We start from the raw sequence: 71999 nt of genomic DNA, 5'->3' as shown, positions 1-71999 counted from the left end.
ATTCAACATAAACATCACATTCAAACTTCGGTGACTCGTTAGCGGTCCCGAACCACTTCCCGACTAGGGTCAATTTTGGGCTGTCACAACTCTCCCTCACTTAAGAATTTTCGTCCTCGAAAATCTTACCGGTAAATAGGTTTGGATATCGTTCTTTCATCGAGCTCTCGGGTTCCCAGGTTGCTTCTCGATCCCGTGTTGAGCCACAACACCTTAACCAACGGAACCCTTTTATTCGCAACTCTTTCACTTCACGAGTTAGGATACGAATCGGTTCTTCTTCATAGCTCAAGTCAGATTGAATTTCAACTTCTGAGGATTAATCACATGTGACGGATCGGATCTATAACGTCGAAGCATTGAAACATGGAAGACATCGTGCATCCTTTCAAGTTCAGGGGGCAAAATCAATCTATATTCAACCGGCCCCACTCGTTCGGAAATTTCGTACGGCCCAATGAATCTCGGGCTCAACTTGCCTTACGCCAATGAGTACCTTCTCCAAGGTACACTTTAAGAAACACTTTATCTCCACCTGATATTCAATGTCCTTCGTTTAATCCGCATACGATTTTGACATCTGTGGCTACCTTCAGACTTTCGCGGATTACCTTACTTTTTGTTCGGCATCTTTAATCAATCAACTCCGAAATTTACTTTCACCAAGCTCGGTCCAAACAATGGCGTACGGCATTTACGACCGTACAAAGCCTCATAAGGTGCCATCTTAATACTTGATTGAAAACTATTGTTGTAGCGAATTCATCAAAGGTAATACGTCCCATGAACTACTGAACTCGGGATGCAACATCTCACATATCCTCAAGTATCTGAATTATCCGCTCGGATTGACCATCGGTTTGGGGGTGAAAGCGGTGCTAAAATGCAGCTTGGTACCCAAAGCTTCTTGCAATTTCTTCCAAAATCGTGAGGTGAATCTCGGATCTCTATCGACACGATAGAATAGGTACTCCATGTAATCTCACAATCTGAGAGACATACAATTCGGCTAGTTTATCCAATGAAAGATCCGTACGCACGGGGATAAAGTGAGCCGACTTAGTCAGCCTATCAACAACAACCCAAATCGCATCCTTCTTACTTGCGGACAATGGCAGTCCGGACACAAAGTCCATTGTGACTCGGTCCCATTTCCACTCGGGTATCATGATCAGCTGAAGTAACCCTGAAGGCAATTGATGTTCCGCTTTCACTTGTTGACATATTAAACATCTCGAAACAAAGTCGGAGATGTCTCGTTTCATACCATGCCACCAAAACCGACGTTTCAAGTCGTTGTACATTTTCGTGCTCCCCGGGTGAATTGACATTCGGCTACAATGGGCTTCGTTCAGAATCATCGGAATGAGTTCCGAATTCCTTGGAACACACAAATGACTTCTAAACCTCAAACAACCATCATCATCATCTGAAACTCCGATTCCTTGTTCGGAACACACTCAGCTCGTTTTGCAACCAATTCATCATCGACTTTCTGAGCTTCACGATTTGATGAGTCAATAATGGTTTGGCTTTTATTCAGTACTAACACATTGTCAGGTAGAACAGACAAGTGTACATTCATCGCTCGCAAAGCAAACAGTGATTTCCGGCTTAAGGCGTCCGCAACCACATTAGCCTTTCCCGGGTGGTAATCAATGACAAGCTCGTAATCTTTCAACAACTCAAGCCAACGTCTTTGTCGCAGATTCAAGTCTCGTTGAGTCATCAAATATTTGAGACTTTTGTGATCCGAAAACACATGGCACTTTTCACCAAACAAATAATGTCGCCATATTTTCAATGCAAACACAATGGCGGCTAGTTCGAGATCATGGTCGATAATTCTCTCGTGTGGCTTCAATTGTCTCGACGCATAGGCCACACTCGACCTTCTTGCATCAATACGCAACCCAACCCAAGTAGGGATGCGTCACTATAAATGACAAACTCTTTACCCGATTCGGGTTGCACCAAAATTGGAGCTTCAGTCAAATGAGTTTTCAGTTGATCGAAGCTTTTCTGACATTTCTCCGTCCATTCGAACTTAACATCCTTTTGAAGTAACTTCGTCATTGGTGTGGCTATCATCGAGAACCTTTGACAAATCGTCGGTAATAACCGGCGAGCCCTAGAAAGCTCGGACTTCGGTAACATTTCTCGGAGGCTTCCAGTTAAGTATGGCTGAAATTTTGCTCGGGTTAACTCGAATACCCGATGCGGATACCACATGACCCAAGAAGCTAACCTCTCTTAACCAGAACTCACACTTACTGAACTTAGCATATAACTGCTTATGCCGCAAAATTTGCAACACTAGCCTCAGATGCTCAGCATGTTCGGTCTCATCTCTTGAATAGACCAAGATGTCATCAATAAACACAACTATGAACCGATCCAAATACGGCCTGAAGATCTGATTCATCAAATCCATAAACACCGCAGGGGCATTAGTGAGCCCAAACGGCATCACTAAGAACTCGTAGTGACCGTACCTCGTTCTGAAAGTAGTTTTGGGTACGTCCGAATCTCGAATCCGCAACTGATAATAACCCGATCTCAAATCTATCTTTGAAAACACCGATGCTCCCTTAATTGATCGAACAGATCATCAATACGCGGTAACGGATACTTATTCTTTATCGTCACTTTATTCAGTTGACGATAGTCAATGCACAACCTCATGGTTCCGTCCTTCTTTTTCACAAACAATACTGGTGCACCCCAAGGTGAGAAACTCGGTCGAGCGAAACCTCTATCCGTCAATTCTTGCAACTGAGCTTTCAACTCTTTTAACTCGGTTAGTGCCATACGATACGGAGCGATCGAAATTGGCGTAGTTCCAGGTACAAGCTCAATACCAAACTCTACCTCCCGAACAGGTGGCAAACCCGGTAACTCTTCAGGAAAAACATCCGGGTATTCACAAACCACCGGCACCGATTCGGGTTTCTTTTCTAACTCCTTGTCATCAAGTACATACGCGAGGTATGCTTCGCACCCTTTCCTTACATATTTCTGGGCCAACATTGCTGATATTACAGCTGGCAACCCCCTTAAGTCCGCAGACTCAACTCGAATTATTTCGTTATTTGCGCACCTCAAATCGATAGTCTTGCTTTTGCAATTCACAACCGCATCATGCGCGGTTAACCAATCCAAACCAAGAATAACATCAAACTCGTCGAACGGCAAAAGCATCAAATCGGCCGGAAAATAGGATTCTCGGATTATTAGAGGGCATCTCTTACACACTTTATCAACAAGTACGCATTGACCCAAAGGGTTTGATACTCGAATTACGAGCTCAGTAGACTCAACAGGTAGAGTCTTACTGGTTGCTAAGGTTTCGCATACATATGAATGAGTAGAACCAGGGTCAATCAATGCAATCACATTAGTATCAAAGAGAGTGAAGGTACCAGTGATGACGTCGGGGGAGGATGCCTCCTCTCGTGCGCGAATGGCATATGCTCTAGCAGGAGTACGGTTCTCGGCTCGATCGGCCGTATCAGAGGCCCCCCTCTGACTACCACCCCTGCCTCCTAAAATTCTCGGTGGTCTACCTCTAATGTCACTCCACTAGGTCTTGCACCTTGAATCTTATTCTTCTCATCCAGCTCCGTGCAATCTCTAATGAAGTGGTCCTTCGAACCGCATCCGTAACAGGCCCTGCTAGTAGACTTGCCCCAACATTCACCTATGTGTCGTCTTCCACATTGGGGATATTCAGGTTTCTCGTGACGATTATTGCCCACACTAGCTACCGAAGTAGCTCGGGAGCCCATCGATGGTCTTGCCCTGATGGAAATTCCCGCAGTCGCCCTCGACTTATTAATGTCCTCCCTGAACTTCTTTACAGCTGAGAACGGAGCTTTACCCGTCGATCTTTTACGATAATCTCTAGCTTCAAATTCAGCCTTCCTCTTCTCCTTTCCAAGTTCTTCCGCCTTGCAGGCTGTTCGACTAGTGTTACGAATTCTTTTATTTCCAAAATACCCATTAGTAGCTTTAAATCTTCATTCAATCCTTCCTCGAATCTTTTGCACATAGCAACCTCATCAGCTACACACTCCCGGGCATACCTACTGAGTCTTACGAATTCATGTTCGTATTCAGATACAGTCATACGGCCTTGCTTGAGTTCCAAGAACTCCTTACGCTTCTGATCAATGAACCGTTGGCTAATAAATTTCTTTCGGAATTCGTTTGAAAGAAGTCCCAAGTTACTCGCTCGTTCGGGACTATGGAAATCAAGGTCCTCCACCAATAGTAGGCTGAGTCTCACAACAAAGATACAGCACATTTTAGACATTCGTCGGGTGTGCATGACAATTCATCGAACACCCGAATGGTGTTATCAAGCCAGAACTCGGCCCTTTCGGCATCATCAGTTACTATGGCCTTGAACTCCTCGGCCCCACGCTTCCTAATCAAGTCTACAGGTGGCTTACTCAGCCTCACAGGATCAGCGACTGATGGCATTACAGGCTCTTGGGGTGGATTATTCAAATTTGGGAATTGTTGGACAGCCAGGTTGGTTCGGGCATATTGCGCGACCCACTCATTCATCATGGTAAAGAAGGCTTGTTTAGCCCCCTCACCTTGATTATTCGCAGACGACTGAGGTTCAACAGGCGGCGTCCCTTGTGCAGGAGCAGCCGCTACGCTCTCAACGTCATCCGCTAGGGTTCTTTCTTCACCGGGGTCCATTTACTAATCAAAACAAAAACATTTCAACCGTCAGAAGTCATCACACATTTAAACATTAACATTCGGCATGTATAGCTAGACTCATACGCGCTATGGTAGTCCAAGAACCGACTAAACCATAGCTCTGATACCAATCAAATGTAACACCCCGAACCCGAAACCGACACCGGAGTCAAACACGAGGTGTTAACTGACTTTAACCCCTTATAAAGTTTATTTTCCAGACACTGCCCAATCTGTGTACTAGTCGTTTTAAAAAATCATATCTTGAGTTTCGTAACTCGAAAATCAGTTTCGTAATTTTTCCCAGAAACTAGACTCATTTGCCCATCTATGTATCTTTTTCTAGAATTTTTGGTCGGGCCAATTAGTACCGTTTATTAGTCAAAGTCTCCCATGTTGCAGGGGTCGACTACACTGACCTTTTCCCATTACGACTTGGATATCTCCCTGCACGGGGCTTCAATACTGATGCCGTTTGTTTCTATGAAAACTAGACTCAGAGAGGAATCTGTACATATATGGTACGACCCCTAATTATCTCTGGTTAATTTATAATGAATTTCCAAAGTCGGAGCAGGGAATCCAGAAACCGTTCTGGGCCTGTCCCACAAAAATCTGATTATCTCTTAATATACTGCCCATATGATCTTTTCGTTACTTCCTCATGAAAACAGACTCATCGAGCTTCGATTACATAATTTATTCATCAATTAATTCCACTCCTACTATTTTTAGTGATTTTTCAATCTCATGACACTGCTGCTGCCAGCATCTGTTACGAAAGTAACTAGGTCCATTTCATGCCTACCCTTGATCCAACTCAATCGAACATTCGTGCCATTTTCGCATGGCTTAAAGTTTACATGCCAAAGTTCAAACACAATGTAATAGCTTATACATTCCAAAATGTTCTTCTAAGCCAACTAAGAAGAAAGTACCAAAACTTGCTATCCGGTGTGATGACTTCGATGACGGCCTGACCCCGCAAAAATAGATGAGTCCAAGCAACCTATAATGGGTGACAAGGAAACACCGAGTGAGTTTATAACTCAGTAAGTCATAAGCAATGCACTACCATCTATCAATAACATTATCACAAGAGGAAACAAAATGGAACGAGACAATTTACTCCATCCATACCGAACCATACCATAGTTCCTCCAACCTATCGATTCAGTTTCATATCAATTCATGCAATCACATTCCATATACTCATCAATAGGACATTGAAGCATTTTCATAAATCAATTTATTTTCGTTACAATCAAACGACTAAACGGCCTTTCACCCATCCTACGATAAATTTTATGTACGTGACTTCAAGTATATTTGTCACATAGGTTCAAACTTACCGAGCTCAACACCAAGTATAAGCATAGCACCTATTAGCCATGTACTCAAGACACTTACCCGATCCGCTGTCCGCGATCGACTCAATAGTGTCACACACATAGTGTCCATAATGATTCACGAATGTATATTGAGTCCGCACACTCAGTGCTATATAATCAACTCGCACACTTAGTGCTACGTAATCAAATCGCACACTTAGTGCTACATAGTCAAACTCGCACACTTAGTGCCGCATGGTCAATTCGCACACTTAGTGCATCATATTCATTTCGCACACTTAGTGCAACATAGTCAAATCGCACACTTAGTGCTGTACAATTTAATCCCGCGCACTTAGCGCCAATCTCATGGTCATAAATGGTTATACCCGCACGTTTAGTGCCGAGATCAACAACTCAGTACATCTTACCTCTTTTCTTTTCATTCAACAATTTCATCATCACATACGTACATGCATATATATATATGTGTATATTTATTCCTTCCATTCAGCATCAATACATAAACATTATGACCATTTGAAATAATACCAACTACATGCTTAATGACTTACCTTGTGTTGGGTAAGACGGTTCCAACTCGGCTACTCAGTGATCTTTTCTTTGCCTTTGCTTGATTCTCCTCCTTTAGCTCCTTGAGCTTAATCAATAATTCACTAGTTTAACCATCTTGTTAAACATTCATAATTCAATTACACATGCTTATGTATGTTTGTATATTCGGCAACCATCCTCACTAATTACTCATGTTGATGGCCGAATGGATGTATGTGTGTACAATGTCAACTATAACATCATGTAATTCCACATATGACTACATTTCTTAAGTTCCACATCTTAATGCCCATTATACATAATCAAATTTAACATCATATATATATTTACTCATGTGGCCGAATATACATACTCCCATATAATATCAAGTACTCACTTTAAGTATATTGCCGAATATACTTAATCATACACACACCTAACCAAAATAATTTCTAAAATCTTTATATCATTTATAATACATCTAATTATCCTTTTCACATTATCAACTCAAATCACATACATTATTTACTATAACATCTTTACATTCGGCATTGGTGTCAACCATAGTAGCTGATTCTTCCTACTTTGTACCCATGCATCTATTAATCCTTAGTTGGTTCAAGCACTTCACACACTAGGATTCATCAAATTTTTAACAAGAAATAAAATCTCTAATCCTCAAACTACCATGGCCGAACCTTCATGGAGTTGCTAAGACTCCTCATTTCTACTTCTCACACACTCTCACATCCAAACCCTTTTATTAAACACCCAAAGTCAACCATCTCCTTTCCTCATCGCCAAAGACATCAAAATACCAACCAAGAACGTAACATTCATGGCCGAATGTCATCTCTATCATTTAACAAAGTTTGAACCATGGCTAGGTAGATTTTGAACTTACAACTTAAAATATACATGAATCTCAAAGAATAACATTAAACATACCTCAATCTAGTTACATGCATGGCCAAACTTCCTCCTAATCCTCTTCCTTAGGATTTTCGGTCAAAAGAGGTTGAAAAAGGATGAACAAAACCTTTCTTTTCCTTCCTTTAGCTCACGGCAATGGGGTGTATGCATGAGACCATTATTATTTTTTTTCTTTTTTTTTTCATCACCCTTCCTTTCATTATTTAATTATCATGCTTATTATTTTATTTTCCTTACCATACATCACTAACACAACATGTTGGTGACATGTTTCCACCCTTAGCATGGCCGGCCACTACATATTATGGAGGGGGAATTTGACATGCAAGTCCCCTTTTTCTTCCACATGCACTAATAGGTCCTCATGCATTGACCTATCACATTTTAAAATTTTCTTATATAAGTCCTATTGACTAAATTCACATGCAATCGACTAAATCGAAGCTTGAAATTTTCACACATTCATGATTACATATTCTAGACAATAAACATCACATTCAAACCTTTCGGTGACTCGGTTTAGCGGTCCCGAAACCACTTCTCGACTAGGGTCAATTTTGGGCTGTCACAATCCCCGTGGCCAATCCTTGTCAAGCATATCCACACCAAATGATTATAACATTATACTCAAACACATATAAGCCATTTTCGCATGGCTATCCAAAATTTATACAAGTCCAAAGGGTCCACGACCCACAACAAACGGGTAGTCCTATACATGCCATTTCGAAGTTCAACCAAAATTGTACCAAAAGGGGGCTTTGATAGTGTGGGCGACTTTGACCTCAAGATCCCGAGTCCGATAGCTGGAGAACCAAATCTATAAAACAGAGGAGCAATGAAACGGAGTAAGCAATTTATGCTTAGTAAGTTTTGAGCAAGGAATTCCAGCACAACAAAAGTATAGCATTCATATAGCTAAACGGATAATTTCATATGCACAAATTTACGATATCGTACTTGCTTCACATTATCAACCCTTATGTACATACACAAAAGATCAACTCAGCCAAAGGTCGGTAGCTCGTTTATCAACTGAGCGAATACTTATTTGTAAGGGCTCAACTAAATTCAAGCACATACGAAACATACCTCAATGTTGGGATGTTTCGAGAGTATTAACTGGAATTTTACAGCAAGTTCATTCATTCCCAAATCACGTACCTTCGGAATTTAACCGGATATAGCTCCTCGTTCAAATGCCTTCGGGACATAGCCCGATTATAGTAATTTGCACAAATGCCTTCGGAACTTAACCCGGATTTAGTATCTCGCACAAATGCCTTCGGCCTTAGCTCGGATTTAGTATCTCGCACAAATGCCTTCGGGCTTAGCCCGGAATTAGTATCTCGCACAAATGCCTTCGGATCTTAGTCCAGATATTGTCACTTAGCACAAGCCTTCGGGACTTAGCCCGGACATCATTCAAATAACCATGCACATTTAACAATAAATCATGGCCCATTCGTATTTCATTTTCGTTAGCAAAACACAAACACAAGACATTTATCATTCTTGCAAATTCGGCTCAATAGCCACACAAAGAGCATGATTTTAATTTTCTCAAAACATGATCTAATCACATCATAATTTAAGCTCTTTTACTCAAGAACTTACCTCGAGTGTTGTCGAACGATTCCGATAGCTATTCGACCACTTTTTCCTTCCCTTTATCGGATTTAGTTCCCCTTTGCTCTTGAGCTTAATTAAACAAATAAATTGATTTAATCATTTGAGCATCGAAAAGAGGAACACAAGGCACTTAGCCCATATTTATACATTAGACATTAAAGTCACATATGTACGGAATCATGAATCAAACTCAACATTTTAGCTAATTTTTCCCCCTTGGCCGAATATGCATGTCTATTTTGGGGCCGATTTCAACACTTAATACATTCTACAAGTATGGTCACTTGTATTGACTAAACACCCTTTTGTTTCAAGTTCAAAACTTGGCTAATACACACATATACACACTAGTAAAGCATCCTCTCCCTTTCCATCAATTTAACACATGCATTGCTCATTAACATGCAAAAGTTATATTCGGCCTTAGCACACAACTTGCTAGCCGATTCTTCTCCATTTAGCAACCAATGCACATATGTGCTCACTCAAAAATGCTAAAAAGGAGGTTCAAGAATCATCAAGCCACCATCACATGCATCATTAACAAGCTTCATATTTAGCATGCAATGGCATTAACACAAACTCCACCTAGGCCGAATCTTAACTCATCCTCATGCCTCATCACCACAACATCAAACATCAACCAAGAATGATGCATCCATGCCGAGTGTCATTTCCATCACATAGCAAGATTTAGACCATGGGCTAGGTAGAACTCAAGCTAACAACTAAAACATGCATGCATCTCATGGAACATCATCAAACATACCTTAGCCTAGCTACATGCATGGCCGAACCTCTTCAACCTTTCTTCTTCCTTCCTCCTTAAAATTTTTGGCCAAGGATGAACCAAAGGATGAGCATTTTTTTTCTTTGTTTTTTTCTTTCTAGTTTCGGCTAAATGAAGATGAGAAAGGATGAACAAAAATTTTCTCCTTTCTTTTCTTTAGCTCACGGCAATGGGGGGGAAACAACTACACACATTTTTTTTTGTATTCATCATACTCCTTTTCATTATTTTATGCCCATGCCCCTTATTTTATTTTTTTCCTACATACCTCACTAGGCCAACATGTTCCCAACATGTTTCCACCCATAGCATGGCCAACCACTAGCTCAAATTTTGGGTAATTTGACATGCAAACCCATCATTTTCACAACATGCATTAATAGACCATTTTAAATTAGCCTATCATATTTTCACCATGTCTCATATCAATCCCTATTTAATAATTTCTCATGCAATTGGCAAAATTGGAGAATGAAACTTCCACATACTCATGTACACACATAATAAGCATAGAATATGGAAATCAATTATTTTTATGACTCGGTTTTGTGGTCCCGAAACCACTTTCCGACTAGGGTCAATTTTGGGCTGTCACAGAGACACACTAGGACGGATGAAACCACGATCTAGAAGTTCTTGAAGTTGAGCCTTAAGCTCTGTAAGCTCTTTCGATTCCATACGGTAAGGAGCGATGGACACCGGAGCTGTACCCAGTAGAAGCTCAATGCTGAACTCTAGTTTTCAATTCGATGGTACACCCAATAACTCATTAGAAAAGACATCTAGAAAATCCCTCACTGTTCTGATATCCCTTATAGAAGAGTCCCTAGAAATAGAAACATAAACAAAATCCATATAGGCCTCACACCCTTTCCGAACCAGTTTCTCAGCCATAAGAGCGAAGATCAGATTGGATAGATAATCTCGACGTTCACTGATCACAATCATTTCCTTATCATCCTCTATCCTTAGAACGACCCTCTTAGTCGGACAATCTAAACTGAGTCGGTGCTCAACCAACCAATTCATACCCAAAATCAAGTTAAACTCCCCAAACATTAACTCCATTAGATTTGCCATAAATACAGCCCATTGCAGTTCTAAGTGAAAATTCCTATAAAGTTTATTAACCCGAACTGACTTCCCAACGGACTAAGTATAGTAATCTCACTAGAAGTGCTCTCGACAAAAATCTCCAGGTTTTCAGAAACAGAACTAGCTACATAGGAGTGTGTAGAACCTATGTCTATCAGAGCAGTATAAGGTATATCAAAAATAAAGAACGTACCAATGATAACATCAGGAGCATCCCTATCCTCTTAGCATCGTGTAACATAAACCCATGCAGGCTGCCTCACCTCAGTTTGACTAGCAGCTCTGCTTGGTGCTCTCTGTCCACGGGCCATACCATTACAACCCCTAGCTAGTCCATGGCCCCTAAGTTGCTATTAAACTGCCCTTTGAGGATGTACCAAACCCGGTCCTAAAGCTTGCATCTGATCTGCTTGCTTTAGACACTCTTTAATGCAGTGCTCTAAAGATCCAAACCTAAAAGGAGCCCCTAACCTCCTCCAACACTCGCCTGTATGGTGCCTACCATAATCCCCACATGGCTAAATCCCACTAGGGGCAACAGGAACCCCTACTCTAATCGGTCTATATGATCTGGCCCGTTTCTTAGGCCTCTGAATAGAACTAGAGGGCTCCGAATATCTCTTATTCTTTCCTCTTTCTCGGTCCTGATTCTGGCCTCCACACGCTTAACTTCCTCGGTGGTCTTTGCCTTATCCACAAGAACAGAAAACTCAGGTTCTCTCTGCAGAGTAATCAGTACCCTTAGATTATCTCTTAGACCATCCTCAAAGTAGACACATTTCTCATATTCGGACGCCACCATGCTTCGAGCGTAGCGACTCAACCTCAGAAACTCAGTCTCACACTGGGTCACTAATCTATCATCTTGCATGAGATTCATGAACTCACGCCTACAAGCATCCACATAACTCACACCCACATACATCCCCTGGGAAGTAGGTTTAAATAAATCCCAATTCAAACAATCTGGCTAAGTACCCTCCTCAACCGATAACCAGCACTAAGCCTCGTTGCGAAGCAAAGAGATTGCACCCTTAGGTTTCTATTCGGGAGTACAGTCTATATCATTCATGATCCCCTTGGTGGCCTCCAACCAATACTCGGCCACAGTAGGGGCAACTCTAGTGACACCCTTAAACATCTCAACACCATTGGACCGGAGTCAATCAGTTACTGACCCACGGCCCTCAGATCTAGAATGGGGTCCAGCGACCCTCTCCAATACCCTCAAGATGGCTCGGGACAGTGCATCATCCCCATCTGAATGGCTTTCAGACCCAGTTTTAGTAGAAGTGAAATTGGTGTCTCATTTGTGTCTAAATTTGGCATACTACCTAGAGAGGAAGACTTAGCTCGAGCCCCCTACAGCCTCTACCACGACTACGATTACTACGTCCGCATCTTTCACAAGTGCTCATCGTAAATTTTCAAATTTTATCTAAATTATAAAATTTTATACATCAATCCCAGTATTTATTAGCAGATATTTTATGATAAATTATCAAAAGTTCAAAAAGGTTTTCAGAGGTTTCAATTTCTAACTATTTCAGTACAGTTTCAAAAAGTACTATCTACAGTGGTTTTAGAATATACTAAGTTTCGAAAATACTTACAGGATCGGCGCCGGAGACTCGATGTACCACATACTCTCTCAACAGTACTAAAATTATTTGAAAATTAGTTATTTTTCAAGCATAATTTTGGAACCCAAAATTTTATAGCCCGAGTTTTGCAACTTGACTCTGATACCACTAAATGTAACACTCTAACACCGACCTAGACGTTTTGACTGAATCCAGAGATATCACAAAGAATGGGTTTTGAAAACTGAGATGTTTCGATAAACCATTCCACTTTTATAACTCGTATTCATTCATAATTATTACTGAAAATATTATTTAACTAGTTCATTTACCAAAACATAATTTACATCGGAAGTCTTAAAATCGTTAAATTTTTAAGAAAATAGTTCGAGTTTTTAGAAAACCTTTATTTTTGTAAAACCATGATTTTAGACAAGCATTCCAGTAAAAACGTTAGAACGCATCCAAAACCAAAATAAAAACCAACAGTCTCGAGAGTCACCAAAATTACAAACTCACAAATAAAAAGCAGAATTATAAATAAAAACCATAAATTGATAAGTTTAAACAATTTACGATTGAATGGTCACCATTGAGTCTGCATTGCACCGACCCACCTAAGTCTGCTGATTACCTAAATAGAACAGACAAACAGATGTGAGTTTTTGTAAACTCAGTGTGTAACCCAGCATAAGTAAACATGTGTTACAAACATATATCACATTCACGGTCAAATTCAGTTTTAGAATCGGACTACAGTCCTTTACAGTTGCTGATACAGATAAATATAGTAGATAAACATAACAGATACAGTGAGTCCTACCCTATCCTTTACACACCATCTCCGACCATCCCATCACACCATGTGGGGTTAAAAACACCCACCCATCCCTTCACACCATATAGTGTCGATGCAACACATCACAGATAATATGCAATCGAGCTGCCAGAATATAGGTGAAAAGTTGCCATACAGATCACTTCCTCTACATATACCAATCCCACCCCAAATACAGATACAAAATACATATACAATATACAAATACAGAAATAACAGATTTACATACTTAACATGCTTGCTTAAACAATACAGTTAGAAACACATTTAGTTTCTTACTAAAATCAGTCTATCAGAACATTATCACACACAAAATAGGGTTTGATTAGCCCTTAACGACCCTACGGTAGGCCCACAATCGATCGGAACGACCCGTGCGACCCTAGGGAAAATTTCAGAATTATGGGCCCACATTCCTGTCTGGCCTACACGCCCAACTTGTCCCAGCCCGTGTGGCTCACACGGCCACACTCATGACACCACACGGTCGTGTCTTGTACACGACCATGCCTTCATCAATCACACCATTATGTCTTGCACACAGTCGACCACACGGGTGTCCACACACCGATGTAGCGTCAACAGTCTACACTTTCAGCTTTTACTGAAACTCATTTTTCACGCATAAGGGGTACACACTTGTTACGATTTCAATGAAAAAAATAATCCCAAGCCTGCCAGAACCTAAAAATAGAATACCCACAATGAATTTAGCCAACAATTCACAAACCGCTCAAAACTAAATTGAATAATGCTTACTCACTTACCGCCAACACACCCGTTCACTCGCGCAGATTAGACCATTGAAAAAAAACTACTGCTACGCACTCTTCCTACGCAAAAGATACAACAAAGATTCAACCTTCAGAAATCAAGTGACATAAGAATGCAAACGCAAGCCCACTTACCGATTACACTAAAATTAAGGGTTCGAAATGCACAAAAGCAAGGATTAGAGGCAGAGACAAAGAACAGAAGAAATGAGTTTAACTTTCCATCAAAGAGTAAAGAAAATAAAAAAAACAAAATTGGGGATTTTTTTGGCTTGGAAGAAAAAGAACGTCGGGAAGAAATAAGGGATTTTTGAGGAGAGAAAATAAAATAAAATAAGATAAATACCAAATATCAACCCCCCACTAACCACATAATCTCAACTTCCTTAGAATCTCAGCACCACCGAAACACCAATACAAAATCGAGCAAAAATAATACCTCTGCTCGTGCAGGGATTTGAACAGAGGACCTCCAACACTACAACTCCTTACCACTCAAACTAGTACGCTCATTCTGATATGGATTAATAGACAATTTTATATAAGCTCACTCAACAAGGGTAGGCCTAGGATTTAGAAAAAAAATTTAAAAATGTGGGAATTGAACCCAAGACCTCATAAACACACCCAAAACACTTAAACACTGAAGTAAATACACATTTATGTCCAATATTTATAGAAATTGAAACAAATAAGTCAGAGCGTTCAGCTCTTTAGTTATTAAATATGTCTTGGTTGTATGTGACAGAACGCATGCAAAACAGGAAAAATGTTTGTCAATGTCGCGAATTTCACATAGACCTCTAGACGATATGGAAACTTGGAGTCCCACTCAAACCTAAATGCAAACAAACCAAGTTAGAATTAAGCAGGTAGCACCAATAATCAAGTAAAAAAAGAAGAAGGATATTGAATCCAAATTACGGTTCATGGAGGTGTCCAAATCAGTTGAGAAAGCACTTTTTTTCAATTCAAAATCAATCAAGGATGCCAATTAAGTGAAGCCAAATGGTTAAAGCATATTTTAAGAAAAAAGAGCAAAATCGAATGAATTCACAAAATAGATTAAAGGAAGGTTCGACCAATTGAAAACATGGAAGAATCAAGTATATGAAGAGAATTTGAACCATTTTTTCTTGAAAAGAAGCTGTCGAATTGAGATCTAAGCAAAAGAAACAAAATAACTTAGGTTTAAGGTTAAACGAATAAAGAAGAAAAAGAAACAAAAAAGAAATGGAGAGACAGCCTAGGAAGAGTCCAAAAACGAGTGGGCTAAGGTTTCTTGGTGGAGAAGAAACTGTTCTTTAACCAAAAGAAGGCCTCCAACCAGATCTGAAATAACAAGAATAAAACGGTTTGTTAGAATGGATTTTAAATATATAATAAAATTGTTTTGGGATAAAAGCAATCAAAACAATAAGAAAAAAAGAGATGTCAGAATTTTGAATGATTCTAGGTTCATTAAGAAGGGAGAACATCATTGGTTGATGATTCATGATCTAGAAGTAAATAAATGAAAGATTAGAGGCAAACAAAATAGATTGACGAACAAATTAAAGGAAAGGGAGAAGAAATATAGGAAAGAGTAAAGTGGCATGAATAATTCTTAACGAGGCTTGGAATCAAGAGAAATCGAAATCATTTTCAAGCAACTCTAGTCTCCCCTCCATGATAGGATTCTTGGAAAAAAGAGGATTGACTGTTAAAACTTCTAAAAGAAAACAAGAGAAAGTCTTCAAGAGAAAACTCAAAGAGTATTTTATTATGATCTTTTCTTTGGATTACATTAATTTTTTAACTGTTACTCTTTCAAATTTGTTTTGAATGACTGGTCTCTCTTAAATGGCAGCCTTGAATTGTTCAAAATTCATTAAGAACACATGTTCTCTTCTAAATCGACTTGGAATCTCAAGAACACTAATTTTTCAATTTCATTTACTTCTTCTTTCGTACTTCTCCAATTTGTCTTAATTATTGCCCATTTTTGAAATTACATGGAACTTGTATTGTTGCATTTTTAGCTTTTGTACAAATCCAAGTTTCCACATTCGTCTAGAGCCTTAAGCAAAAATCAATGGCTTGACAAACTTGTGATCCAGTTCTATACATGTCCTTACAAACTATTTAGCTAATTTCTTAATTGATTGTTTCTCTTTTTGGCAACCATAATGTGATATGAATTTACTGAGAACAAGTCCTGTCCATGAACCGACTTAGATTCTTTCAAGATCCTCGCTATCACTCGATTTAATTGTTCCATCCTATCATGATCAATTGATTTTATTTGTTGCTCTTTAGTTATTAAATATGTCTTGGTTGTATGTGACAGAAAACATGTGGAACGAGATCAAAAGTTTGTCAGTATCGTGAATTTGACATAGGGCCCTAGATGATCAGATGGAAACATAGAGTTCCATTCAACGTTAAATGCAAACAAACCAAGTTAGAATTAAACAGGTAGCAACAATAATCAAGTAATAAAAGAAGAAGGAAATTGAATCCAAATTACGGTTCATGGAGTTGTCCAAATTGGATAAGGAAGCATTTTTTTCAATTCAAAATGAATCATGGATACCTATTAAGTGAAATCAAATGGTAACAAAATATTTTAAGAAAAAATATCAAAATTGAATGAATTCACAAGATAGATTAAAGGAAGGTTCAACATGATGCGATCTCGAGTTCGTAAGTTGAGCCGAGTCGAATTGGGTGCCCGATCGTAATTGAAAAAGAGTCGTTTGACTTGAAAATCTTAGGCTAGTGTAGACTAAGTATGGGTTAAGGGGAATTGAATAATAGGTTCGGAATAATAGAAGTAGGTTGGTTTTAGTTTGGATACTAAAGAATGGAATTTGGGGTTTGGTCTATGAAGGAAAGGGAATACGAATGCAACTTAAAGACCAAGAGTGAACTAATACGACCCCACCCCGAGAACGTTCTTGGACCAGCTCCCTAAGTGTTGCTCGCAATCCGTTGCGAGTTGAAGTAGTTCGATTCCAGCTGGTTGAGCTCAATTCAGCTCAATCTTAGCTCAATGAGCTCGTTTTTAGCTTACTTTAGTTTGCATTTAATTATGCTGGAATAAACATTTAATTTGCTTTTAGTTAAATTAGTTATTTAGTTTAAGTTAATTAATTTGTTTAAAAATTGGACAAATAATTATTAAGTGTTTTAATTATGTCTAGATTAAATACTTGATTAATTATATTGTTTTAAATATTTCTGAAATTATTACAAGGTGTTAATATGTCTGACCGAATTTAATGTGCAGATTAATGAGTTCATATGCTGCTGATTTAATGTGTCTGAAATGCATTTAACTTGCTGATTTTTATTTACTGTAGGTACATCTTCCCTGGACGGCATGGGTGCATGTATGGTTTTAAAATGGTGAGTTGATTATTGGTGATTTCTAAGTAACTTTCCAGCATAGCTTTTTAAGTCTCTAAGAAAACTATTCGATTGCCCAAAGCATTTTAAGGCTGTTTACACATGCTGGTTATCCTTTTCACACCAAGGGCTGTTCAGATTTGTTAGTTCACATTGTTATGACTATTTGGTTTCACTTTTTCACATTATATGACCGATGGAGTGCCTAAAGTAGCTCATTAATTCCCATGTACATTCAGCTAAACCATGCAGCACATTTAAAAGACATTCAAGCTAGTTGCTGTCTGTATTGATTGCATCTCAAACTCCAACCAGGCCATTCATTTTTCCAGCTAAATTAAGCCATCTAGAAGCAGCCATTGACGTTCTCTATGTATGGGAAGCTTCAAGGAACCTTCCTCCAAAATTCTAGAATTTTCAAGCTACTTTCTTAGCTCCTAAGAATGCCTATTCGGATGCGCATGTAATGCCTATAAATTCAGGCTAAAAACACTTTGTAAAGGACTTTTTGAAACCTTAATGAATTACTGTCAATTTGGTGAGAAAATTCTTCTCTCAAATTGCGTCCAAGGACTTTGTTGACTTTTCTAACTACTTAGTTGCGTCAACCCGTGTTTTTTGTTCGATCGAACTTATCATGATATGTGTGGCATTCGAAACTAATTATATCGAGGTTTCCCATTCTTCTTTCGAAAACAACTTAAGGACCTAAAAGTTTTGGGTCAACCTTCAACGAAGTGTTGGTTCAATCTTGTTCTTAAGTACCCGTTTAAACCTAATCACCAATCGTCCATTTTCCTTCTTAATCGAGCCTTCTAAATTCGATTAGCCTTCTTCTTTAAATACTTATCCTTGTCACCCTAAAACTTCACTTAGCCTAATACTGACACCTTACCAAACCTGAATGATACTTCCTTATTTTAACGATCGAGAAACTATACGATTCGGACTAACTTACAGAGCCGAAATCGTATCATCTGGTATCAGAGCTACGTAAAACAAGACTACGGATGTTCAGAGCCATCCCGAGTAAGTTTGTAAAAAAATAGTAAAAAAATAGTATTTGTTTTTACTTGTAAATCAGCATAATTGTATTGAAATATATTAAAAATATTTGAAAAAAAATCTAAAAAAAAGATTTAAAAAAAATATGAATTTTTTTAAAAAAAAGTGTTGAAAGTGAATTATCCATCTTCTGGTCAATTCTTGATCATCGATTTCTTATTACCATCACCGTCCACCTTCACGCCACACTTAATAACCAAATATCATTTTTTCAGCCCACCCATAACCCTTTTATAGTTACCCTTACAAACCCTTGAAACTGACCCTCTAAACTAGAAGATCTAGTCACCCCGAGTCTTATACGAAATCACGAGAGAAGAAACGAGAAGAAAAATGCACGAGTGTGTGAGCACAATAGAGCGGAGGTAAAAGCCAAACAGAGTGCAAACACGAGCGTGAGGGACATCTGTTCTTTCTTTCCAAGTGACCAAGAGGATTTGTGGTAAAGAATACATTTAGTCATGTCACGAAGTCTGGAGCGCAACATGGCAGATAGAACCAAGAGGCAACCTGTTTGAAACGTACCGGATCTTAACCTCCAAGCACTGTTGTGAGAAGTGGAACGCTTGTTCGATCGCAAACTCAAACCCATCCAAGAAAGGCTCGACCAAGTCGAGGAACGTGCCCAAAGAGAAAGGACGCCTCAAAGCCCACCAAGATGACGCGGAAGGCAATGAGCATTCGAAGAAGATTGGATCAAACTAAGCGATGCCGAGAGTGATCGTGGGTCCAACATTAGTGGACGACGGAGAGGCCAACAAAATCGTGGCCAACGAGATCAATGTCGAATAGATTTGAAAAACATCAAGTTGTCAATTCCCCTATTCCAAGGCAAATCTGACATGGAGGTGTACTTAGAGTGGGAAAAGAAGATCGAATTAGTTTTCGAGTGTCATAACTACTCAGAAAGTAAGAAGGTGAAATTGTCGGCTATCGAATTCTCTGATTACGTAATGATCTGATGGGATCAACTAACCACTAGCCGGAGGAGGAACGGGGAGCGGCCAATCAACACATGGGCCGAAATGAAGTCATTGATGCACAAAAGGTTCATTCCGGCATGCTATCATCGAGATTTGTATGAAAAACTACAACACCTTACGCAAGGAAATCGTAGTGTGGATGACTATTTCAAAGAAATGGAGGTTGCCATCTTTCGAGCCAACATCAAAGAGGACCGGGTGGCCACCATGGTAAGGTTCTTGGTCGGATTGAATAAAGACATCGCCAATGTAGTTGAACTCCAACACTACGTTGAGATCGAAGAAATGGTACATATGGACGTTAAAGTGGAGAAACAACTCAAGAGAAAAGGCCCTGTTCGTGGAGCCTATCCAAGCTCCACTCCTACTTCAAAATGGAGCCAAGGAACTGACAAAAAGGAGACTTCCATTGGGGTGCAGGAACCTATTGTAAATCTAAAAGCCAACAAACCAAATGGGGAAATGAGTAAAAGCAACAATAAAGCCAGGCACAATTCCACTCTAGACATTAAGTGCTTCAAGTGTCTCGATAGAGGCCATATAGTGAGCCAATGCCCAAACCGCAACACAATGGTGATACTTTCTAATGGTGAAATCAAATCAGAGGAGAAAAAGACAAGAACAAATAGGAGGTCGAAAATCCATCCGATAACAAAGACGAGATAGAGTTTGCTGTTGAAGGTGAGATGCTCGTCGTAAAAATTAGTCTTAGCGCGCAAAGCTTTGTAAGTGAACCACAACATGAGAACTTGTTTCATACCCATTGCCATGTCCACTGAAAGGTTTGTAGCATTGTGATCGATGGCGAAAGTCCATCTCTCAAGCACTCGAGCCTCTATAAGTTGCAATGGCTTAATGAAGGAGTCGAACTTAAGGTGACCAAACAAGCGTTGATTCCATTTTTGATTGAAAATTACCATGACGAGGTCTTTTGTGATGTTGTGCCCATGCATGCGGGCCACTTACTGCTTTGGAGGCCGTGGTAATTTGATCGGCGAGTCAAACACGATGGGTTCGCTAATCAATACTCTCTCAAGCATAAAGGCAAAAAATTTCATTTTGTACCCTTGTCTCCGCAACAAGTGTTGGAAGATCAACAATGACTAAAATGATCTGTGGAACAATAGCGAGAGAAAGAAAAGAATAATGATTTGAAAGAAAAGAAAGAAGAGAGATTGAGAGAAAGGAACAAAAATTGTGAGAAAAATAAGAGCAGAGAAAAAGAAAAAGAAAGTGAAAGAAAAATGAATGAGAAAAATAAAGATGTTTTAATTAACCGATGTCTCCATATTTCTTCATCTTTTCAGGTTAATTCTACCAAGGAGCTTTGATTGCGTTATATCCCCGAGGAGAGAAGGTTCGTGCTGCGAGAAAACGGTAAAACCAATCCTCAAATACATAATCTTAGAGATAAAAAAGGTTTGGTTTCTGAAGAAATAAAAACATCTCTGTTTTGTTCGAAAAGTGATGACATTTGTGAATATCATAAGTTTGATGAAGAAGTGAAAGATCAATGGCCATTGTTAAGCTTAAATATGCCAAACTTGATTCGATTAAGTGATCTTGTTTGTTCTGGCCAAGTGATAATTGTCCCACATGATTACTCGTATGAATTCTTATTGACTTGTGGTTACTCTTTAAAATCAATTCATTCACTTGATGCGACTTTGTATGGTGGATGTGTAAAGAATCTCTTTGGTTGTTTGGCTTTTGTGTGTTCGAATTCATTTGATCGAGTCAAATGTGAAATATATGTTACTTTGAATGAACTTTTCATGTCCTTTGAGCTATTCTCCATGGCATGTTCAATGGTGAACTTGGAAAATCAAGTTCAAGAGGTAAGACTTAATTTTTTCTTAACCTTCGGTCACCAACTAGCTGCTCCTCATTCGTCAAGGATAAGCCCGTTGTCAACATATTCTTTTCTTAATTCTTTGATCTATGAAGTTATGGATTTGTTTCTTTGTCAAGTTCTGACCCTCTTTTAGGTATACGAGACCGTATTCACTCCGTTCGCCCGAATAGAGTTGACTACACTCAACTTGAAGGCAAGTCACTTTAAAGGGGGAGGGCAAGTAACTAACCGATGCTATTTTCAAACTATACATGAATTTCAGGTTGCTTGGCGCAAGTTTGTCAAATTCATCAACCAAAGGGGTTGTTATGGTGGAGGATTCTTCTTGAGCAAGTGGCCCATTTTGGGGACAAATCGCTTCAAAGAGGGAGGGGATGATACGACCCCGCCCCGGGAATGTTCTTGGACCAGTTCCCTAAGTGTTGCTCGTAATCCGTTGCGAGTTGAAGTAGTTCGATTCCAGCTGGTTGAGCTTAATTCAGCTCAATCTTAGCTCAATGAGCTCGTTTTTAGCTTACTTTAGTTTTCATTTAATTATGATGGAATAAACATTTAATTTGTTTTTAGTTAAACTAGTTAATTAAGTGTTTTAATTATGTCTAAATTAAATACTTAATTAAATTATGTTGTTTTAAATATGTCTGAAATTATTACCAGGTGTTATTATGTATGACCAAATTTAATGTGCAGATCAATGAGTTCCTATGCTGCTGATTTAATGTGTCTAAAATGCATTTAACTTGCTGATTTTTATTTGCTGCAGGTACATCTTCCCTGGACGAGATGGGTGCATGTATGGTTTTAAAATAGTGAGCTGATTATTGGTGATTTCTAAGTAACTTTCCAGCATAGCTTTTTAAGTCTCCAAGAAAACTGTTCAGTTGCCCAAAGTATTTTAAGGTTGTTTACACATGCTGATTGTCCTTTTCACACCAAGGGCTGTTCAGATTTGTTAGTTAACATTGTTATGACTATTTGGTTTCACTTGTTCACATTATATGACCGATGGAGAACCGAAAGCAGCTCATTAATTCCCATGTACATTCCACTGAACCATGCAACACATTTAAAAGACATTCAAGCTAGTTGCTATCCGTATTGACTGCATCTCAAACTCCAACCAGGCAATTCATTTTTCCAGCTAAATTAAGCCATCTAGAAGCAGCCATTGATGTTCTCCATGCATGGGAAGCTTCAAGGAATCTTCCTCCAAAATTCTGGAATTTTCAAGCTACTTTCTTAGCTCCTAAGAATGCCTATTCGGATGCCCATGTAATACCTATAAATTCAGGCTGAAAACACTTTGTAAAGGACGTTTTGAAACCTTAATGAATTACTATCAATTTGGTGAGAAAATTCTTCTCTCAAATTGCGTCCAAGGACTTTGTTGACTTATCTAAGTAGTTAGTGGGGTCAACCCGTGTTTTTTTGTTCGACCAAACTTATCACGATATCGTGTGGCATTCGAAAAAAATATACCAAGGTTCCTATCTACTTTAGATAGTGGGTCGAGGTTTCCCATTCTTCTTTTTAAAACAACTTAAGGACCTATAAGTTTCGGGTCAACCTTCAACGAAGTGTTGGTTCAATCTTGTTTTTAAGTACCCGTTTAAACCTAATCACCAAACATCCATTTTCCATTATAATCGAGCCTTCTAAATTCGATTAGCCTTCTTCTTTAAAAATTATCCTTGTTACTTAAAACTTCACTTAGCGTAATACCGACACCTTACCAAACCTGAACGATATTTCCTTGTTTTAACGATCGGGCAACTATACGATTTGGACTAACTTACGAAGCCAGGATCATATCATGAACCAACACTAAAACGAGTGTTGACCCAAAACTTATATGACCTTTAAAGTATTTCAAAATGGTAATTTAAGACCTTGACCGGTAAGGTAAGTAACAAACCAGAGGATAAAGGTTGAACGCCACACTCGGTTTTAAGGGTGATAAGTTCAAAAAAAGACTCGGGAAGATGCCACTAGAAGCTAGATAAGTCTTTCAGGTCTCGAAAAAAATTTGAGAGAAAGTAAACTCACAAATTTGGTAGCAATTCATTAACAAAATCACAAAAGTCCTTTTTATATGTTTTGAACTCAATATTTATAGCCAAAAAAGGGCTACCCAAATGGACAAAATACTTGGCTGAAAAAAACCAGCTTTTGATTCACTTGATTAAGCTAAAAATTCTAGGTTGCTTCCTTGTGCATTTGGGAGATCAAAAATCAGCTTCTAGATGCCTTCAAATTCGGCTAAAGTAATTGGAGGCCTTGGTAGCTGAATGGTGCATGTAGATTCGGCCTAGGGAGTGAAACTTGGCTTTAATTGTGACTTCTTGATCAGCTAAACAGCTTGTACTTCTTTAAAGTCAGCTTGGGTTCACCAACAATTTCTAGGTGTGACCTAAAGTAAATATCAGGCCTTGTGTGTAAACACACGACAATAAAGGGCCTTAGTGTGTGTGAAGGGAATATTTCGACTGGTGGAGCTTTAAAGATGCACCGGTGAGCTGAATAATCAGCTTGGAAAGGTGCAACAGTAGCCTCCTCTTTAAAGGTCGTCCCATGTCCCATGCACACATTGAATTCGGCAGCAGCCACCTCTTAAATGCTGCCCATGCCGTATACCTACACCCATTAAAAATCAGCCATTAATTAACGTTTAAGACAAATTAAAACTGGTCAACAAGATATATTAATTTCGGCAGCCACTCTTGGACACATTTAAGACATGTTGTGATTTTAAACAATTAAATTACCTACATAATAAATTCGACTGAACATAGACAAATTAAATTCATGTATTAACCTAGGACAAATTAATGTGTACTAATTGAAGGCATATTTAAATCATGTACTAAATAAAGCATATTTAATATAAAAAAATTATTAGACCCAAATTAATTCATGTGGATGCTAAAACTGACTTAACTAACTTATTAAAAAAATTAAATCAAGTCCAACAACTAAATCGCATAAACAATAAAAACTAAAAAAGAGCTTGGTTGATTTGAAACGAGCTCATGGAGCTGAATTTGAATTTAGTTCAGCTTGCAAAAGGTTGCAAGAAGAACTCATGGAGCTGGTCCGATCCTCCTTGAATTGTTCAACCAAGGTTGTAGCCCACACTTGCTCTACTAAGGCCGACATGGCCTCTTTGAATTGTTTGGCCCGAGCTCGTCTAATTGGACCTTGGGGAAGCATCTCGGGATCCTTGTTAGAGCTTGATACGCTTCGAGGCACGGTCGCATCATTCCCCCTTCTTCGAAATGACTTGTCCTCAAGTTGAATTCTGCATCAAAGGGAGATAGATCAGAAATGTTACTCGCACTAATACTTTAGTCACCAGGCAAGTCAAGTTTGTAAGAGTTCTCATTTATGCGCTCCAGGACTTGGAAAGTTTTGTCCCCTTGAGGTAGTAGTTTGGATCTCTGCTGAGCCGGGAAGCATTAATGTTTTTTGCTTATTTGCTTTTTGTGCATAGATCTTGGTTCTTGCCTTAATGTTGGATCTCACCCTTTCGAGCAAATTTCACAAAGTCAGCCTTCTTGCTAGCATCTGTATGAACAAATTGATCTTTAGGAAGAGGCATTAAATCTAATGGGGTTAAAGGATTAAAACCATAAACGATCTCAAAAGGGGAATATTTAGTCGCAGAGTGCACGGATCGATTGTGCCCAAACTCTATATGTGGTAAGCATTCCTCCCATGACTTTAGGTTCTTTCGGATGATTTCCCAAAGCAATGTCGATAAGACATGATTGACCACCTCAGTTTGTTCGTCAGTTTGGGGATGACAAGTGGTCGAAAACAAAAGTTTAGTCCCTAACTTTCCCCATAATGATCACCAGAAATGACTTAGAAACTTCGCATCGCGATCCGAAACTATCGTTCTAGGAATTCCATGCAAACGGACAATCTCCCTAAAGAATAAGTTAGAAACATGAACCGCATCGTCATTTTTTGTGCAGGCTTAGAAACATGAACCGCATCGTTATTTTTTGTGCAGGCTATGAAATGCGACATTTTAGAAAAATGATCGACAATAACAAAAATTGAATCCTTTCCCGTTTAGTCCTAGGTAATCCAAGAACAAAGTCCATGGATATGTCCATCCAATGAGCTTTGGGAATCGGTAGTGGCGTGTACAGTCCATGTGGCTTAATCATAGATTTGGCTCTCTTACATGTCACATTCTATCCGCAAATTCGTTCGACATCTCGCTTCATTTTTGGCCAATAGAAATGCTCTTGGACCATAGCCAACATTTTCTTAACACCAAAGTGGCCCATGAGACCCTCGCTATGTGCCTCGTTTACTAACAATTCTCGAGTGGAACCTTGCGGGATGCATAACTTGCCTTCCTTAAAAAGGAAGCCTTCATGCCTATAAAAAACCCTTCAACAACCACATTCTCACAAGCAGCATAGATTTCACCAAAGTCATTATCATTAACATACAAGTCTTTCAAAAATACAAACCCAAGTAGCTTGGAATCTAGATATAACAGAAGCGTATACCTTCTTGAAAGTGCATCAGCCACTATATTGTCTTTACCTTTTTATGCTTAGTGACATAAGGAAATGACACTGGGTACTCTACCCATTTGGCATGCCTTTTGTTCAGTTTGTGCTGGCCTTTGATATGTTTGAGCACCTCATGATCAGAATGAATCACGAACTCCTTCGGCGATAAATAGTGTTGCCATGTCTCAAGAGCTTAAATAAAAGCGTACATTTCCTTGTCGTAGACAGGATAGTTCAAGGCACTCCATTCAACTTTTCACTAAAATAAGCGATCGGCCTTCCGTCTTGGGTTAGCATAGCCCCGATTCCTTCACCTGATGCATCACACTCAATTTCAAATGTTTTAGAGAAATCAGGCAAAACAAGTAACGGAACTTGAGTAAGACATTCTTTAATAATAATAAAATCTTTCTCTTGATCTTCGCCCTAATGAAAGGTAGAATTTTTCTTGATTACACTAGTTAAGGGTGTAGCCAGAGTGTTGAAATTAGGCACGAAACGTCGGTAGAAACTGGCCAGGCCGTGGAAGCTTCTTACTTGGCTAATGCTTGTTGGTCTCGGCCAATCTTGAATTACCTTAATCTTTTCTTGGTCCACCTCGAGTCCATCCGAGCTAACCATAAACCTCGAAAAACCACTTTATCAGAATAGAACGTACACTTTTTCAGATTAGCATATAAAGTTTCCTTTCGAAGAACTTCCAAAACTAACTTGAGATGTGTTACATGTTCTTCCAAAGACTTGCTATAAATTATTATATCGTCAAAGTAAATGACACAAAACTTACCGATAAACGAACGCAGCACATAGTTCATGAGTCTCATGAACGTACTAGGAGCATTGGTTAGGCCAAACGGCATAACCAACCATTCATACTGATACGACCATGCCTCGGGCGCACTTTTGGACCAGCTCCCTAAGCATTGTTTGCAAATCCATGCGAGCTGAATTAGTTCAATTCCTTCTCGTTGAGCTCCATTTAGCTCGTTTCCAGCTCACTTGAGCTCAAGTAAGCTCATTCGAGCTCAATTCAGCTCAATTTTAACCCAATGAGCTTATTTTTAGCTTTCTTTAGTTTGCATTTATTTTGCTAAAATAGACCATTTAATTTGTCTTTAGTTGAATTAGTTGTTTATTTTAAGTTAATTAATTTGTTAAAATCTGGAAAAATAATTAATTAAGTGTTTTAATTATATCTAAATTAAATACTTAATTAATTATGACGTTTTAAATATGTCTGAATTTGTTAATATGTATGGCCGAATTTAATGTGAAAATTATTGAGTTCATATGCTGCTAATTTAATGTGTCTGAAATGCATTTAACTTACTGATGTTATTTGCTGCAGGTTCATGAACGGATTGGTGCAATGTATGGGAGTGTGCATACACAATTGAGGTTCAATGGATGGCATTTAAAGTAGCACATGCATTTGGGACGTTCATGCAAGAGGGAGTTGCTGAAAGTTCATGTATTTAAAGATTCATGGATCATATTTATGGGGGAAAAGTACATGGGACGTTTCATGCATGATTCATGCATTTTCAAGATGACCATTCAAGTATTTTAGGCACATTAATGCCTCATTCAGCCAAGGGAGATGTAGGATCATTAAAGGGCTGCACATTCATGGAATTATGGAGATTCTTCAAAGTTAAGGATGCATGAATGCATCAAGTGAAGCAACATGATGATTCGGTCAATCCATGCATCATCTCCAAACATGAACCGAATTTTTAATGCTTCATTCATGCACATTCAGCTGAATTCAGCTACAGCCAATTAATGATTTTTTTCTAGAAATTTCTAGCATATTCATGGCTGAATTCTTAGCCATTAAGTTGCCCATTCGGCTAGCTTAGTCTTTGCCTATAAATAGCTCACTTGTTTATTGTAAAAGGTTACAGAATTTGATTATTAAACTTAATAGAACTTTTTTTCTTGTGAGGTTACCTCCTCTCTTCTTTCATTCTAGTCTCGAAGCGACTTATCTAGCTTGCTAGTGGCGTCCATCCAAACTCAATTGAACTTATCACCAAACCGGTGTGGCGTTCAACCATATTTTTATACCTTTGGTTCTTACCTCTATATAGGTATTGGGTCAAGGTTCGCTTCTATCCTTCATCAAATTTCACCTTAAGCAATATAAGACTCGGGCAATACTTTTTAGTATTGAACATTCTTGACGTTTAAGTTTTATTTTCCATCTCCATCAATTACCTTTTTCTAACCTACCTTGTTTCTATTCTAAACCAAATTTATCAACACCAAACCACTCATCTAAACCCTTCTCAAAGCTTCCGCAACCCTTAGCCTAAATCACCCAATTTTGACAACTCCAACTACTCCTCGTAGACGATCAGGAAATTTTGCGAAATGACTCGATTAACCCGGGCCGAATCACATCATTTGGTATCAGAGCTTGCAAAACAAGGAGCACCGACGTTCGCAACAAGGCCGCAAGTAGGTTCGAAACGTGAAAAAAAAATCAAAAAAAAATTTCGAGTTGTAATTTAATTTTTTTTCCTTCCTTGTATTTACCTTACTATTGTATTGGAGTATCACAAAAAAAAATCAAAATTCAAAAAAAATTCGAAAAAAAAAAGAAAAAGAAATGAGCAAAAAAAAGAAACAAAAGTAAAAAAAGAAGAAAAAAAAGAAGTGAAAAGTCTTGCGAGTTTTATTTTCATCTCTTATTACTCCGATCATCAAGTTTCCCTTCCTACCATTATTTACCCATCCCAACGCCACACCTTAAACCAATATTTTTCTTTGTTCAGCCTACCTTACACCTGACATTATCCCTTGTAACCCATTTTGAAACCGACCCTCAAGTAGAAAATTAAGTCTACCAAGACGAATTACGAATTTGTGAGATGAGGTCGAGTGGTAAAAGGAAAGAGAGCGTGAGTTCATTCGAGAGAAGAAAAGCCAAATAAGAGTGAAACACGAGTGGTGTGCCATTTATTATTTTCTTTGCGAGAGAACTTGTGAGATTTTGTGGTGAGGATTATTTTTCTTTCTAATTTATCTTGTGTTTTTTAACATTTTGTTGAAACATGTCTGAAGAATTTTCTGAATGTGAATTCCAAGTATGGAAGCGAGAAATACAAAGGATAGTGCGATCTGAATTCCGACGAATACAAAAAGGAGAACTCCAAGTACTATCCGACAAAGATAAAGAAGATTTGACACCTGTTAACGTTGACATCAAAATGAGTTCAAGTCTTCAACAATTGGAGAACGAACCACAACATAAGAATCTGTTTCATACTCGATGCCGTGTCCACGATAAAATTTGTTGCATCATTGTTAATGGTGACATTAGTTCAAATGTGGCCAGCACTAGAATGGTGGAAAAACTTGGCTTACTCGTTACCGAGCATCCCCAACCTTATAAGCTACGGTGGTTTAACGACAAAGGTGAATTTGAAGTTACTCAACAAGTGCGTGTTGCATATTCCATCGGCAGATACCAAGACGAAGTCGTTTGTGATGTGGTACCTATTCAAGCTTGCCATTTGTTGCTGGGAGCACCATGGCAATTGGATCACAAGGTCACTCACGATGAACGTACCAATAGGTATTCCTTCAAGCATCAAGGAAGGAAAATCACCTTAGCACCGCTCACACCGGAACAAGTCCATGAGGACCAAATCAAATTGAAAATTTTGGTTGTAAAATATTTTGAGCGAGAAAAGAATAAAGAAAATGAAAATGAAAGAAATGAAAAAGAAAAATATGAAAATGAGATTTCAAAAATAAAAGAGAGTGAAAAGCAAAAAGAGATTGAAAAAGAAATTGAAAGAGAAGAAAAAGAAAGAGTGGAAAAAGAAATTGAAAGAGAGCTTGAAAAGAAATCGAGTGGAAAAGAAAAAGAGTTCGCAAAAGAAACGAGTGAAGAAAGCAAGCAAGAAAAAGTAAGGAAAATTTTTGCTAACCCCTGTTTGAGTTTGCCTTTTGATTCTTCTTCATTTCAGGTTTGCAAAATTTCACCCACGGACTGGTTCCAACTTCATTATCTTTCTGACATAGGATATTTTCAATTAATTGAAAAAGGTAAGTTGGATGTTGTGAATAATTTTCAAACTTTCGAAGGTAAGTCAGGTAAGAATCTTTTTGGTCTTCATTCTAATTGTGATTTGTTTTCTATCGATCAATTCGGCCATTTTGTTGGTCTTAGAGAAAGCCCATTCAAACATTTGTTTTGTTGTTTAACCTTGGATCGAAATGTTGATTTTTCCTTGAAAAGAGTCTTGCAATGCTCTAATCATCATTTGTTTCCTACTGATTTCCATCACGATCAATTGCAAGATATCATTCTTCCAATGTTTCAAGGTAAGCAAGGTATGAATGTTGAAAAGTTTAAAGCACCTCTGCCTTATTCGATTGTTGGTGGACACATTGTTGATGATTTGGTCTTTAAAAAAAATCTAAACTTTGACATGGCTACTTGTCATTCTTTGATTGATGATGAACCATTTGTTTTGTCTAATGATAAGAAGATTCTTGTTTTTGAAAAATATTATTTTCTTAATGGTATTGGTTGTTTATCTTTAACTTGCAATGGAATGCATGTTTTGGATGCTCAAGATGAAAGTCCGTATAATTTGTTCATTCTAACTGATGCTGTTGAAAAGGAATGGAAATGTATTGATGAGTATGGCATCAGCAAGATTTTTGATGAAGAACGAATAAAACAGCACCAACAAAATATGGAATTGTGTGATCAAAAGTTGACATATCATCTGTTTGGTTGTGTTGATCATGTGAATTATCTAATTTGTGGTGTGAAATTTCCATGTTTTCGTAAATCTTTTCGAACGAAATTTAAAGGGTTTGCTTGTTTGAATTTGAGTATGCTAACACCCTCGTTGCCATTTGGATCGAGTAGTCAAAATCATGTGTTTAATCCTGGAGTTTGTTATTATGAATCATCCATGAAAGAAAGCAAGCATCGTAAATTTTGTTTGAATGAATGTGTAAACAATCTTTGTTTGTATGATGCTTTGTCTTTAAGTTTGAAAATGAGACATGTGAATCTTGTTGGTTTGTTAAGTCAAAATCAAAATTTTGTTTCCGGAGGTTGTTCTCAACTGTGGTCTAAAAGATCCGAACATGTTTTGCATGATAATGGTTTTGAGTTGCTTAGTGTTCTTTCTATGAAGTCTGTCATGAAATTGCCAAATCAAATTGAAATGGCAAGAGAAAATTTTGTTTTTGACCCCAGAGATTATTATTCTTTGTTCTTGTTGAAAGGGCTTGGATTTTGTAATTCTGACCTTCGAGATTATGCCTTTCGATTGTTTTGTGATTTAGGTTTGTTTCTATAAAAAAAATGGATTAATAGGCTATTCGGCTGCCTTAGTCTAGCCTATAAATAGACCATGTAATTCACATTTTGGAGGTTAATGAACAATTTGATAGCTTTGCTAAATTGTGAGGTTGTTTTCAACTTTCGTTATTCTCCAAAAAACTTGTGAGACTTATCAAACTTCTTTGTGGCGTCAAACTTGTTTTTGTTTCTACCCGAACTTATCACTTTAATCCCAAAAGTGTGGCATTCGATTCATACTAAGTTTCCTATCATTTTTTGATAGCGGGTCGAAGTTTCTATCCATTCAACCAACTATCCATCCACACCTTACCAACCTAAGCATTCTCCTAAGTTACGGGTTAACACACTTCTATTGTGTTAGTTCAGCTTTCGAATCCTTAGCCAAAATTGTTTTTATTGTTTTTTGATTTATTTCCTAAACCAACAAACTCTTTTGAGCCCAAATAATCCTTTTCTTCTAGCCAATTTTGTAAAGCTTCCAATTTACTCCTAATTCACAATCGGGCAATCTCTACGACTCAATTCGAAAACGAGGCGACGGCGTATCAAGTTGGTATCAGAGGTAGTTGAATTAGAGTAAGAATCATTGTAATTGGTATTACGAGATTGTAAAAAAAATTGAAAAAAAAATCTTATTATTATTTTGTGTTCAAAGCTTTCTATTGTATTCAGAAAAGTGTAAAAAAAAGAAAAAATATATTTAGAATAAAAAAACGATTGAAATTCATTTTGAGTTTGGAAAAGCCTAGCTTGCTACCTGAAGGACCACATCTATACAACCACACTAATTTCCTTCAATTTTCTTTGTTTGTTAGCCTCCCCGATCCTAATATATTTACCTACCAAGCCACATCTATTTTGTAAACCGACCCCCAAACAATTTTGATTTGTCAAATGTAGTTTGCGGAGAATTTTGAGAGGTGAAAACCGAGTGGTAAAAGGCAAGAGAGATTAGTGAGACTATTAGAGAGTAGAAAAGCCAAAGTGAGTGATTATTCTTTGTGAGTGATTAGTGAGTTCTTGTTGTGAGTCTTTAAATAATTTTTAAAAAAAATGTCACGGAGTCCGGAAAGGAATCCAAATGAGGTAGGTGGGTTTTGTCCCATAAGAAATGTTGGAGGAGGAGTACCGGATCTCACTTTGCAAGCCATTATGCGAGAAATGGAGTGATTGTTTGATTGCAAGCTTGAACCAATCGAAGACCGCTTATATCGAGTTGAAATCCGAGGACAACGCGAAGTAACTCCGGAAGATGCAAGGCGAGAACGAGAGCAACCAATTGACAACTTTGATAAAGGAGAATCCGAAGGTGACCACTTGTTTGAACAAGGAAACCCTCAACGGTTCCAATGAAATCGAGGCCCAAGAAATCGAGACCGTCCTGATGACAATCTCAAAAATATCAAGATGACTATTCCACCATTTCAAGGAAAGAATGATCCCGAATCTTACTTGGAGTGGGAAAAGAAGATGGAACTCGTCTTCGAGTGCCATAACTATTCAGAAAATAAGAAGGTAAAGCTCGCCGCCATTGAATTCTCGGATTATGTGATCGTGTGGTGGGATCAATTGGTGACTAGCCGAAGAAGGAATAGGGAGAGGCCTATCTCTACGTGGGCTGAAATGAAGGCTGTCATGCACAAGCGTTTTGTTCCCTCCTACTACCATCGGGAGTTGTACCAACGATTGCAAATTCTCACTCAAGGCAACCGAAGCGTCGAGGACTACTATAAAGACATGGAAATCGCTATGATAAGAGCCGACGTGGAGGAGGATCGTGAAGCAACAATGGCGAGATTTTTAGTCGGCCTAAATCGGGATATTGCCAATATTGTCGAGCTTCAACACTATGTAGAAGTTATGGACATGGTGCATATGGCAATAAAAGTTGAAAAGCAAATTGAAACAGAAGGACCCACGCGGACATATCCAACGACTTCTGCCAACAAGTGGGCTCAAGGGACTAGCAAAGCTCCTAATCGGCTTAATGAGCCTTTTGTTGCTGCCAAACCCAATCAACCAAGTGGTGAAAATAGCAAAAATAAAACGAGGTTGTTTCGAGTCATTCTCGTGATATCAAGTGTTTTAAGTGTCAAGGAAGAGGCCACATTGCGAGTCAATGTCCTAATCGACGAGTGATGGTGGTTCGTTCAAATGGCGAAATTGAGTCTGAAGATGAAGAAGAGGAGGAACCTGAAATTTCCATGGAGGAAGGTGAAGAGCTCGAGCTACCCGTTGAAGGAGAATTACTTATTTTCAAAAGGAGTTTGAATATCCAAGTAGACGAGGAAGAACAACAACGAGACAACATCTTTCACACTCGTTGCCATGTTCAAGGCAAGGTGTGTGGTTTGATTATTAACGGAGGGAGTTGCACCAATGTCGCAAGCTCTTTGCTTGTTGAAAAACTTGGTTTAGCCACCACAAAGCATCCAACTCCTTACAAGCTACAATGGCTAAATGACGGAGGCGAACTCAAGGTGACGAAGCAAGCAAGGGTGGCGTTTTCCATAGGCAAGTACCAAGATGAGGTGGTTTGTGATATTGTACCAATGCACGCGGGACATTTGCTATTGGGGCGTCCTTGGCGATTTGACCGGCGAGTAGTCCATGATGGCTATACAAACCGATATTCATGTAAGCACCTTAGAAGGAATGTTACATTAGGTCCTCTCACACCGAAGCAAGTGCATGAAGACCAACTCAAGATGAAGCAATCTATTGAGCGAGAAAAAGAAAAAGAGAAAAACAAAAAGAGTGAAAAGAAAAAGAAAGAAAAGAATGATGAGAGTGAGATAAAAACATGAGTGACAAAAGAAAAAGAGCAAGAGTGTGAAAATAAAAAAATAAGTGTTTTCGCTAGAAAAAGAGAGATTCAAAAATTGATGTTGGCAAGGCAACCCATCTTTGTACTTATCTATAAAGAGTGTTTATTGGAAACTAACGAACTTGACAATACTTTGCCTACTCCTATCATTTCTTTGTTGCAGAAATTTAGAGATGTTTTTCCCGAAGAAGTGCCAAATGGCCTACCTCCCATTCGAGGAATCGAGCACCAAATCGATTTTGTGCCCGGTGCTGCAATTCCAAATAGGTCAGCATATAGAAGTAATCCTGAGGAAACAAAGGAATTAGAAAAGCAAGTAGCCGAATTAATATAGAAGGGCTACATCCGTGAAAGCTTAAGTCCGTGCGCGGTTCCAGTATTGTTCGTTCCTAAAAAGGATGGATCATGGCGAATTTGCGTTGACTGCCGCGCCATCAACAAAATTACCATAAAATATCGCCACCCTATTCCCCGCCTCGACGACATGCTTGATGAACTTAGTGGAGCCCAATTGTTTTCGAAGATCGATTTAAAAAGTGGGTATCATCAAATCAGAATGCGGGGGGGAGACGAATGGAAAACTGCGTTCAAAACTAAATATGGTTTGTATGAATGGTTGGTAATGCCATTTGAACTTACCAACGCTCCTAGTACTTTCATGCATCTCATGAATTATGTTTTACGTTCGTTCATTGGGAAATTTTGTGTTGTGTATTTTGATGATATTTTAGTCTATAGCAAGAGCTTGGAAGATCATATTCAACATCTACGTGCCGTGCTTGAAGTCTTGCGAAAAGAGGTACTTTATGCCAATTTAAAGTAATGTTCTTTTGCACTAATGAAGTTGTTTTTCTAGGCTTTGTGGTAAGTGCTCGTGGATTAGAAGTTGACCAAGAAAAGGTCAAGGCGATCAACAAATGGCCGCGTCCAACGAACATCAGCCAAGTGAGGAGTTTTTACGGGTTGGCAAGCTTCTATCGAAGGTTTGTGCCTAATTTTAGTTCTGTAGCTACCCCTTGACAGGTATAATTAAGAAAATTCTCCTTTTGTGTGGACTGATGAACAAGAAAATTCTTTTAATAAGCTTAAAGAATGTTTAACTAATGCACCATTGCTGTCTTTACCTGATTTTAACAAAACATTCGAGATAGAGTGTGACGCTTCAGGTATGGGCATTGGCGCTGCTTTGTTGCAAGATGGACGGCCTATTGCATACTTTAGTGAAAAGCTTAACGGAGCTACGTTGAATTATCCAACGTATGATAAGGAACTATATGCGTTGGTCCGAGCTCTCGAAACATGGCAACACTATTTATGGCCGAAGGAATTCGTAATTCATTCGGACCACGAGGCTCTAAAGCATTTGAAGGGACAAACCAAGCTCAATAAACGTCATGCCAAGTGGGTGGAGTATTTGGAGTCGTTTCCATACGTGATCAAGTATAAAAAGGGTAAGGAAAATGTTGTAGCCGACGCCCTATCACGAAGGTATGCACTTGTCAATTTAATGGATTCTAAATTGCTTGGTTTTGAATTTATCAAAGATCTTTACAAATTTGATATTGACTTTGGTGAAATTTATGAGTCTTGTTCGCATGGTGCTAGTGAAAAGTACTTTCAGCATGAGGGCTATTTATTTCGTGAAAGTAAGCTTTGTGTGCCTCAAATTTCTGTGCGAAACGTGCTCGTTGAAGAAGCCCATAGTGGTGGACTTATGGGTCACTTTGGGGTTGCCAAAACTCTAGCAATTTTTCATGAACATTTCTATTGGCCCAAAATGAAACGCGACGTCCAAAGGAAATGTGAACGTTGCATCACTTGTAAGAAGGCGAAGTCACGAATCCAACCGCATGGTTTATACACCCCGTTGCCTATCCCTGATGCTCCGTGGGTAGACATTTCAATGGACTTCGTTCTAGGCCTTCTGAGAACCAAAAGAGGAAAAGATTCAATATTTGTTGTTGTAGATCATTTTTCGAAAATGGCCCATTTTATACCTTGTAATAAAACTGATGATGGTACTAACGTTGCTAATCTGTTTTTCAAGGAAGTTGTTAGGTTGCATGGAATCCCTCGAACCATTGTCTCCGATCGCGACACAAAGTTTCTAAGTCATTTTTGGAGGACGTTGTTGGGGAAATTGGGCACCAAACTTCTATTTTCGACGACATGCCACCCTCAATCGGATGACCAAACCGAAGTAGTAAACCGTGTGCTATCAACTCTGCTTCGAGCTATTTTGCAAAAGAATTTGAAGATGTGGGAAGATTGTTTACCTCATGTGGAGTTCGCATACAATCGAACCATTCATTCCACTACGAGATTTTCTCCTTTTGAGGTAGTATATGGCTTTAACCCCATTACCCCTCTTGACTTGGTTCCTATGCCTGCTAATGAATTAGTGCATGTAGATGGTAAAAGAAAGGTCGACTTTGTTAAACAATTGCACAAAAAGGTCAAAGATAATATCGAGAGGAGGACTGAACAATATGTTCGAGCAGCCAATAAGGGACGCAAACGAGTTGTATTCGAACCCGGTGACTGGGTTTGGATCCACATGCGCAAAGAACGATTTCCCGAACAAAAGAAATCCAAATTGCAATCAAGAGGAGACGACCCATTTCAAGTGTTGGAGCAGATTAACGATAACGTTTACAAGATTGACCTACCGGGTGAGTATGGAGTGAGTGCAAGTTTTAACGTTGCTGATCTCTCTCCTTTTGATGTAGGTGACGATTCAAGGACGAATCGCTTCGAAGAGAGGGAGGATGATATGAGCTCGCCCATGAAGATAGGTGCCGAATCCATGGAGTTTCCTTTGGGACCAATCACTCGAGCACGTGCCAAGAAGTTCCAAGATGCCGTAGCAAGCTATATTGCTCGATTGTGGAGTGATGGGTTGATTGCACCTAAACCGCCCAGCTCAATTAGCTTGATTTGCACCATCCTACAAGCTGATTTTAGCTCGTGTCAGCTTAATTCAGCTCAATTCGGCACTTAATTAGTTCAAGGAGCTGATTATATTTATTTTGAATAAATTTAATTAGTTGTGTTAGTTTAGAATAAGCTCAAATCATTTAATTAAATAAATGTGTCTTAATCTAGACATTTTTAATTCAGCTTATTAAATATGTTTTATATTAGTACATGCCTTTAATATGTCCATATTAAGTCATAAATTAAATGTGTTTAGTTTAATTACAAAGTTTTAATATGTCTTGACTAAGACAAATTTATTAGTGGCTGATAATTAATTTGTCTTAGCCGAATTAATGTGCAGAATTTTAATATGTCCAGCTGCTGATTTCATGAGTATTAAACTTGTCTTAACCACATTTATTTGATGTTTTTCAGCTAGCTTAATGGCAAAGGAATCTCATAAAGAAGGAGCATGTATTTGGGCACATGCATGGACGGCATTTAAAGTGCAGCTACCTTGTGTTTCCAGCTGACTTTTCGTGCAGCTCAATGGACTTCAAGCTGATATTTTGAGCTTCTCCAAGGGTCAATTTCGTGGAGAGCAATGGCCAAAGGGTGCTTCATAAATTCCAGCAGCCAATTCACTTGGTGGCTACTCATATTCGGCCAAAGAAGCATAATTTTTGAAGCTGTCCATTTCTCTTCTCCACAGCAGCAATTAAGCTATTTTAAAACATTAGTTGAATGTGAATTATCATCATTAAAAGGGCCAGTCGAATCATCTCTTCTAGAAGGATAAGATTCAGATTTTTGTTCATCAATGTATTTGGGAAATTTCTAGGAAGTTTCCTATAGAAACTTAAGGCATAAGAATCTGATTAATAGGCTATTCGGCTGCCTTAGTCCAGCCCATAAATAGACCATTTAATTCACATTTTGGAGGTTAATGAACAATTTGATAGCTTTGCTAAATTGTGAGGTTGTTTTCAACTTTCGTTATTCTCCAAAAAACTTGTGAGACTTATCAAACTTCTTTGTGGCGTCAAACTTGTTTTTGTTTCTACCCGAACTTATCACTTTAATCCCAAAAGTGTGGCGTTCGATTCATACTAAGGTTCCTATCATTTTTTGATAGCGGGTCGAAGTTTCTATCCATTCAACCAACCATCCATCCACACCTTACCAACCTAAGCATTCTCCTAAGTTACGGGTTAACACACTCCTATTGTGTTAGTTCAGCATCTGAATCCTTAGCCAAAATTGCTTTTATTGTTTTCTGATTTATTTCCTAAACCAACAAACTCTTTTGAGCCCAAATAATCCTTTTCTTCTAGCCAATTTTGTAAAGCTTCCAATTTACTCCTAATTCACGATCGGGCAATCTCTACGACTCAATTCGAAAACGAGGCGAGGGCATATCAGGAGACATTAGGGTTGGAAAGACCTCGAACAGCTCCTTTGCACTTAAGTTGCTTTTCGACCTTGATGGCCATGTGTACCATGTCCACAATCTCGATATAATGCTGGAGCTCCACGATGTTTGCTATATCTCGGTTAAGACCCGCTAAAAAGTGTACCATCGTTGCCTCTCGATCCTCTTGGACGTCAGCAAGAATCATTGCGATTTCCATCTCTTTGTAATAATCTTCTACACTCCTCGAACCTTGAGATAGGTTTTAGAGTTTTTGGTAGAGCTACCGATGATAGTCGGATGGAATAAATTGCCTCCGCATTAGCGCCTTCATCTCGGTCCAAGTTGAGATTGGTCATTTACCGTTTCTTCATCGACTCGTGGAGATTTGGACCCACCAAATCATAGTGTAATCGGAGAACTCGATTGCTGCTAATTTTACCTTTTTGGACTCAAAGTAGTTGTGGTAGTCAAAAACAAGTTCTATCTTCTTCTCCCACTCCAAATGCGCTTCCGGATCAGACTTGCCTTAGAATGGAGGAATGGCAAGTTTAATATTCTTGAGATCGTCATCGATGCATCCACGCACCCTTTGACCTCGATTTTGTTGACCTCTCCACCGTTCGGTTAGATTAGATCCTTGGTCACTTTCGGCGTCACTAGGAACATGTAGCTCTTCATTGAGAACTTGTTGTCTTCTGTGGTGCCTTCGTGGGCTTTGGGGTATCTTCTCTTGCCTAGCACGCTCCTCGACTTGGTCAAGCCTTTCTTGAATAGGCTCATGCTTACGATCAAACAAGCGGTCCACTTCTCACAATAGAGCTTATAAATTGAGATTTGGTACGTTGTGAACAGGTTGCCTCTCAGCCATATTTCTTTCTGGGCTTTTAGACATATAGATTAAACCTTACAGCAAATCCTCATGTTTCACTCGGAAAGAAAGTAAAGATCACTCACACTCGTGTCTGCGCTCTTTTCAGCTTTTACCTCCTCTCGAATGCGCTCACACACTCATGCCTTTTTCCACTCAACTTTCTCTTGTGACTTCGTAAGAGGCTTGATATGATGTTATCATAGTCTAGGGAATCGACTTCAAACAAGTTAAAAGGGATTGATTTGATTGGTGGAAGGTAGGCTAAAAAAATAAAAAAAAAAGGGTTTAGAAGTGTGGCGTAAAAGAAGAAAAGAAAGGGAAACAACAGAGGGGTGATCGGGAACTTCTGAGCTGAATTGTAATCTCGTAAGTTTTTTTTTAATTTCGAAACTCTCTTTTTTTTCCAATCACAAATGCCAAACACAAATAAGGAACTTCAATCTACGAAATTTTTTTCAATTTTTTTTATTTTTTTATTTTTTTACAAACTTACTCTGGGATGATTTCGAACATCAGTACTCCTTAATTTAACCAGCTCTGATACCAAATGATGTAATTTTGGGTTCGTAAGTTGAGCCGAGTTGAATTGCGTGCTCGATCGTAATTGAAGAAGTGTCGTTCGACTTGAAAAGCTTAGACTGGTGTAAACTAAGTATGGGTTAAGGGATATTCAATAATAGATTCGGAATAATAAAAGTAGCTTGGTTTTAGTTCGGATAATAAAGAATGGAATTCGGGGTTTGGATTACGAATGAAAGGGAATATGAATGCAACTTAAAGACCAAGTGATACGGGGTTGCGCGCGGACCAAGATCGAGTTGCCAAGTCACGAGAAACTCCTACGAAAACCCTAAACAATTAGATCTGAAACGAAACAGAAAATTAAAAGATTAGATTTTTGAATTTTCAGATCTGAAATAAAATCCCCAAATCAGCAAAGAATCAAATTGAGAATAGAAATAAGTGTTAGGGTTCTTGAAACCCTCAAGGAGATTGTGATTCTGCCCAATTGAACACCAAGATAGTTTTCCCCAAATTTTGACAATCTAATTTCACCCAAAAAGAGTATGGAAAAACCCTAGAAATTGGGGATTTTTGGGCTGATTCCTTAAGATAGAAAAAGGCTGAAAACACAATAAGAACAGAAAATAGATTAGATAATGATTCAGCACAAGTAGAAATAAAGAAAGAATTGACAGTAAGAAATTAAAAGATAAGTCCTAAGAAGCCTTGAAATCTCGAAAGATCTCACAACTCCCTTCAAACGGCTCTAATCTCCCCTCCAAAGAATATCAATGGCAAGAAGAAGGTTGAAGATGGCTCCCACAATCAAAAAGATTGTTAAAACAACTTCTAAAGAAAACTCAAGAGAGAAATCTTGGAGAAAACTCAAAGAAAATTCTACTCTCAACAAATCTGAAATTTTAATAATAATGATAAGTGTTTAACAAGGTGGACAGTCATGCCTTTAAATAGGCCTTATAACTAGTCCTAATCTAATTAGAAAACTAAAATAAAAAAACTCCTAATTATTTTAATATGGAAATTCGGTCAAAGGTCATTTTATCTGGGACTCTTGGACTGATTATTGACATAAAAATTTAAACTAAGTAAATAAATAAATAAATAAATAAAAATAAAAATAAAACTTTACAACTTGGGCCACTTTGACAATTTGGCCTGATTTTCAACTAAGTATGGATAGATTTCTTGATTGGGCTGGGAATTTGCTTATTGGGCCTCGCCTTCAAGAATTTGGGCTTTTGTGACTCGTATCACCAAGAGTGAACCAACACTAAAACGAGTTGATGTGAGCTCGCCTGCGAACAAAGTAGAGATCGAACAAGAAGCTATCAAGCTGCCCATTGGTCCGATAACGCGAGCTAAAGCTAAACAATTTAAGGAGGCTATTTCAGCAATGGTGGAACGAATAATGGAAAATGATATAGCAAAGAGTTCAAAAACGAGATCAATATTTTCAATTTTTGGGAAGCTGAATTTCATTCCTGCTAATAAATTTGTTGCTGGAATTTTTGGACCATTTAAATTAAGCCTTTAATTAAGTTTTACTAGAGCTTATTAATTTGTCTTTAATTAATATAACTGTTTAATTTGTCTTGTTTTAGTTAACTTAAATGTGTCTTGATTTCATTAAGTTTGTCCTAAATCAAAACATGATTTTATTATGTCCAGCTGAATTATTGAGTCTTGTTTAATTATCATTTAATTTGTTACAATGTTAATTAATGTGTCCACATTATGTTTTAATTTAGTTCTACTGAATTTGCTGAATTTAATTAAGTTCATGTGTGTTGTTTAGGTGCAGCCAAATTTGAAGATACATTGGACAGATTCATGCATGTAGATTCATGCATGGGAGATGCATTTGGAGCTGGTACAATTCATGCATTGAAGCTGACTTAATTTGGTCACTCTACAAAGCAACTATTTATCAAGCCCTTTAACTCTCAAAGCAGCATAATGTTGTTAACACCATGACTGATACGAACTCATTTTGTGATTGATTCGAGTCGTTAGTGTTTGCTCGATCGTGAATTTGAGTAAGGCTAAGTTTGTTTCAAGATAGAAGAAAGGCTACAAACAAACGTTTAAAAGGGAAATGGGTTTAACAACGAAGGGAAAAATTTGGCTAAGGGCAGAGAATGAACCAACAATAGAAGTTGTTGACCCGAGACTCAAAGTAGCTCTTAGGTGAATGACAGTATAGGAAAAACAACAAAGAAAAGACCTAGACCCACTATCAAGAATGATAGGAACCTTGGTATATGATGAACGCCACACTATGAAAGTGATAAGTTCGAAAACAAGAAATGGATAGACGCCACAAGCTAAGCTTGATAAGTCAAATCAATTCCGTAAGAACAAAGAGAATTGGATAACTCACAATTCAAATATTTCATCTATATTCAGCAAAAAGTTCTTTTCTCTATGGCTGATTACATCTATTTATAATACTAGAACAAGGTAACCGAATGGTCAAAAACATCCACTTAATGTGCCATAAAAAACTGATGTCTTTTCTTATTCTTTGAACCAAATAACTCCTTCCATAAAATCACTTTAATTCAGCTGATTTGAATGTCTTTAATGGCTTAGAAAATGACTCTTGAGTTGTCCTTGGCTAGTTGAATAGACACCATCTCTTACCAGCTCCTTAATGACATTCAAAGGCTTGATTAATTTCTCTTAAAAGCTCCAAAAACGGCTGGAAGTGGAAGAGTTGCTACTGAATTTTAAAGGGCATAAAATGCTCTTTAAAAACTCCTTTTAATGATCTTTAAGCTCCTTTTTTTAACAGCCCCTTTAATTGTAACTCAAAAGAACTTGAACAGCCACTTATTAAATGTGTAACAGCCTTGAATTGTAACCACTATAAGCTAAAAAGTCACCTGCAATAAACACATTAAAATGAGTTTATTAAACACATTAAAACACTTATTAATCATAACACATATTAAACTTACTTAAATAAATGAACTAAAACATATATGCAATAATTATTCCAACAACTAGTTTAATTAAAGAAGCATAATTTAAAGAACTTAATTTATGCATCAATAAATTATCCTAGGAACTAGATCAATTAAGAAGCATCTTATTTAATAAAGTTCAATAACTAACTCATGTATTAAAACTTTAAGATAAGTTAAATTAATTGATCAGCAACTTATTTATTAAACTAAAACAAGTTAATTAAAAGAAACAAATTCAGCTTGCAATAAATTGCAAGTAACGCCTTTTGAACGGTTTGAAGCACGACTATCAAATCCGGCCACTCCCTCTTCCCAAGCTCGTTCCACATAGCTTGCTATTGCATTTCGAAATCTCTTAGCTCATGATCGAGTTATTGGTCCTCGTGGCAACTCAATGGATTCGGTACTAATTTCCCGGGCTAAGGTTGCATCAATGACTATTCGGTTCAGCCAAGTTCACACCATGAGGCTCTTCAAACCCGTCCATTCACACTTCCAAATGGCTGTTCTAATTGCCATTTAATGTTGGTAATTTTTCAGCAAGAATTGCTTAATGAATTACCTCATTTAATTCCATTTGCTGAATGTAGCTGCTGCTATTTTCCAATGTTCATTGGAAGCTATTCCTTGGTCTCTATTCAGCCGAACCTTGAAGCAACCCATTCATGAATTCAAGTTAGAAATTAGTTCAATGTTTTACTTAGCTATTAAGTCTTAAATCTGTCCATTTAGCTACTAGTCATTAGACTATAAATAGTTGTTGTTTTTCTTGTAAGAGGACTTTTTGCCAAAATTCTGAATGAAAATATATTTCTTTGGTGAGTTAATTCACTCTCTCTATTCTTCAAAGCTCAATTGACTTATCTTCACAAGTGGCGTCAATCTGACTTTCTTTCTGAACTTATCACCCTTTGTGTGGTGTTCGTCATTATACCGAAGGTTCCTGTTTCACTAAATAGTGGGTCTCGATTTATTTTCAATTCCTTCCTTTTTCTTTGATACATTTTAAGACCAGGTCCTTATTTGCTAATAAGGGTTCGATTTTGTTTCATTGAATTACCATATTTGTTAACCCTCCATCATACCCAACTACACCTTTGTTTGAACAATTTATTCGATTTTTGAAGTTCTTTAACTTAAAACTCATTATCCAATACTACCTAATTTCGATCAGGAATTATTATGACTCGTCACATCTTCCGAAACGAGCTCATATCACGAGTGTTGACCTGAAACTTATATGACCTTTAAAGTATTTTGAAATGGCAATTTACGACCTTGACCCGTAACTAAGGTAAGCAACGAACCAGAGGTATAAAGGTTGAATGCCACACTCGGTTTTAAGGGTGATAAGTTCAAAAAAGTAACTCGGGAAGACGCCACTAGAAGCTAGATAAGTCTTTCGTGTCTCGAATGAAGTTTGAGAGAAAATAAATTCACAAATTCAATAGCAATTCATTAACAAAATGTTAAAAGTCCTTTTTACATTTTTGAACTCAATATTTATAGCCAAAAAAGGGCTAGCCGAATGGACAAAACACTTGGCTAAAAAAGACCAGCTTTTAATTCACTTGATTAAGCTGAAAATTCTAGGTTGCATCCTTGTGCATTTGGGAGATCAAAAATCAGCTTTTAGATGCCTTGAAATTCGGCTGAAGTAATCGGAGGCCTTAGTAGCTGAATGGTACATGTACATTCGGCCTAGGGAGTGAATCTTAGCTTTAATTGTGGCTCCTTGATCAGCTAAACAACTTGGACTTCTTTAAAGTCAGCTTGGGTTCTCCAACCATTTCTAGGTGTGAACTAAAGGAAATGATCAGACCTTGTGTGTGAACACACGATAATGAAGGGCCTTAGTGTGTCAAAGGAATATTTCGGTTGGTGGAGCTTTAAAGATGTATCAGTTTGCTGAATAATCAGCTTGGAAAGGTGTAACAATAGCCTCCTCTTTAAAGGCCGTCCCAAGTCCCATGCACACATTAAATTCGGCAGCAGCTCTTAAATGCCGTCCGTGCCGTATACCTGCAGCCATTAAAAATCAGCTGTTAATTCACGTTTAAGACAAATTAAAAGTGGTCAACAAGACATTAATTTCGGCAGCCACTCTTGGACACATTTAAGACATGTTATGAGTTTAAAAAATTAAATTACCTACATAATAAATTCAGCTGAACATAGACAAATTAAATTCATGTCTTAACCTAGGACAAATTAATGTGTAATAATTGAAGACATATTTAAATCATGTATTAAATAAAGCATATTTAATATAAAAAAATTATTAGACCCAAATTAATTCATGTGCATGCTGAAACTGACTTAATTAACTTATTAAAAACAATTAAATCAAGTCCAGTAACTAAATCGCATAAACAATAAAAACTAAAAAGGAGCTTGATTGATTTGAAATGAGATCATGGAGCTGAATTTGAATTTAGTTCAACTTGCAAAAGGTTGCAAGAAGAACTCATGGAGCTGGTCCGATCCTCCTTGAATTGTTCAGCCAAGGTTGCAGCCCACACTTGCTCTACTAAGGTCGACATGGCCTCCATGAATTGTTTAGCCCGAGCTCGTGTGATTGGACCTTAAGGAAGCGTCTCGGGATCCTTGCTAGAGCTTGATGCTCTTCGGGGCACGGTCGCATCACGACAAGCCGAGAACATGGAAGCATCAAGAATATGAAGAGAATTTGAACAATTCTTGGATTTAAAGAAGCTGCCAAGTTCAGATCTAAGCAAAAGAAACAAAATAAGTTAGGATTAGGGTTAAAAGACTGAAGAAAAAAAGAACATGAAAGAAAGAGAGAGGCAGTCTAGGAGCAGTCTGAAAACGAGTGGGCTAGGGTTTCTTAGTGGAGAAGAAACTGTTCTTTAACCAAAAGAAGGCCTCCAACCAGCTCTTAACTAACGAGAATAAAACAGTTTGTTAGAATGGATTTTAAAGATATAATAAAATCGTTTTGTGATAAAAGCAATCAAAACAGTAAGAAAAGAAGAGACGTCCAAATTTTGTATGATTCTAGGTGCATTAAGAAGGGAGAACGTCATTGGTTGATGATTCATGATCTAGAAGTAAATAAATGAAAGATTAGAGGCAAACAAAATAGAATTGACCAACAAATTAAAGGAAAGGGAGACGAACGATGGGAAAAGAGTAATGGCATGAATAAGTCCTAAGGAGCCTTGGAATCAAGAGAAATCGAAATCCTTTTCAAGTGACTCTAGTCTCCTCTCCATGATAGGATTCTTGGAAAAAAAGAAGATTGAAAATGGTTCCCACAATGTAAAAGACTATTAAAACTTCTTAAACAACATCAGAGAAATTCTTCAAGAAAAAATTCAAAGAGTATTTTAGTATGATCTTTTCTTTGGATTACATTCATTTTTTAACCGTTATTCTTTCAAATTTGTTTTAACTGACCGGTCTCTCTTAATTGGCAGCCTTGAATTGTTCAAAATTCATTAAGAACACATCTTCTCTTCCAAACTGACTTGGACTCTCAAGAACCTTAATTTTTCAATTCGATTTACTTACTGGTTCCCACTTCTCCAATTTTTCTTAATTATTGCCCATTAATGAAATTACATCGAACTTGTATTGTTGCATTTTAATGTTTAGTACAAGTCCAGGTTTTCACATTCGTCTAGAGCCTTAAGCTAAAATCAATGACTTGGACAAACTTGTGATCCTGTTCTGCACATGTCTTTATAAACTATTTACCTAATTTCTTAATCAATTGTTCTCTCTTTTTGGAAACCTTAATGTGATGTGAATTCATCGAGAGCAAGTCCTCTCCATTAACCGAATTAGACTCTTTCAAGATCATCGCTATCACACAATTTAGGTGATCCTTCCTAACATGATCAATTTTTATTTGTTACTCTTTAGTTATTAAATATGTCTTAGTTGTATGTGACAGAACTCATGCGAAACAGGATCAAAAGTTTTTCAATGTCGCCGATTTGACATAAGACTCTAGACGATTAGATGGAAACTTAGAGTTCCACTCAACCTTAAATGCAAACAAACCAAGTTAGAATTAAACGGGTAGCAACAATAATCAAGTAATAAAAGAATAAGGATATTGAATCCAAGTTACGATTCATGGAGGTGTCCAAATCGGTTAAGGAAGCATTTTTTTCAATTCAAAATGAATCAAGGATGCCAATTAAGTGAAATCAAATGGTTACAACATATTTTAAGAAAAAAAGATCAAAATCTAATGAATTCACAAGATATATTAAAGGAAGGTTTGATAAATCTAGAACATGGAAGAATCAAGTATATGAAGAGAATTTGAACCAGTCTTGGATGCAAAGAAGCTACCGAATTGAGATCTAAGCAACAGAAAAAAAATAAATTAGGATTAGGGTTAAAAGATTGAAGAAAAAAAGAAAGAGAAAAGAAAGAGAGAGGCAGCCTAGGAGGAGTCCAAAAACGAGTGGGCTAGGGTTTCTTGGTGGAGAAGAAACTATTCTTTAACCAAAAGAAGGCCTCCAACCAGCTCTTAAGTAACAAGAATAAAATAGTTTGTTAGAATGGATTTTAAAGATATAAGAATTTTTTTTGTGATAAAATCAATCAAAACAATAAGAAAAGAAGAGATGTCTAAATTTTTAATGATTCTAGGTGCATTAAGAAGGGGGAACGTCATTGGTTGATGATTCATGATCTGGAAGTAAATAAATGAAATATAAGAGGCAAACAAAAAGAACTAATAAATAAATGAAAGGAAAGGGAGAAGAAAGATGAGAAAAGAGTAAAGTGGCATGAATAAGTCCGAAGGAGCCTTGGAATTAAGGGAATTTGAAATCCTTTTCAAGCGACTCTAGTCTCCCCTCCATGATAGGATTCTTGGCAAAAAGAAGATTTAAGATGGTTCCCACAATGTAAAAGACTGTTAAAACTTCTAGGAGAACACAAGAGAAATTCTTCAAGAGAAAACTCAAAGAGTATTTTATTACGATATTTTCTTTGGATTGAATTTGTTGTTTAACTGTTATTCTTTGAAATTTGTTTTAACTGACCGGTATCTCTTAATTGGCAACCTTGAATTGTTCGAAATTCATCAAGAACACATATTCGCTTCCAAACCAACTTGGACTCTTAAGAACTTTAATTGTTTAATTCAATTTACTTGTTTTTTCGTACTTCTCCAATTTGTCTCAATTATTGCTCATTTCTGAAATTACATAGAAATTGCATTGTTGCATTTTAAGGTTTGGTACAAATCCACGTTTTCACATTCGTCTAGAGCCTTAAGCTAAAACCAGTGACTTAGACAAACTTGTGATCCTGTTCTGTACATGTCTTTAAAAATTATTTACCTAATTTCTTAATCGATTGTTTTCCCTTTTTGGCAACCTTAATGCTATGTGAATTCATCGAGAACAAGTCCTCTCCATGAACCGAGTTAGACTCTTTCAAGATCCTTACTATCACTCAATTTAGGTGTTCCTTCCTACAATGATCAATTGATTTTGTTTGTTTCTCTTTAGTTATTAAATATGTCTTGGTTGTATGTGACAGAACACATGCAGAACAGGATCGAATGTTTATTAATGTCGCGGATTTCACATAGACCTCTAGAAGATCAAATGGAATCTTGGAGTTCCACTCAACCTTAAATGCAAACAAACCAAGCTAGAATTAAACGGGTAGCAACAATAATCAAGTAATAAAAGAATAAGGATATTGAAACCAAATTATGGTTCATGGACGTTTCTAAATCAGTTAAGGAAGCACTTTTTTCAATTCAAAATGATTCAAGGATGCCAATTAAGTGAAATCAAATGGTTACAACATATTTTAAGAAAAAATATCAAAATTGAATGAATCCACAAGATAGATTAAAGGAAGGTTCATCATGTTTTGACACAACTTGCTGACATCAGAATTGGCCTAAACTTGAAGGGCCCAAGTGCAAGATGAAATATCTCACAGGACTGATTGATTATTGGGCCAATGTTTTTAAGGACTTTTTAATTTAAAATAGTTTTATTTAAATTAATAAGTTTGCATATTTTTAATTTTAGACTTGCACTTTGTGTGTTTTACATTTAATAAAGTCATGCATTATGTAACTCCCATGTTAGTTTAAGTATGCATCATTAAATTAGGTATTTAATTAAGTAACTCATTTAGTTTGAATTTCAAACCATGCATTTAAGCATCTTAGTTTAATAATGAGTTGCTGGACATTTATTCAACTCATCTTAGTTTAATTAATAAGTGTTTTTGTTGAACTTTATTTAATAAGTGTTGCTATTAATTAATCTAGTTACTAGGATTATTTATTGATGCACGAGTTTAAGTTTATGCTTCTTTAATTAACTAGTTGCTGGAATAATAGATGCATATGTTTAGCTCATTTATCTAAGTTAAGTATTTATCTTTGATATGTTTAATTAGTGTTTAAATATGTTTAATAAGTTCATTTTAATGTGTTTATTGCAGGTGTCTCTTCAGCTTATAATCGTTACAATTCAAGGCTGTTACAAATTAAATAAAGTGGCTGTTCAAGTCATTTTCAGTTACGAAGTAAAAGGGCTGTTACAAAGGAGGTTTATACATCATTTAAGGAGGTTTTAAGGAGCATTATATGATGCGAACCTGGTCGCATCATGTTTCAACCCAACTCGATGTCATCGAGAGTGGCCTAAGCTTGAGGGGCCGAAGTGCAAAATGAAGCCTAATCTCAGCTCGTTGAGCTCAATTCAGCTCATTTCCAGCTCATTGAGCTCATTTGCTTGTTTGAGCTTACTTTGCGTTTTATAATTTTAGTTGCTGGAATAAAATAAATGCAAATTAGTTTATTCAGCTTAAATAATTAAATTGCATTTTAATTCTGGACTTTTTAATTAGAAGTGTTTAAATTGTGTCTAAAGTTGAGACAAATTAATTTCATATTCTAATTAATTTGTCTTAGCTGCTGTTGAATTAAATTTGTGTCTAAGTTATTATTTGTTTTAATGTGTCTTAGATTAGGCAAATTAATTACATGTTTTTAATATGTCTTAGTTAGCACATGACATAAATTTATTCAGCTTATTACATCATTTTAATGTGTCTTAGTCCAGCTGAATTAATGAGCAGATTTAATGTGTCTTGTTGCTGTCAATTTAAATGTGTCCTAATATGAATTAAATTTATGAATTAAATTGCTTTCAGGTACATGCATGAATTGGCTTTGAAGAGAGTTGATGATTCCTTTTCCTCATGTGACTATTCATGAAGCTCAATGGACCATGAGCTGAATTAAAAATCCAGCAATAGTTTTTAGCTTCTCCAAGTGGCTGTTCGTGAAGAGCAATGGACAAAGAGTTGTTCACACAAGGCCATTCATCTCACAAAAACGTTTTCACACCATAAGAGCTATTCATTTTCGTTCATCCACACTTGGAGGCTATTGGACATCAAGTGTTCACACACTTGGGCTGTTCGTGTGCTTAAACTACCATTAATTTGGCTGATGCTTATTTAGCTACCCAAGGAGGAATTAAAGGCTGCTCATAATGTTTTCAGCTAATCAAACATTGAACAAAATCATTTCAGCTCATTAGTGCAATTATTAGCTTAATTGGAAGACTAAACAACCTGCCCATTGATGTCACCTATGCATAGAAGTTTCCAAATGACTTTTTGGTTATTTCAACAGCCATTTGAGATCAATTAAGTGTAATTAAGCTGATTGCTTTGAGTTCATTCGGCTGGAACATATTCAGCCTATAAATTGTTGTTTTTGTAATCATTTGAAGGTTACTAATTTTGAGACTTTGATCAATTATGAACTTTTGTTCAATTGGTGAGTATTTCAACTCCCTTTGTTCTCTCTTGACTCCATTGACTTATCAAGACATTCTTGTGGCGTCAATCCTGTCAATTTCGAACTTATCACTTTACTAAAGTGTGGCGTTCAATCCTATATCGTTCGTTCTTATCTCTCATAGATATTGGGTCACGATTAACAATTTTTCATCATTTCAAGCTAACGTAAGATTTGGGTCGATATTGCATATAATATCGGTTCTTTCTTCAGCCTTGAAATCGAACCTACCCTATCCATCCTTTAATCACTTAAATATTTTCTTGTTTCCAGCCAATTTGTTCTTTTCAACCCGACTTGAAAACCTCAACTCATACTCCTTAATTTTAACGATCGGGCACATCAACGACTCGACTCTCATCACCGAGGCCGGGGTCGCATCATTATATCATCTATTTAATTTTGGCAGCAACCTTTTAAACTACTAGCCCGTTTTTGCCATTTCAAAGGTGAATTCAAGCATTCAGATACCATTAAGGAGCTGGTTAATAAGTTGGTGTCTACTCGGCTGGCCAAGGACTAACTCAAGAGTCATTTTTCAAGCAATTAAAGTCATTCATTCAGCTGAATTGAAGTGAATTCAAGAATGGAGTTATTTGGCTCAAGAATATGAAAAGACTTGAGTTTTATTTTAGTTTTTAAATGGCATATTAAGTTGAATGTTTGTGACTGTGACACCCCTAAAGTGACCCTAGTCGGAAAGTGGTTTCGGGACCACTAAACCGAGTCATAAAGATAATTAACCGTCATAGTTGATGCTCATTATATGTACATATGCATGTGTGAAAATTTCATGTTTGAATTTTGTAAATGGTAAGTGAATTTTATCAAATAGGACTTATGTGAGAAAATTTGGAAATGTGCTAGGCAAATGTAAAGTGGCCTAATAATGCATGTTGTGAAATGATGGGTTTGCATGTCAAATTCCCCACTTTAGAGGAAGTGGCCGGCCATGAGGGTATGGGGTACAAAGCATATGCATTTTGTATTAATATTATAATGACTACATGGTTTTATAATAGGAAATAAGTATTAGAAAAAAAAGAAAGATGTTAGATAATAATTAGTGGGAGGAGAAACCAAAGTTGTTCATCCTTTCCTCCATTGCCGTAGCCTAAAGGGAGGGAGAAGAAAGTTTGGTTGCTTTGATTTTTGGCTTAGAAGATGGCTAGAATGAGGTATGTATTGAATGATTCTTGAAAATCTATGCATGTTTGAGATGATTAGTTCAAACTCTACTTATCCCATAGATTAAACTTAGAATTTTGAGGTTTGAGATTCGGTCAATAAGCTTGAAACTCATAGTAGTTTGTTTTGGTAAGTTTGGTATACGGATGATAGATGTGTTTTGGTTTTAGTTTGATAACGATGTTAATGATGGTGATTTTCGGTCATGCATTAACTTAAATTGTAAGTATGATTTATGGTATAATTTGTGTGATGGAATGGTCTTGAGATTTGGCTTGATTAAATGGGTAAAATGCAAAGTGTTTTAAAGATGATGTAATGGTTATTTCGGTTTCTGGGAAGTAAATATAGATGATGGTTATAAGCTGTTTTATGATTTGCTAATGGTGATTAAATCTTGTAGTTAAGTGTTTAGATATATATATATTAATAATGAATTTAGTTGTACTTGCTATGCGAGAAATGTGCAATGCTATAGGTATTTGATTATTAGATATGGTTATTTTAAGTTGATTTGTAATGGTATGATTGCATTGATGAATTGGTTTTGGAAATGGTGGGAAGAATTGGCTATTATGCTTGATACTAATGCCGAATATGAGAATGTTGTACTTGAAAAATGTAGGTGAACATGACAAGTGTATTCGGCTTAGGGCATAAAGGATATGAAAATTTGGTATTTATTTTTGATTGTGTGTGTATGACCATGGATAATTGGCTGCACAAATATTATGAATACATAATGTATGTTAAATTTATTAAGCTACAAAACATTATACATGATCGGCCAAGGTAAATTATTTGAGTAAAGTATATATTGATGGTACATTTCGGCTAGTATAAAATGTATATGGATGTCGTATGACTATGTTTAATTTGGGAAGTAAATTGTTTGATTTAGCTCAAGAGCCTAGAGGATCAAGTTGGATAAGGGAAAGGAAAAAGTGATCGAATAGCCGTCGTAATCGTTCGGCAATTTCTGAGGTAAGTTTTAAGTGTTTAAACGTTGAGTAAATTCAATTATAATAGGACATGATGAGTTGATTTAATAAGATATGATGTGGCCATGATATGTTCTAAGCTCAAATGGTAAGTTCTTAAGTGTTTGAGCTTGGGAATTTAAGGGTAATTTGAAATAGTCTGCTTCGGACAGCAGCAGTAACATGACTTTAGAAAATCACCATAAATTTATGGACTTGAATTAGAGGCTGAATGAGACATGAAATTAAATCTTAATGAGTCTAGTTTCTTATAAAAGAAACTGTGTAAGCAAAAGAATTTCCGATAATGAGATATTTAAAGTTGTGTGAGACGGTGTCAGAATGACTCCGAAATCCCCTGTTCTGTTTTTAGAAAATCATTATAAATTGTAAAAAATGTTTATAAGATAAAATTTATATGCTTAGACTCCTTAATGAGTCTAGTTTCAAATGAAATCAAATACAACACATTTTTAATTCTGTAAGATGAGAAATTTGATTCGTAGTGAAGAGTGGTCAGATTAGTCAAACAGTGGAACAGGGGAAACTTTAAGAAAAATCTGGTATTGATTGGACAAACCTAAAATTCTGGAAATTTTATGGATAGAAGATATACGAGTCTATATTCAGGAAATATTAACGAAAAGTGATTTGGTGTTTTGTAGCTCCAGTTATAAATAATTTAGTGACTATTGCTCAGGAAAAACAGCTTGTGCTGAATTTGAGATTGTGTTGTAAACCTTGATAAACTTGTTTTAGTTGCTCATAAGCTATTGATTAAACCCATACGTGAATTCTAAATTGTGATATTGGAAAATGATAGATGTAGATTCAGCCAAGACAGTGTATATATGTGATAAGGCCTAATGGCCGATATGATGAATGTGAAAGTGTATATGTGTGATATGGCCTAATGGCCGATGTGATGAATGTGAAAGTGTATATATGTGATAAGTCCCGAACGGCATTTGTGTCAGTACTATATCCGGGCTAAAACCCCGCAGGCTTTATGCGAGAATATTATCACTGATTAATGTCCGTAAGCTTCGTGCTCGTACTATATCCGAGCTCTAAAGACCCGATGACTACGTGTGGGAATTTTGTCCGGGTAAGACCCGATAACTTTGTGTGGAGATTATGTCCGGGTAAGACTTCGTAATAAGAATTGCTTATAAATATATTCAATGCGAAAGGTTAAACAGGTATGTACTCCAAGTTTATATGTGAGCTTGAATTGCACTAAATCATAAGGTAGTTATGTGATGCATACGAGAGCAATCTATGAGACTATTCCTATGATTATGTGACATCGGATCAGTGTGAGAGGTGATGTGAAATCATACGATATATCTATGTCACATGAGCTCACTTTTATGTGAAAGTTTATCTGGCTATTGTATATGATGAGATGTGCATATTCGGTAAAGGGATGGTATGCCCGAAGGAAGAGTGAAATAAAAATACGAACAACTATGTTATAATTTGATTGTTATCTGTTGACACTGCTTAAAACTTACTAAGCATTGTAATGCTTACTCCGTTTACTCTGTTTCCTCTGTTTTATAGATCTCATTGCGAAGCTACCGGCTCAGGGATCGTCAGCAACTAGTCACACTATCACTATCCACTGTTTGGTACTGCTATGTTTTGGATTATCTTATGGCATGTATAAAATAGACTAGTGGCGGAAGAATATTTTGGTTAATGTATATAGCCATGCGAAAATGGCTTATATATGTTTGAGCGTAATGTTATAATCATTTGGTATGGAATGGTTAATCACTATCATAATTTGTGCTATTTATGCTAAAAGGGCGAGTTGAATCATGGAAACTATGAAATAGGTAAAGTCTACCTTAAAGGCAGATGTTGGCAGCAGCAGTGATGTAGATTTGGAAAATCACTAAAAATAGTAGGATTGGAATTAAATAATGAATAAATTATGTAAACTAACCTTAATGAATATATTTTCATAGGAATGAAACGAAACGATCATATGGACAGTATGTTAAGAGATATTCAGGTTCTCGTGAGACAGGGCCAGAACGGTTTCTGGACTCCCTGTTCCGACTTTGGAAATTAATTACAAATTAACCAGAGATAATTAGGAGTCATGCCATATATGTATAGATTCCTCTCTGAGTCTAGTTTCTATAGAAACCAACGGTATCAGTATTGAAGCTCTGTACAGGAAGATATCCAAGTCGTAATGCGCAAAGGTCAGTGTAGTCGATCCCTGTAACATGGGAGAATTTGACTAATAAACTGTACTAATTGGCCCAATCAAAAATTGTAGAAAAAAATATGTAGATGGCCATATGAGTCTAGTTTCGGGGAAAAATCACGAAACAGATTTTCGAGTTGTGAAACTCAATATATGATTTTTAAGGTGACAGTGACGCAGTTAGCCAGCTTGCCTGGAAAATTTTTAAAATGGACTGCGATAGTAAGCGAAATTAGTCTGTGAACCCCTCGTGTCCGACTCCGGCAACGGTCTCGGGTACGGGGTGTTACAATTTGATTGGTATCAGAGCTACGGTTTAGTCGATTCTAGGACTAACGTAGCACGCTTGAGTCTATTTATACATGCCATAAAGTGATAAAATGATAGTGTGATGATTTTTGGCTATTAAAATGTGTTTGCTGTATTGTAATGAATCTTGATCCCGATCGAGCTGTAGCAAGTTTCTGACTATGAGAATTTGTGATATAACTTCATTTAGATATGCCTAAATTATTAAGTTGATCAGGTACGTATCATGTACTCGTATTTGAATTTCGATTTGGATTGAATTATGAGGGTATAAGTGATGCAATTTTGAAGGAGTGTTATGACTATAAATGTGATTTTTGTATGTGGCTATGGAACTGGAAGTTGAACGGTCGATAAGTATGTTGTGTTTGTATTCAAGTAATGTAAATGATATACTAATGTGTATTGCTATATGTGTATATGTATGTAGAGACGAAATTGTCGAATGTAAAAAGGCAGTGAAGCGTATAGAGTGGTTGGTTTTCAGCACTAAGTGTGTGGGCAATAAGTGTTCACGGTTGTGAGATTGGCACTAAGTGTGCGGGCAATAAGTGTTCACGGTTGTGAGATTGGCACTAAGTGTGCGGGCAATAAGTGTTCACGGTTGTGAGATTGGCACTAAGTGTGCGGGCTTGAAATGCATGGCACTAAGTGTGCGAGTTTAAAGTACATGGCACTAAGTGTGCGTGGTTGATTATTAAGCACTATGTGTGCGAACCCAACATATATATATTTTCTATCAATTATTTATATTAAGGGTGCGACCTTACCGAGTCGATTTCGGATAGCGGAAAGGGGTAAGTTCTTGAGTAATAGAGCTTAAATTATGATTTGATTAGATCATGTTTTAAGCAAATCAAAATCATGCTCTTTGTGTGTGGCTATTGAGCCGAAATTGCAAGAATGATAAGTGTCTTGTGTTTGAGTTTTGCTAACAAAAATGAAATACGAATGTGCCATGATTTGCTGTTAAATGTTCATGGTTACTTGAATGATGTCCGGGCTAAGTCCCGAAGGCTTTGTGCTAAGTGACCATATCCGGACTAAGTTCCGAAGAGCATTCGTGCTAGTGATATATCCGTGCTAAACCCCGAAGAGCATTCGTGCTGGTGATATATCCGGGCTAGGTCCCAAAGAGCAATCATGCTGGTGACGTGTATTCGGGCCTTCGTGCCTAGTAGGCTTCGTGCCGGTACTTTGAGCAAAGTTTAAGTGTTCATTACTATACGAATTCAAATTTAAATGAGATGATATGTTTACAAGTGTACATACATGATGTTTATAGACTTGGTTAAGTCATTTCAATGTGTAATAACGAATGGATAAGAGCACTATGTGTGTGAATGATTAGAGGCACTGTGTGTGTGCGAATTCCTTTAACCGAGCACTATGAGTGCGAGATCGGTCAGTGGGCACTAAGTGTGTGAAGCGGAATTCATGTAAGACCTCGTCTGGGACGAAGGCATTGATTTGAGATAGTGTGTAAGACCATGTCTGGGACATGGCATCGGCTCGATATGTGAGAATATGTAAGACCATATCTAGGATATGGCATTGTAAGAGCTATATGTGCTATTGCTGAATGGGCACTATTTTGTTAATCTTTTTTTCAAGAAACTATTTTGATTAAGTTTCGACATTCGAAAGTTTGAAAGAATTTTTGATGAATGTTGATAATTTTGGATATACGAGTTATGCGCTAGAATAAATCTCATGCCAATGTATTATATTAGGCTTTATGCCTATTCGACTGTATACGGGTAACGTTAACTATGATTGAATGTGCTAAATGAACTAAATGTTCAGGTACGTGGAAGTTGACTTTTCTTTTGGAAATGAGTTAAGTTGAATATTGAGATGTGATAAAGTTATAAAGGATATTTATTGGGATGTTTGAGTATATGTGTACTTTCGGTTAGGTTACAGCTTATTCATGAATGAAAATGTGGGTTACAAATATGTGGGTTGATGATGTGAATTATACATGTTAATATGTGCTTAATATGTGTTTGAAATGCATTTGTGAATTAAATTAAGTGATTATTGCTTATGAAATCAAGAAAATGAGATATATGTGCATACTTGTAGAAATGTTTATGTATTTGTTTTAAGATAAGAAAATGATTTTATGGATCGATGCGAAATCAGTAATGAATTACAATTGCTATCGATGAGCTAATGTTTATATGGATATAATTCACTAAGAGGACGTTATCCTAAACTATGCATCGGTAGAAATTTTCGAGGACGAAAATCCCAAAAGGGGGGAAGAGTTGTGACACCCCTAAAGTGACCCTAGTCGGAAAGTGGTTTCGGGACCACTAAACCGAGTCATAAAGATAATTAACCGTCATAGTTGATGCTCATTATATGTACATATGCATGTGTGAAAATTTCATGTTTGAATTTTGTTAATGGTAAGTGAATTTTATCAAATAGGACTTATGTGAGAAAATTTGGAAATGTGTTAGGCAAATGTAAAGTGGCCTAATAATGCATGTTGTGAAATGATGGGTTTGCATGTCAAATTCCCCACTTTAGAGGAAGTGGCCGGCCATGAGGGTATGGGATACAAAGCATATGCATTTTGTATTAATATTATAATGACTACATGGTTTTATAATAGGAAATAAGTATTAGAAAAAAAAGAAAGATGTTAGATAATAATTAGTGGGAGGAGAAACCAAAGTTGTTCATCGTTTCCTCCATTGCCGTAGCCTAAAGGGAGGGAGAAGAAAGTTTGGTTGCTTTGATTTTTGGCTTAGAAGATGGCTAGAATGAGGTATGTATTGAATGATTCTTGAAAATCTATGCATGTTTGAGATGATTAGTTCAAACTCTACTTATCCCATAGATTAAACTTAGAATTTTGAGGTTTGAGATTCGGTCAATAAGCTTGAAACTCATAGTAGTTTGTTTTGGTAAGTTTGGTATACGGATGATAGATGTGTTTTGGTTTTAGTTTGATAACGATGTTAATGATGGTGATTTTCGGTCATGCATTAACTTAAATTGTAAGTATGATTTATGGTATAATTTGTGTGATGGAATGGTCTTGAGATTTGGCTTGATTAAATGGGTAAAATGCAAAGTGTTTTAAAGATGATGTAATGGTTATTTCGGTTTATGGGAAGTAAATATAGATGATGGTTATAAGCTGTTTTATGATTTGATAATGGAGATTAAATCTTGTAGTTAAGTGTTTAGATATATATATATTAATAATGAATTTAGTTGTACTTGCTATGCGAGAAATGTGCAATGCTATAGGTATTTGATTATTAGATATGGTTATTTTAAGTTGATTTGTAATGGTATGATTGCATTGATGAATTGGTTTTGGAAATGGCGGGAAGAATTGGCTATTATGCTTGATACTAATGCCGAATATGAGAATGTTGTACTTGAAAAATGTAGGTGAACATGACAAGTGTATTCGGCTTAGGGCATAAAGGATATGAAAATTTGGTATTTATTTTTGATTGTGTGTGTATGACCATGGATAATTGGCTGCACAAATATTATGAATACATAATGTATGTTAAATTTATTAAGCTACAAAACATTATACATGATCGGCCAAGGTAAATTATTTGAGTAAAGTATATATTGATGGTACATTTCGGCTAGTATAAAATGTATATGGATGTCGTATGACTATGTTTAATTTGGGAAGTAAATTGTTTGATTTAGCTCAAGAGCCTAGAGGATCAAGTTGGATAAGGGAAAGGAAAAAGTGATCGAATAGCCGTCGTAATCGTTCGGCAATTTCCGAGGTAAGTTTTAAGTGTTTAAACGTTGAGTAAATTCAATTATAATAGGTCATGATGAGTTCATTTAATAAGATATGATGTGGCCATGATATGTTCTAAGCTCAAATGGTAAGTTCTTAAGTGTTTGAGCTTGGGAATTTAAGGGTAATTTGAAATAGTCTGCTTCGGACAGCAGCAGTAATGTGACTTTAGAAAATCACCATAAATTTATGGACTTGAATTAGAGGCTGAATGAGACATGAAATTAAATCTTAATGAGTCTAGTTTCTTATAAAAGAAACCGTGTAAGCAAAGGAATTTCCGATAATGAGATATTTAAAGTTGTGTGAGACGGTGTCAGAATGACTCCGAAATCCCCTGTTCTGTTTTTAGAAAATCATTAAAATTGTACAAAAATGGTTATAAGATAAAATTTATATGCTTAGACTCCTTAATGAGTCTAGTTTCAAATGAAATCAAATACAACACATTTTTAATTCTGTAAGATGAGAAATTTGATTCGTAGTGAAGAGTGGTCAGATTAGTCAAACAGTGGAACAGGGGAAAATTTAAGAAAAATCTGGTATTGATTGGCAAAACCTAAAATTCTGGAAATTTTATGGATAGAAGATATACGAGTCTATATTCAGGAAAAATTAACGGAAAGTGATTTGGAGTTTTGTAGCTCCAGTTATAAATAATTTAGTGACTATTGCTCAGGAAAAACAGCTTGTGCTGAATTTGAGATTGTGTTGTAAACCTTGATAAACTTGTTTTAGTTGCTCATAAGCTATTGATTAAACCCATACGTGAATTCTAAATTGTGATATTGGAAAATGATAGATGTAGATTCAGCCAAGACAGTGTATATATGTGATAAGGCCTAATGGCCGATGTGATGAATGTGAAAGTGTATATGTGTGATATGGCCTAATGGCCGATGTGATGAATGTGAAAGTGTATATATGTGATAAGTCCCGAAGGGCATTTGTGTCAGTACTATATCCGGGCTGAAACCTCGCAGGCTTTATGCGAGAATATTATCACTGATTAATGTCCGTAAGCTTCGTGCTCGTACTATATCCGAGCTCTAAAGACCCGATGACTATGTGTGGGAATTTTGTCCGGGTAAGACCCGATAACTTCGTGTGGAGATTATGTCCGGGTAAGATTTCGTAATAAGAATTGCTTATAAATATATTCAATGCGAAAGGTTAAACAGGTATGTACTCCAAGTTTATATGTGAGCTTGAATTGCACTAAATCATAAGGTAGTTATGTGATGCATACGAGAGCAATCTATGAGACTATTCCTATGATTATGTGACATCGGATCAGTGTGAGAGGTGATGTGAAATCATACGATATATCTATGTCACATGAGCTCACTTTTATGTGAAAGTTTATCTGCCTATTGTATATGATGAGATGTGCATATTCGGCAAAGGGATGGTATGCCCGAAGGAAGAGTGAAATAAAAATACGAACAACTATGTTATAATTTGATTGTTATCTGTTGACACTGCTTAAAACTTACTAAGCATTGTAATGCTTACTCCGTTTACTCTGTTTCCTCTGTTTTATAGATCTCATTGCAAAGCTACAGGCTCAGGGCTCCGTCAGCAACTAGTCACACTATCACTATCCACTGTTTGGTACTGCTATGTTTTGGATTATCTTATGGCATGTATAAAATAGACTAGTGGCGGAAGAATATTTTGGTTAATGTATATAGCCATGCGAAAATGGCTTATATATGTTTGAGCATAATGTTATAATCATTTGGTATGGAATGGTTAATCACTATCATAATTTGTGCTATTTATGCTAAAAGGGCGAGTTGAATCATGGAAACTATGAAATAGGTAAAGTCTACCTTAAAGGCAGATGCTGGCAGCAGCAGTGATGTAGATTTGGAAAATCACTAAAAATAGTAGGATTGGAATTAAATAATGAATAAATTATGTAAACGAACCTTAATGAATATATTTTCATAGGAAAGTAACGAAACGATCATATAGACAGTATGTTAAGTGATATTCAGGTTCTCGTGAGACAGGGCCAGAACGGTTTCTGGACTCCCTGTTCCGACTTTGGAAATTAATTACAAATTAACCAGAGATAATTAGGAGTCATGCCATATATGTATAGATTCCTCTCTGAGTCTAGTTTCTATAGAAACCAACGGTATCAGTATTGAAGCTCTGTACAGGGAGATATCCAAGTCGTAATGTGCAAAGGTCAGTGTAGTCGATCCCTGTAACATGGGAGACTTTGACTAATAAACTATACTAATTGGCCCAACCAAAAATTCTAGAAAAAAATATGTAGATGGGCATATGAGTCTAGTTTCAGGGAAAAATCACGAAACAGATTTTCGAGTTGTGAAACTCAAGATATGATTTTTAAGGTGACAGTGACGTAGTTAGCCAGCTTGCCTGGAAAATTTTTAAAATGGACTGCGATAGTAAGCGAAATTAGTCTGTGAACCCCTCGTGTCCGACTCCGGCAACGGTCTCGGGTACAGGGTGTTACAGTGACCATTCGGCTAGCCTATTTTAGCAGTATAAATAGATGAAAGCAGCCTTTTTAAAAGGATTTTTTTAGACTTTTTCTAAACTTTTTGCCAATTTGTTTAATGAAACTTTGTTTCTGTGAGGTTAACTTCCTCTCCAATTTCATACGAGTCTCGAGTGACTTATCTAGTAAGCTAGTGGCGTCATCCTGAACTTGTTTCTGAACTTATCACCAACCCTGGTGTGGCATTCATCCATCTAAATATACCTTCGATTCCTACTTTGCTAAGTAACGGGTCGAGGTCCATCAACCTATTCCCAACTGTCACCTTAAACCATATAAGATTTGGGGCGATACTCGTTATAGTATCGAATCTTTCTTGATGTTTAAGTTCTATTATTCATCTCCATCACTTACTTTTTTCTATCCTACTTCTTTGTTAAATCGTGTCCATCCAAAGTTATTCCATCTAAAATCTATCATCTTTTAGCCACCTTGAACTTATTCCAACATACAATTCCATACTTAACCAAAATTCATCCATTTTTGAAACTGAACAAAACTTCCTTGTCGACGATCGGGCAACTCAAATACGACTCGACTCAACACCGAGGTGGATTGTATCATCAACCAACCAAGAACATGGAAGAATCTAGTATATGAAGAGAATTTAAACCATTCTTGGATGAATAGAAGCTGTCGAATTGAGATCTAAGCAAAAGAAACAAAATAAATTAAGTTTAAGGTTAAAAAATGAATAAAAAACAGAAAAAAAGAGAGAGGTGGCCTAAGAAGAGTCCTAAAAGACAAGATTAAAACAGTTTGTTAGAATGGATTTTAAAGACATAATAAAATTGTTTTGTGATAAAAGCAATCACCATAATAAGAAAAGAAGTAATGTCTGAGTTTTGTATGATTCTAGGTGTACTAAGAAGGGAGAACATCATTGGTTGATGATTCATGATCTGGAAGTAAATAAATGAAAGATTCGAGGCTAACAAAATAGCACTGACCAACAAATTAAAGAAAGGGAGAAGAAAGATGGGAAAAGAGTAAAGTGGCATGAATAAGTCCTAAGGAGCCTTGGATTCAAAGAAAATCAAAATTCCATTCAAATAGCTCTAGTCTCCCCTCCATTATAGGATTCTTGGAAAAAAGAAGTTTGAATATGGTCCCCACAATCTAAAATACTGTTAAAAATTCTAAAAGAAACACGAGAGAAATTTTTGAGGAGAACATTCAAAGAGTATTGTATTACGATCTTTTCTTTTGATTACATTTGATCTTTAACTGTTATTATTTCAAATTTGTTTTAACTAATTTCTCTCTCTTAATTGGCAGTCTTGAATTGTTCAAAATTCATTAAGAACAAGTCTTCTCTTCCAAACTGATTTTGACTCTCAAGAACCCTAATTTTTCAATTCAGTTTACTTGTTCTTTCGTAATTATCCAATCTGTCTTATTTGTTTGTCTGTTATTAAATTACATCAAACTTGGATTGTTGCATTTTCAGATTTAGTCAAAATCAAGGTTCATTATTCATTTAGAGCCCTAGGCCAAAATCCGTGACTTGGACAAACTTGCCATCTTGTTCTGCATGGGTCCTTATCAATTATTCAGCTACGTTCTTAATCAATTGTTTTCTCTTCTTTGTAACCATAATTTGATGTGAATTTATCAAGAAAACTCCTCTCCATGAATGAATTTGGACTTTTTCAAGATTCTTCCTCTCACTCGATTTAGGCATTCTGTTCTATCACAATCAATTACTTTTATTTGTAGCTATTTAGTTATTAATAGGACTTGGTTGTATGTTATGAGAAACATGCGGAACAGGATGAAAAGATTGTCAATGTTGTGGATTTGACTTAGGGTTTTAGACGAAAGGATGCAAACTTGGAGTTCAACTCAACCTTAAATGCAAAGAAACCAAGTTAGAATTAAATGGGTAGCAACAATAATAAACTAATAAAAGAACTTGTTCTTTTTAAATTCCAAAAAAATAAAGTCTGCCAGTTAAGTAAAATCAAATGATTAGAACATATTTTCAGAATAAAGATCAAATCTGAGTGAATTCAGAAAAAGGATTAAAGGAATGTTCGCCTAGCTAGGAACAAGGAGGAATCAACTATATGAAGAGAGTTTGAATCATTCTTGGATGAAAAGAAGATGTCAAATTGAGATTTAAGGAAAAGAAACCAAAAAATTAGGTTTAGGGTTAAAAGATTGAAGAAGAAAAAGAAACAATAAGAAAAGCAAGAGGCGGCCCAAGAGGAGTCCAAGAATGAGCAAGCTAGGGTTTCTTGGATAAGAAGAAATTGTTCTTAAACCAAAAGAAGGCCACCAACCAGATCTGAAATCACAAGAACAAAATAGCTTGTTAAAATGGATGTTTAAGCTATAATATTATTGTTTTGGGATAAAAGAAATTGGCACAATAAGACAAAAAGAGATGTTTGATTTTTGAATGACGTGGTGTATTAAGGAAGAACATCATTAGTTGATGATTCATGATTTGGAGCAAACAAAAAAGAACTGAACAACAAATGAAAGGAAAGAGAAGAAATATGGGGAAAGAGTAAAGTGGCGTGAATGCCTCATAAGGAGCCTTGGAATCAAAGGAAATCAAAATCTCTTTCAAATGGCTCTAGTCTCCCCTCCATGATAGAATTATTGGAAACAAGAAGCTTGAAGATGGTCCCCACAATGTAAAAGACTGTTAAAACTTCTAAAAGAAACATAAGGGAAATTCTTGAGGAGAAAACTCAAAAAGTATTTTTTGTTACAATCTTTTCTTTGGATTACATTCGATTTTTAACCGCTATTCTTTCAAATTTCTTTCAACTGATTGCTCTCTCTTAATTGGTAGTCGTGAATTATTCAAAATTCATCAAGAACACGTCTTCTCTTCCAACCCAATTTGGACTCTCAAGAACCCTAATTTTTCAATTCGGTTTACTTGTTTGTTCGTACTTATCCAATCTATCTTAATTGTTGCCCTTTTATTAAATTACTGATGTGATCTCGGTCACATCATGTGTTGACTCGATTAGAAAGGCTCGCGATTGGCCCAAGTGCAAGGGGCCCAAATGCAATATGAAAACATCCATTTCTGTGCAACACTTTGTATGTGGACTTATGATGCCTAAATCAACCATTTTACCTTGTTCTAATTCCATAGCTTTTTAAAAACTTACATTTTTGTTTTTAATGTGTCTTGTTATTTAATTATTAAATATTGTGACATCTTTGTTATTGTCATAAAACGCATATTATTATTATTATTATTATTATTATTATTATTATTATTGTGTTTTAATTATACAACATGAAAATGTTTATTTCGCATTGTGTTTGAACTTTTAGCTATAATGTCTTTGTTGTTTATTGTAACATCCCGATTTTGGGCCTAGTTAGAACAATGGTTTCGAGACCACAAATCCAATGAGAAAAAAATTATTTTTCTTATATTTTTATAGTATACGATTTCACGAAATGATTTTGTGAAAATTTCGTTCGAAAATTTCGACGTTTGGGCACTCAATTTAGTTAAAAGGACTAAATTGTAAAAGTGCAAAAGTTGAGTTCTACATGTTAGAGCTGTCCAATTGTTATGAAATTTTAAATTAGAGGTCCTTATATGGTAATTAGACCATTGGTTAAGTTGGTAGACAAAAATAGACATGAGATAAGTGAAATAGAAAATTTTTAAGTTAGGGGAAATTTGGTAATTTAGTAATAAAAAGAATTAAAAGGGAAAAAGATGGAAAAATGTACTCACCTTCTCCATGGTGAACGAAATAGCAAGGGGGAAGCAGGAAGCCATAGTTAGGGTTTTCAAGCTTCCAATCTCCATAGTAAGTGATTTCAAGCCCCGTTTTTAATGTTCTTTACGTTTTTTGGAGTCTCGGTAACTTAATATAGCTTATTCTAGCAATAATTTAACCTAGGGTTTATATTTGGAAAAATACCCATAGGTGAAATGTGTTTATTTTGATGTTTTATGGTAGAATATGAAGCTGAAAATTATGTTAAACAACTTTTGCTAAGCGATTTTAAGTGAAAACGAGTAAAACGACATAATCGGTAAAAATACCTAATGTTCATAAGTACATGTTAGAGTGGGAATTTGATGTTTCTATAGAAGGAGAAAATGTTCAGCATGTCATAAAACATAAGAATAAGGGATGAAGTTTAATTTCCAAGCTTTGGGGCAAAAGTGTAATTATGCAAAAGTTTAGGGGCAAAATTATAATTTTCCCAAAGTTCGAGTCAAGGATTGTTTTGATGAATTTGAGTATTAAATAAGTTAAATTTGCTATTATAGATCAAGAAGAACGAAATTTAGAGTTAGATCGGGGAGAGAAAAAGATAGAGGACTAATTTGCTAGATTTGGTCAAATTTTGTACCGAGGTAAGTTTACGGTAAATAAATGCAATATTTTAATAATTATTATTAATTTTGTTAATTTTCCAACAATTATGTATTTATTTCATAAATTTATTTGATGTTGACTCAAGTATGAGACGATAGAGAATTAGTATTAAAATGTCCCGTTGAAACATTAGGAATGTATCGGATACAAATGTCATGACATTTGGGTAAAGAGATCCCATCTAAGACCATGTCTGGGACATGGCATTGGCATCATTGAGGTTATGAGAGGTCCCATGTAAGACCATGTCTGGGACATGGCGTTGGCACCGAGATGAGAGGTCCCCCGTAAGGCCATGTCTGGGACATGGCATGGGCACCGATATGAGAACTCCCATGTAAGACCATATCTGGGATATGGTATTGGCAGTACAAGAAACATCTCATGTAATGCCATGTCTGGGACATGGCTTTGGCATGTTATTATCAGAAAAGAGACCCAAGTATCCTTATTATTCCAATGTGGCTCAACGAGCTAGTAGACAAATTATGTTCCATGAAAGTTCAGGTAAAAGCATAAATAGAAAATTCAAGTGAGTTATAAGAGTTAAGAACATATTATGTTATCAATTGAGAACCAACATTTCAGCAAGAGAAGAGTAAGTTATAAACATGAGTTATCTAAGTAAACAAGTAAGTGAACGAGTAAGAGATTAAGTAAAGAGGAAATTAGAGATCATGACACTTGAGTATATTTATTTGTGTTAAATGTTGTTATTTATTTGCTTGTAAACATACTAAGCTTTATGCTTACTTCCTTTATTTTTCTTCTTTTATAGTATTGCAAAGCTAATTCGGGGATCTTAAAGACATCTGAGAGCGCTCACACTATCAACAACAACAACTCGGTATTTTATGATGATCAATGTTTGAGCTATGGCATGTATAGGGACTTAGTCATTTTGAATGTATGTCCTTATGATATTGCTAAAGGATGCTGTGTAAATATGCGATAATGTTTAGCTATTAAAATGGCTAAGTAAGAATATGTTTGGTATTTTGAATGCCTAGGTGATAGTTTATACCTAGAAATTATGAAAGAGTAAAAATTTGCAATGAAATAGTTTTGGGACAACAGCAGTGATGTGATTTTGAAAAATCACTAAGGATAGTATAAAATGAATTAGAAAGTTAATTATATATATAATTAAATCTTATCGAGTCTATTTTCATAGAAAAATAATGGTGTGGGTAAAGTAATTTTATTTTCTAAGATATTTGAATTTTAGTGAGATAGGGTTAGAATGGATTCTGAAGTCTCCTATTTTGACTTTAGAAAATCATTAAAAATTTTACAGAAAGAATTAGAAGTTATAATTTATATTTTTTGATTCCTTATTGAGTCTATTTTCATTAGAAATAAGTGATAGCACTATATGAAGTCTATAAAATGAGAGAATTAATTTTTAGTGATTAGAGGTTAGGACTGTCGAATAGTGAAATAGGGGAGACTTTAACTAATAAACTGTACTAATCGGGCAACCTAAAAATTCTGAAAATTTTATGGTAAGAAGGTATATGATCCTAGTTTCATAGAAAATTTACGGATCTAAATTTAGAGTTTTTTAACTTGAGTTATAATTAATTTAGTGACTACTATGCAGGTGGACAATTTTATTGTAAATAGTGAAATAAATTATTTTTATTTGTTTAAGTAATCGAAAAATTTTTAATGTTCCCGGTTGGGACCCGAACCATTTTATTTGAATTTTTTAGGGTCTCAAGAGTTCTTTTAGGGACATATTGATTGAATGTGAGTGAATTAATTTTAAAAGCAATTTTTTTATGCTCCGAACTAGTAAGTTAAGTCAGGTAACGCCTCGTGCTCGACTCCGGCAACGGTCTTGGGTAAGGGGTATTACATTTGTGATTTGATTTGCAAGTAAACTCATTGTCTATTTATAGTGTTTGTAGGGACATGGCCAACCACCATAGGGCACCTTGTGATTGTTCGTCTTCTTTCCCAAATCCATGTATAAACATGCCCAATGAATGTACAAATTCATGCACTAATTCATGGCTTGATGACTATTCAAATTCCATTGCCAAATTTGAAGTTCCATGCAACTACATTCATGGTGAAATTCAAAGCACAACTTTACATTCATGCATGTCAGGGAGGGGTGTATGGTATTTATTATGCAAACATGAACTTGTGGATGCATGCACGTCCAAGGGGGAATGCATTTCCAAATATTCAAAGCTACCAATTAAGAAAGAACGAGTTTGAAAGATGAATGATTAAAAACCTGTAACACCCTATACCTGGTTTGGTCATTCGAATTGAGCTATAAGGTATTACACCTATAAAACTTTGACATTATTCACAATTTAATAATAAAAAACAACCAAATAATTCATTTGCGATGTTATTCAATCAAAATGGGACTTAATTTGAGCTTATGGAACATTTAAAATAAATCGGGAATAATTCTAGATTAAAAAGAACTTTTTACAAAAAAGTTTGACTAAAAAGTGTAAATAGGGGTCACACGACCGTGTGAACAAACCTGTACCCAAAATCAAAAAGAGTACTCGGTGTTGAAAAGTGTGGTTTTAGAACCCCGATTTCATTTATCAAACTCGCAAATTTTTTTATTAAATATTTACAGAATTATTTTAGTAGTGAATTCAATTTTAGTTACGTAATTTTATTAAATTGTGGATTAATTGGAGTATAAGTACTAAATCGTATAAGTGATAAAAGTGTAATTCACTTAAGGAATTATACTTGGAATTCAAAGTAAGGGATTTATATAGTAATTTTTCCATTAAAACATTAGTGGCCGATTTCTCATAATGTTCGTAATGAAAATTTTGTTTAATTAAGTATTAGATAAAAATTAAATTAAATAAGAAAAGTAATATAATAAAATAAAACAAGTGAGTGGGATGAAAGAGAAATTAAAATCTCTTTACTTTCTGAAACACACAAAAGTAGAAGAAGAAAAGAGGCTCGACATTCAAGGGTTTCATCTTTGGCTTTAAAATTGGTTAGTTAAAATTAGCCATTTTTCTTATAATTTTTATATTTTTAGAATCCCGTAGCTTAATCTACCTAACTCATGTCATATTTTTTGGTATTGTTTCAGATTAAGAATGTTGTCATTGATGGATAGTTGAAGTTCTGAGAATTTATTTAGTAGATTTTAAGTTTTGAGTTGAAAAATGACTAAATTTTAAAGTAAATAGACGATTTTCAGCAACATGGACTAAACCATGCAAAAGTTGCATAATTTAGAATTTGAAGGTCAAACTTGATTGTGTATTGATGAAATATCTTGCTGTTTTAATCCGTAGCTAACGTAAATCCGGATACCTCAAAAAAAGGAAAAGATAAGGTGGTCAACAAATAGCTCAGAGTTCACGGTTCGTATTTTTATAATCCAAACTATTTAAATTTTTGCATATAAACATTTCATCATATGGTAAGTTGATAAGGTGAGTTAGTTCTTTGGAGATATGTGTGAAATGCTAATTGAATGTTTAGTTGAGAAATTAGACTTAATTTGATAGTTATGTAAATAATGTACATTGATAGAAACTTGGTTTGATTTGAGAAATGAATAATTGTAACACCCCGAACCCGAGACCGACACCGGAGTCGAACACGAGGTGTTAACAGACTTTAAACCCCTTATAAAAAAATATTTCCCAGACACTATCAATCTGCGTACTAGTCGCTTTAAAAATCATATCTTGAGTTTCGCAACTCGAAAATCAGTTTCGTGATTTTTCCCTGAAACTAGACTCATATTCCCATCTACATATTTTTTTCTAGAATTTTTGGTCGGGCCAATTAGTACAGTTTATTAGTCAAAGTCTCCCATGTTACAGGGATCGACTACACTGACCTTTGCACAATACGACTTGGATATCTCCCTGCACAGAGCTTCAATACTGATGCCGTTTGTTTCTATAGAAACTAGACTCAGAGAGGAATCTATACATATATGGCATGACTTCTAATTATCTCTGGTTAATTTATAATGAATTTCCAAAGTCGGAACAGGGAATCCAGAAACCGTTCTGGCCCTGTCTCACGAGAACCTGAATATCTCTTAACATACTGTCCGTATGATTGTTTCGTTACTTTCCTATGAAAATAGATTCATCAAGGTTAGTTTACATAATTTATTCACTATTTAATTCCATTCCTACTATTTTTAGTGAATTTCCAAATCTACATCACTGCTGCTGTCAGCATCTGCCTTTAAGGTAGACTTTACCTATTTCATAGTTTCCATGATTCAACTAGCCCTTTTTGCATAAGTAGCACAATTTATGATAGTGATTAACCATTCCCATGGCCAATCCTTGTCAAGCCTATCCACACCTCTCAATAACCATATCCATACCAAATGATTATAACATTACACTCAAACATATATAAGCCATTTTCGCATGGCTAACCAAAATTATACAAGTCCAAAGGGTCCATGACCCACAACAAACGGGTAGTCCTATACATGCCATTTCGAAGTTCAACCAAAATTGTACCAAAAGGGGGGCTTTGATAGTGTGGGCGACTTTGACTTCAAGATCCCGAGTCTGATAGCTGGAGAACCAAATCTATAAAACAGAGGAGCAATGAAACGGAGTAAGCAATTTATGCTTAGTAAGTTTTGAGCAAGGAATTCCAGCACAACAAAAGTATAGCATTCATATAGCTAAACGGGTAATTTCATATGCACAAATTTTCGATATCATACTTGCTTCACATTACCAACCCTTATGTACATACACAAAAGATCAACTTAGCCAAAGGCCGGTAGCTCGTTTATCAACTGAGCGAATACTTATTTGTAAGGGCTCAACTAAATTCAAGCACATACGAAACATACCTCAATGTTGGGATGTTTCTAGAGTATTAACTGAAATTTTTACAGCAAGATCATTCATTCCCAAATCACGTACCTTCGGAATTTAACCGGATATAGCTCCTCGTTCAAATGCCTTCGGGACATAGCCCGGTTATAGTAACTCGCACAAATGCCTTCGGGACTTAACCCGGATTTAGTAACTCGCACAAATGCCTTCGGGCTTAGCCCGGAATTAGTATCTCGCACAAATGCCTTCGGATCTTAGTCCGGATATGGTCACTTAGCACAAAGCCTTCGGGACTTAGCCCGGACATCATTCAAATAACCATGCACATTTAACAATAAATCATGGCACATTCGTATTTCATTTTCGTTAGCAAAACTCAAACACAAGACACTTATCATTCTTGTAATTTCGGCTCAATAGCCACACACAAAGAGCATGATTTTGATTTGCTTAAAACATGATCTAATCAAATCTTAATTTAAGCTCTCTTACTCAAGAACTTACCTCGGATGTTGTCGAACGATTCCGATGGCTATTCGACCACTTTTTTCTTCCCTTTATCGGATTTAGTTCCCCTTTGCTCTTGAGCTTAATTAAACAAATAAATTGATTTAATCATTTGAGCATCGAAAAGAGGAACACAAGGCACTTAGCCCATATTTATACATTAGACATTAAAGTCACATATGTACGGAATCATGAATCAAACTCAACATTTTAGCTAATTTTCCCCCTTGGCCGAATTTTCTAAGCCAAGACAAAAGCATCAATATGCTTGCCTCCAACCGAATACATGCAACACCAAATCTTCTTCCTATGGCCGAATATGCATGTCTATGTTGGGGCCGATTATATGCTTAATACTTCCTACAAGTATGGTTACTTGTATTGATTATAAATATCATCTTGTTTCAAGTTCAAAACTTGGCTAATACACACATATATACACTAGTAAAGCATCCTCTCCCTTTCCATCAATTTAACACATGCATTGCTCATTAACAT

The 71999-nt window shown here is 36.5% G+C and overlaps 1 protein-coding gene across 1 annotated transcript; it reads left to right on the top strand.

Annotated features, from left to right (window-relative positions):
* Window positions 1-32816: 32816 nt before the first annotated feature.
* On the top strand, window positions 32817-33548 carry LOC121222077 (uncharacterized). Its single transcript, XM_041101974.1, has 2 exons — window positions 32817-33186; window positions 33298-33548. The coding sequence occupies exons 1-2, from the start codon at window positions 32817-32819 to the stop codon at window positions 33546-33548; spliced, it is 621 nt and encodes a 206-aa protein (XP_040957908.1).
* Window positions 33549-71999: the final 38451 nt, after the last annotated feature.

Source organism: Gossypium hirsutum, chromosome D10, assembly GCF_007990345.1.
Source record: "Gossypium hirsutum isolate 1008001.06 chromosome D10, Gossypium_hirsutum_v2.1, whole genome shotgun sequence".
Lineage (NCBI taxonomy): Eukaryota > Viridiplantae > Streptophyta > Magnoliopsida > Malvales > Malvaceae > Gossypium > Gossypium hirsutum.
This window is presented reverse-complemented; position numbering and strand designations above follow the sequence as displayed.

What these genes read in the sequence shown, in the direction of transcription:
- LOC121222077 (XM_041101974.1), top strand. Translation starts at nt 32,817, where the DNA reads ATGACTATTCCACCATTTCAAGGAAAGAATGATCCCGAATCTTACTTG. An exon ending in AGCCGACGTGGAGGAGGATC is followed by an intron (nt 33,187 to 33,297) that starts GTGAAGCAACAA and finishes TGGCAATAAAAG; the next exon opens with TTGAAAAGCAAATTGAAACA.